The following is a 72,089-nucleotide window of genomic DNA, read 5'->3' as shown; positions in this document are numbered from 1 at the left end:
AATTGGACTGGGAGTCCAAAGAGATAAGAGTAAGAATGGTTAAGTCTTGTTCGACAAGAAGGTAAGTGGGAGTGAAACAAGTTCGTTTCAAGTCATGTATGTAGGAAACATACTGGGGTTGAGAAGACAATAAGATTTGTCAAAACAGTTAGAGAACTGACTCAATAGGACAATAGACGAGGGTAAATTAATTTGGGCGTCGAAATCTATATTGATAGATCAAAGAGATGATAAGACTCGTTCGAAAGGAGTTTTGAAGAGATCTAAATAGAAGAACTCTTAGAGAGAGATTCTACCCATCTCTCATGATAAACTTCCAAGCAAAATTCATAATTTGGAAATTCTGATGAGCGAAGGAAAACACGAGAGAAATACTTATGAATAAAAACATAATGACGATCATGAAGATGATTGAAGTTTACCCGTACATCTGAGAAATATTTGGAGTATAAAAGATGTCGCCACCCATAGATATTAGAGAACAACCTAGGATGATGAGAACATCCAGGATTAAGCCTATGAAATCATAGATTGAAGAAAGACATAAAAAACAATCTTCCAAAAAAAATAAGTAAAGATAAGAATCTTTTAGGGAAGACAAACAGATGAAAAGGAGTATTCATGCTGCGAGTCGTTGCTAACTCTACTAGATAAGAAAATAAAACTTAGGAAGTACTGATTAATATTATCATAAAAGCTTACGAAGTTGTTCATAAGCACGATAATAATAAGCGAAGTGAAAATGTAACTAAACTGTCACCTTAGAACGAACATGGAGGATGTACAGATTTAAGGAATTAGGATCAAGGTAGGGAATCTTAAGAGACTCGTAAAATTGAGAACATAAAGGAGTTTAGGCGGGTGCTCAAATTTTATAAACTCTTGTTATCCGAAATAAACTCAGTTTATTTCGTCATCTAAATTGTGGTTTAGAATTTAGACGACAGTCCGAAAAATGGAGTGTTCCAGTTAGGTTTATTAGGTACGTGATCTAATGAAAGAGACCCTACTAAGTGAACATGGAAGCACACCATTATACTATCCTTAGTCCAGGTCATTGATTGGACATTAATGACTTAAGAAGACTAACATGAGTGATTGACGAGATAGCGTTGTTTCTTAGGCTATGGGAATAGGAGTATTCAAAGTCAACTTCATGGGTGTATAGACGATACATTGGAAACCCGCCAAAGTGAGAGTACTTCAAAAGGTTGAAGTCATGAATTGTCATAACTCTCATTTAAGCAAATCGGAGAGATTCCTCAAAACATGAGTACTCACTCAGTTTATGTAAGGAATGTCGAAGTTTGGTACCGTTAAACGCCAGCCATAAAAATAGGTTATAAAGGCGGATTACTGGGGGAGACAGGACAGACATGAAATTAAGTGGGAGTACAAGAATGGAATATGTCTTTCTGAATAAAATCGGGATAAAGTATCTCCGGGTCACTTGATGAGAAACAACTGAAAAATGCATGGTCGTGCTCAAATGGATTAAGAGTTAATCATTTGACTTGACAGTTTGTTCTCGGGATCAAGAAAGTCTGATAAGTATGACATATCAGATGAGATATGAAAAAACATGGGAATCGAGCATTGCACTTGTTCTAAGTACAAGTGGGAGACTGAAGGATATATTTCCTCGGTCAGAAGGAATGTTATCCTTCCAAAGGAATGTCCTTCGACCAAGATTTCAATGCGTACGATTTGGTGGAATAGGATCATGATGACCTTACTCGGAAGATCATTAGTTCGGTCCAATTAGGGGTCGTAACGCTTAGATAGAAGCCAACTACGATCGTCGGATAACTTCGATAATCCGCGGCTAACATAGACCGGATCATACAAGGGTTACACATAAGAGTGATGGTTTGAACGGAGAGAATTGACTAGTAATAGAATGCCATATAAGTGGATTGGATCCATTATTAGTAAGTCCAATTAGTTCGGAGGAGTCCGAACAGAGATACAAACTTCCGGGCCTTAAAGGAAGACCCGAGAAGGCTTTAGTTGGGCCGGCCATGTGATGGCTGACCTTAGCAAGGGGCCGGCCATCTCATGGCCGGTTAGGCCCTAAGTGGGCCGGCCAAGGAAGCCCATAAAGGGGCTATGTTGGCCGGCCACACTAAGGGAACCTTAAAAGGGTATTTTGGGAAAATACTTCTAATTAGATCTTTATGAATCCTAGTTTGGGTCAAACACCTATTCTAGGGATTTCTATATAAGGACTAAATTAGACAACCTACAAAAAAGGGAAGTGAACCCTGAACATAACAGTTAAGTATCTACTTCTCAGAGAGAGAGAGAGAGCTGTCTGAGAGAGAGAACATGAGTTTCTCTCAATTATCTAGTCAAGAAGGAGTTCTTCATCTCGACCTTCAAGAAGGTCCTAGCTGACTCGAAGGAGGGAGTTCAAGTTATACACTCGGTGTCTCAAGTAGAGGAGCAACAATTGGGGCTCTTATCTTCCGAATACTGGTTGGGATTTAGTTCCTGGGAAAGCGATTAAAGGTAATCTTCTTTCTGTTCTAGTTCATTGATATGTTCATGTATAGATCCTGCTAATCTAGTGTTAAACATATAGATGTTTGAGATTCCGCTTAGAACACTAATAATTAGTTGTATTAGATTCATACAAAACCCATAACTTTGTATCAGTAACATGCCATATAATATCAACCATTGAACTAACGCTTCAGAAGATATTTTGAGAAATGGATGTGCGCACAATCATCCAACGACTGAGGAGCATGCCTCCACAAAAATCATAGAGGAAGTACGAGAATTCCAATTGGCAATCCAACGCTTCAGAAGATATTTTAGGAAATGGATGTGCGCACAATCATCCAACGAATGAGGAGCATGTCAAGAAGGAGTTTTTGTCGATTCAAATGGACAATGAGTTCAAAGAACAAGACAATTAGCATTTAGCCAAGAGGAAAGAAATCAGTTTTCAAGACCATCGCTAAAGGTGATTATCTTGAATCGAAATGTTTCTATTGCTATGGTTTCGACCATTGGAAAAGGAACTTCCCTGAGTACCTCGAGCAAAAAAGGAAAGGAATTGTGAACTACAACCAAGGTTTCTATGTTGTTGAAGTTAATTTAGCGAAGACAATTGATTTCGCCTTATGGGTATTTGATATCGAATGTGGAGCTTATATCATTTCCGAACTGTAGGAGCTGAAGGGAGGTATGTATTTGGCTAAAATGGAGATGGTTCTACTAGTCGTGAATGATGGGTCATGAAAATGTCCCATCAAAGTCGTTTAATTTAGTCGAGTTAGTTCCTTTCGAGTCTTTATTATAATAATATGGTTGGTTTTCTTGATTAGGTGTCTTTTGTGGAGTTATGTGTGAAAAGTGATTAAAAACGGGAGGAAGTTACTTGAAGGGCATTTTGGTCTTTTGGACACAAGGGTATTCTGCTAAATTTGGCCAATATCAGTGCATGGGTAAAAAGTAGATTCCGAGACGAGCCCGTAGGAGAAAACGGAAGTCAATTCGGAGTCCGGATGAGGAAACTAGGCAAAGTCAAAGTTGGAGTCAAAGGAAGTAGACCAGTGGGACACTGTTGGGCACCATTCTGGCTGGTGGGACACAACCAGGTGACGTGGCACGTCCTGAATGCACCCAACGGACAGCAGCATGTGGTCCCTCTTTTCACTTTTAAGCCCTCCGGAAATTACTTTTATGCCCCTCCTTTTTGTCTCACTTTATGTTCAACCAATAAGAAATCATTTCTTGAGTAGAAAGCAACCCTAACTTCCTATTTTAACCCTCTTTCTCCCATTTTCTCCCAATTAACTCCTAAAACCCTAACCATCAACCCATCTATAAATAAATCTCTACCTCTCTCATTTCTCTCTAGACTTAAAATCCCTCTCAAAAGGCTTCCTTCTCTAATTTCTAAGCCACTTCTCCTTCTATCTTCTAACCCTAAACCCATCTTCTTCTACTTTCTCTACCACCTTCATCTCTTCTTTCTAATTTCTTTCTACTTCTAATTTCTTCATCTAAAATTCTAATTTCTCCATAACTTCTTCTCTAAAATCACTTCTTCTTCTATTTCTCTTCTAAATTTCTCTTCTTTCATCTTCTAAAAAAGCTATTATGTGGAGTTTTGGGTAATATTCTTGGAAATATTTGGAGCTAATATTGGACATCAACATGGAGGCACAAGGAGCTATGGATCTAAATCTCATTTGGTGATTTCTTTTCATTATCTTTTGTAATTCCATTTACTTTAGAATTTCAATGAATATTACTTTAGATTTCATGAGTAGCCAATCTTGTATCTAGGGTGTAGAGGAAACCCATACTTGGACTTATTTTGAAATATGTTATTGATTAATGAATCCTTGTATTGAGCTTCAATGTCTATTAATTGTTATTTCATATAGATCTTATAATCTTGTCTTTATTCATGCTTCATAGTGAGATATTTCATGCTTTTGTTAAGTTATTAGATGGGATATGCTTATTAGATGATGAATGATTATTAAGGAATACAACTTTTATGTGATAATCAATTAAAATATAAATGATTTTGAAATGTGTTATTAAAGAATATCTTCCGGAATCTAAATAGTTTATTATGTTAGATTTTGAGTTATATATGAAAAAAGGAATTTGTTAATTGAATGCATATTTTAGATAGTCCATTTATGTGGTGGAATCAAGAACCCTAGATTTCTTTCCCATCTTGATTTCATTATTCTTTAGTCTTTTCTTGTTTTCTTTTAAAAAATAGTTTTCACAAAATCAAACCAAAATTAATGAATGGAGGGTTAATTTAAGATTTAGATAAAATTACTTGTCCCTTGGAACGATTTCCCGATTTACTAATTTTACTATAACTTGATCCCGTGCACTTGCGGGAATAGACCTATTTTAGGCCCATCAGTGAACAAAGCAAGCGTTGTTGCAGTAGGTGTAGGGACTTATAGTCTTCCCTTGAAAACTAGTCTAGTCTTAGAACTTCATAATTGTTATTATGTACTATCTATTTCTAGGAAACATCATCTCTTTATCAATTTTGGACAGAGAATGATATAAATTCTATTAATAAAAAATAAAGTTGTTTTATATATAAAGATTAGATGTTTATACCAGTGCTAAGTTATCCAATGTCTTTATACGAACATTAAGAATGAAATATTTAATATTGATACTAATACTTCTGCGATCAAATGATTCAAACCCTGAGTTATCTCTAACATTATCGTTTAAGTCACATTAACCTGAAACGCATGCAGATTTTTCATGCAAATGGAATCTTGGATTTGTATGAATTAGAATCATACAATACATGCGAGTCATCCTTAATGGAAAAAAAATGACAAAATGACATTTTAAAGAAAAAGGAGAACGGGCTAGTGAACCACTAAGACTCATACATAGTGGTGTTCAAAAGGTCGGTCCCGAGCTGGGCCTATGGTTTGAACCCGGCGGGCCAAGCCCGAGTTCAACCCGTTTTTTTCTTCCTTTTTTTTTAAATGCCTCAGATTTCTTTAAAATTCCATAGGTATCGTTAAGTTAATGAGAAAGTCTTTTCTAAAATTCCATAGATTTCTTTAAAATTCCATAAATTTCTTCCCAAAAAATTTTATTCATAAAACTATTTTCATACAAATATTTCCATAAAACCTAGATGTTTATACCAGTGCTAAGTTATCCAATGTCTTTATGCGAACATTGAGAATGAAATCTTTAATATTGATACTAATACTTCTACGATCAAATGATTCAAACCCCGAGTTATCTCTGACATTATTGTTTAAGTCACATTAACCTGAAACGCATGCAGAAGCTTCATGCAAATCGAATCTTGAGTTTGTATGAATTAGAATCATACGATACATGCGAGTCATTCTTAATGGGAAAAATGACAAAATGACCTTTTAAAGAAAAAGGAGAACGGGCTAGTTAACCACTAAGACTCATACATAGTGGTGTTCAAAAGGCCGGTCTCGAGCTGGTCTATGGTTTGAGCCCGGCGGGCCAAGCCCAAGTTCAACCCGTTTTTTTCTTCCTTTTCTTTTTAAATTCCTTAGATTTCTTTAAAATTCCATAGGTATCTTTAAGTTAATGAGAAAGTCTGTTCTAAAATTCCATGGATTTCTTTAAAATTCCATAAATTTCTTCCCAAAAAACTTCATTCCTAAAACTATTATCATACAAATATTTCCATAAAATCATTTCAAAAAATCTTTCTTAAAGTTACTTACGTAAATTATAGGAATCTTTACATTTATGAGAAATTTTTTTCTAAAATTCCAAAGACTTCTTTCAAAATGATCATATTCCTAAAATTATTTCCATAAAATCTTTTCAAAAAGTCTTTCTTAAAGTTATTAATGTCTATCATATGAATCTTAAGTTTATGACAAAGTCTTTTCTAAGATTCTATAGATTTATTTATAAAAGATTTAATTCCAAAATTATTCCCATATCATGTCTTATTTATTGTTAACATCCCAAAATCATTGTTAACAAATCTTTTAAGAAAATTATTTCTAAACTATGGATTAATACCTTCCAAAATAAACTATCAATTTATATTATTTTTTATTTATATATCAAATTTAAGATTTTCTTTTAAAATAACGGGCTTACCCAGCCCGGGTTCAACCCGTCCCGGCCTGGGCCTGTACCCGGTCTCGGGCTGGGCTAGGGTATAGCCAACACGGGACCTTACCAACCCGGGTTGGCTAGGCCCGGCAGCAACCCGACTTGGCATGTTTCATGGCGGGTCCGGCTGGCCCGCCCCGGCCTTTTGAACACCACTACTCATACATACAGATGTGTGTGGATCTAAGTACACTGGCTGGAGATAACTATAACTACTTCATTATGTTCACTGACGACTTCACTAGATATGGTTAAATATACATGATGAAGCACAATTTCAAAACGAAGTAGAAAATCAACTGGCAAAAAAATAAAAGTCATCTGATCAGATTGGGGCGATGAATATCTGAGCCAAGAATTTCAAGAACATCTAATGAGTTCTGGAATAATTTCCCAACTTACTCTACCTAGAACACCATAAATGAACGATATGTCCAAAAGAAGAAATCGAACATTGTTGGACATGGTTCTATGCATGGTAACATTAGTCAATCTTTCTAACACGTTTTGGGCGTATGCTCTGAAACGACTGCTTTCACACTTAACCTTGTACGTCTAAAGTTGTAGAAAAGACTCCATATGAACTATGGTTTGGAAATGTTTCGAAGTTGTATTTTCTCAAAGTTTGGGGATGCAGAGTTTATGTAAAGCATTTACAAGGAGATAAAGTTTCACCAAATTCAGACAAATATCTCTTTGTTGGTTATCCAAAAGAGACACAGAGTTATTAATTCTACAACAAATCTACAAGTACAAGTGTTTGTTTCTCCTGGTGGTGTCTTCCTTGAAAAGGAATTTATTTCCAAGATGACAAGTGGGAGAAATATAAACATCGAAGAGGTTCGACTCGAGCAACAAGCTGAAAATGATATGCCAACGTTAGTCACAACGATTCCCGTCTGTCAAGAGATTATAAACAGGAAACAAAGGTAGAGTTAGATGAACACGAGGAGCTCTCTGCTCTAGTCGATTTAGATGTGTAAGAGAATTTTGAAGTAGTTAAGAATGTCTCACCAATTTCTCATGCCCATCGTAAGACTCAGAGGCTAAAGTAACTATCTTAGAGGACGAAACTCTTGCTATTAGAAGATAATGAGCCCATTACTTACGCAAAACCTAAGACGAGCCTAGGCTCTGAAAAATGGCTTGGAGCCTTGAGATGAGAAATAAAATCCATGTCAGAAAATCAAGTTTGGAACTGGTTGATTTGCCCAATGGAGTAAAACCTATTGGATGCAAATAGCTCTCAAGATGAAAACTGACAAGGATGGAACCGTTAGCGTTTTCATAGCTAGACTTTTGGCTAAAGGTTACAGACAAATTTATGGTATAGACTATGACGAAACCTTTTTCCCTACCACAATGCTTAAATCCATTAGGATCATACAGGCAATTGCAGCTCACTATGATTATGAGATTTGACAAATGGATGTCAAAACTACTATCCTGAATGAAGATCTGGAAGAAGATATGTATATGACACAACACGAAGAGTTCTATTTATGGACTGAAGCAGGCAAGTAGGAGTTGGAATCTTCGGTTCGACGAGGCAATCAAAGAGTTTGGTTGTTTGAAGAACACAGAAGCATCTTGTGATTACAAGAAGGTTAGTGGGAACGACCTAGTTTTCTTGGTCATGTATGTAAATGACATATTACTCATCAGAAACAACATTCTGATGTTGGAATCAGTTAAAGACTGGTTACAGAAATGTTTCTCAATAAAAGATCTACGGGAAGCAAAATATATACTCGACATCAAAATCTACAGAGATAGATCAAAGAGGATGATTGGCCTCACCCAAGAACTTCTATAAATAAGGTTCTTGGCAGGTTTAAATGGACAATAATGACCTATGAAGACTAGCATGTGAGATTGACTGATAACGTTGTTTCATGAGCTCTGGGAATAGGAGTATTCAAGTCAACTACTTGGATGTATAATTGGGAATATATACTGGATAACCCACCATGAAAGCCGGATACAAGACAAGGCATGATAAACATGAAAAACTGAGTAGGAATGCACAAATGAGTTATGTCCTAATTGATTTAGGATTAGTATCTCTGAACCACTTGAATAGTAGCAACTGAAAAATGTGTGATTAGGCTCATATAGATAACAAGAGTTATCATCGGGTTGACAGTGGTAGTCGAGATCAAGAAAGTCTTAAAGGGATGACGTATCAGATGAGATACGAAGAGACATTGGAATCGAACATTGTACTTATTCTAGGGCAAGTGGGAGATTGAAAGAGACAAATGGTGAAGGATATCATCAAGTCTAGTCATTTTACGGGTCGTAATGTTTAGCTAGAAACTAACTATGATCGATGAATCACTTGGATGATTTACGGCTAACTTCGACCACATCCTACAATAGGTTACATCTAGGGGTAGGAATCAGTCCGGACGGATGGGAAACAGACACTAACTCAACCGGTCTGGGCGGAACAGGCACAATTCCTAAGTGTCCACTCGGACATCTAGACAAAATGGGCGGACATTTCAGATTTTTCTCCAACAAAGTGCCCATCCGTGACCGTTTTGATAGTCGGGCAAACCCGATATCAGTCGGACGGGCGACGGTCACTAATGAACAAATAAAGAAATTTTTATTCGAAATTAAAACTATTTAGTAGCTAAATACATCTTTCTAAATTCCTGCTTTACAATTCCAAAAAGTAAATGAATACAAAATTAGAATTATTGAGATTTCTCATGGATTATTATCGGTTCTATTCTTCTTCTCATAGTTTACGATCGGTGTATTGTGGATTCTAAGATTACTGATGAGATATTGAAATTTTGGAGGAGAAAAAGACTAGAGAAGTAGAGAGGCGAAGACAAGATTAAGAAAAGTGATTTATAAGGTTATATATTTTTATTCTGGAAATCTAACCGTTGTAGCTAACTCTACAGATCTAAAGGCTTAAAATCAATCATGTAAGCGGCGGGTATAACAGGTAGGATAGACGGACGGATATAGAAGGGTTCAGTCGGTTGGACCATATAAGCTAGGGGTGGGAATCGGGCGGTTTCGGTCGAGCTCGGGTTCTTTGTGCCCGGGTTCGGGCGGATCGGGTTCTATTGTGTTGTGTCCGCTCGAGCTATCAGGCGGATCGGGCCAGACACATATGCGTAAGTTTGTGCTCTCAGCCCGATTTTGCCCGAGAGCCCGATCAGACGGGTTGCGGGCTTTTTTGAATAAAAAACAATATAAATAAAATTAATTAAAAATATAAATATATTAAACTGAATTTTCATCTATTATATAATAAAAATTACATGATTCCATAAATAATGTCCATAAAAAAATAAATAGTTTCCATCAAAAAATAAAATAAAAATTATGATTCCATATGTGAACATACATAAATCTGAATCCAACTTTCCTCATAATCCAACTTACATCGCTTTAACCATCATTTTACTAATATCATCATTTACATCTCTTTAACCATCATTTACTAAAGAAAAATTACATCTCTGAAACAGATCATCAAATAGATCTGTTTCAGAGATGTAAAAACATCTCTTAACCATCTTATATTTCAAAAAACGAAAAAAATAACGAGTCACTGAAGTATCATCACATCAGAGATGTAAAAACATCTCTACATTAAAAAAAATGAAAAAAGAATGAATCACTAAAGTATTATCACATCTCTGAAACCATCAAATAACATACAAAAAAAGAATAAAACTCTTTAACTAAAACTTACATAAGAAAACTTAGATATCTAGAGAGATTCGGTTCCATTTTATTATCAGAGAAGCCGAGAAGGTTATGAGTCGTCAATGGTTAACCGTGATGGTGCGGTGGTCGTCGAAGAGATAGAAACTGTGATGGTGCGATGGTCGTCGATTGTTAACATTGATTATCAGGTTTAGGGTTAGTGGAGTGGTGGTGTGGTGTAGGGGTGGGAAAAAGATCCGGAAGACCGCTATCCGACCCGTTCGACCGAGATAAAAAGTGTCCACGGACACCCGATGGTCATAACGGTCAGTGTCCGACCGGCCCGAAAGAATTGACGGACGGTCACGGTCAAAATTCTATGTCGAAGGACCGACCGCTAACCGACCGGTACGAGTGACCGAATAGGTTGACCGACTAAACTGTCCTCATTTTTAGAAGTTGACCGTTGAAGTTTATAGACATATGAATATATGATGATCGTTGGCTATAGTCATATAGTCCTCTGGAAGACCAAACATTAGTGCATGGCTTAATTATATCTTGTCAAATGATGATCGACTGTTTTTTTTTCTTTTTTATATTTACTTTTGATTTCTTGGCTAAACATCTTCATTTGTAAGTAATTTTGTTTGTGGTAATAAAAATAAAGTTCTGAATTAAGTACATTTATTGGAAAGTCCGGACCGAGACAGTCCGGTGTCCGACTGGACCGGTAAAATAAACGGTCTTGGACGGTCAATGGACAAAGAATTCTTGAGAGTGACCGTCCGAGTCCGCCCGAGTAAATAGGTGGTCACCAAAAGTTTATGTCCGAGTCGACCGGTTCGATGAAGTTAGAGTCCGGTACCGACCGGTCCGGACCGATTCCCACCCCTAGTGTGGTGCGGCCAAGTGGTGGTGTGGTGCGGCCGAGTGGTGGTGTACCGGTGTGGAGGTGGAGGACGGCGGTGAGGAGTTAGAGGAGGCGGTTGAGGTTTAGGGTTTGTAAAGAATGAGTGCGTTGGTTTAAGGGTTTATATAGAGTAGATATTTTGATCCAACGACTGGTTATGCTCAGCCGTTGGATCATATATTCTGATTAATGAAGATGGGTCGCGGGTACTTAGGGCGAGTATAGACGGGCGGATCTCAGTTGTACTTCAGGCGGGAGGGTCTCAGTCGCATTTTGGGCTGGCGAAGTGAGCCGATACTCAGGTAAGACCTCCTACCCGAGTACCGCCCACGCCCGCCCGAAATATCAGGGCGGGTCCCGAGCTCAATACTCTTCGGTCTCCGGGTCACCTTGGATCGAGCGGTTAGGGTCAGGTTTCGGTTTTCCGAACTGTTTTCCCGCCCCTAATATAAACGGGCGGACTCGGTCGGATCACCGGGTAAACCTATGCCTGGTCCGTCCGCTCAAGCTCTTTCGATCGGGCGGGTACGAACCGATTCAGGCATCGAACCCTTCGGACTCGGATGGTCATGGACGAGTTCCGGATTTCCGAGCCAAAATCCCACCCCTGTTCACACCAAAGAGTGTCGATTTGATCAAAGATGTTACAAAGTGTGGTGCTCATCCACCGTAAATCAAACATTTACAACAACAATGTGATTGATGGTTGGAAATAATTCAATTTCTTATGGTTATTAATTTTACCAGCACATTATCTTTCACTTAAAAGTACTCCAATCATGGATCAAAATTCCATCAATTTTTCTTAAGCTTTAGCTCCCTATGTAAGATTTGCTTGGAGTAAAGTTCGCAGAAAGTAACACATGCTACGTAGACAGTTTGCGCACAGGGTCTGCACTGGGAGCCAGCCTAAACAGATTTGTCATGTCCTCTTGGCCAACACTGACAGGATATCAGGCTGATTAAGAAAAAGCAGAGAAGACAAGACAGTGAAGTAAATTTATTTTCTCGTCAAACTAGGAGAAAGACCTGAAAGTTTATCAGACCATTAACAAGAACAAAAGAAAATAGAAAGGTGATGCCAATCCAAAGCATGAAACAAGAAAGACTCCTACATCTCGTCGTCGCTCAGTCCGATTTTCGCTTTTCCCTTAGGGATATGCAAAGTGGAAAGGAAAACAACCTGACAAAATGGGTGAATAATGTCAGGAAACCGGAAAGAAATAACAACAATGACAAAGATATCGCTTAGACAAATGAAATATAGGTAGCTCTACCGTTGGCTGAAACTATACATCTTGATCCAGAGGGAGAGAGAAAGAAAGAACTTTGGTACTGTCATATACCATGCACTACCACCTTCCCCAAGCACACATATTTCATCTGCATTAATGGGGGAAAAATAGAAGAACAAATCAATTGCCTTGGCTTGATAGTCCGAACTTCTATATGGATCTACCGCTTACCTCCAGGGAGTCATCGATCCCGTACTTGGAACCCTCTCGGTCGGGACCAGATTGTTTAACTCCACCAAACGGAGCCACCTATGTAAATGGAAAATCATAATTAATCCCTGATCATAACTCATGATTCTGGTTTTGTATAATGAACTGAGCTTAAAACATTTAGAGAGCACTCACCTCTGTTGATAATAGTTCTTCGTTGACACCAACCAACCCATTTTCCAGTGCTTCAGCCACGCGCCAAGAACGCTGAAAATTTGATGTAAATAAGTAAGCAGCCAGACCTGCATACAAACGTGCATAAGACAAAGATATGAGTTTCGATCCAATCTTCAGAAAAACATTAGTCCTTCATTTATAAAATCTTCCTGCCCAAGCAGAAAGTTTTGTTTTGTATCTAAAATCTTTTGAGCAGTCCTTTACCCCAGGGATCAGTTACATTCGTAGACATTGAAGTAATTCACAAAATTAATTTTTTTTTCTCAACTCAGATGGTTTGCCAAGTTGACTAAATCATTGCATGTAGATGTCAAATGAAGAAAATTTGAAAATATCAGCTTCTGTAAGTCAGTAACTACATAAAGAATCACCTGCATTGGTGTCATTAGCAATACTAATAGCTTCCTCCTCTGTTTCAAATCGCAACAATGGTGCAACTGGTCCAAAACTCCAAATACTTCAGCCCTGTAGAAATAAGTAACATGGAGACGTAAATTGTATGTAAGCTCATCGGCTATGTTGTAAAAGGCGATGCCAAGGCGAGCCTAAGCGCCAGGATGCCAAAGGTGTCACCTCGTTTAGAGGCGAGAACAGCAGGTTTCCCCTGGTGAAGCCTTCAGACGCTTAGGCGGGAAGCGAGAGGTGGCCCAAGTCGAGATAGGGTGGTGGTCACAGAATTTTTGGTTTTAGGCTTTAGTCCAAATCGACAGGCCATCTAAATCGAATTTCCAAATCAGTTTCTCTCTCTAACTTGTCCTAAACGAATCAAAGCTCCATGACCGAGAGTTCTTCACCAAACTTCATCTTCTTCTCCTCCAAACTAACTTGATTTCATCACTAGGTAACTCGGTTTCTACCCTCTTCATCTTCTCCTTCTTTTAGTTTCTATTTCTTCCCTCTACCAAACTCGGTCTCACACTTATTTTGCTGTTTTTACTGATTTTCAGCAACTCATTTTTTCTTGTTTACTTGTTCTTAACTTGTTTACTTATTCTTAACTTGTTTACTTAGAGGGTGTTTGATTTTTTAGCACTTAGATGCTACCAATTACTAAGTGATTATCACTTAGTAAGTGATATCAATTGTAAGTGCTATGGCGTTTGTTTTTCGTCGCTTCTAAGTGCTTGATTTCTGTTTTTATATTAATTTTAAATGTTATAAAAATGACAAATTGTCCATCTTAACCTCAATGCATTTACACATTGACATTTCATACTAATTCATTAATTCGCGAGTTTAGGTACAAGAAAATTACGGTTTATGAATACTATGTCAAAAATCGCAATCATTAAGAATTATAAAGGAGAAAGAGCTTAGTTGTATTATAGAGTTTGGGTGTTCGGTGATTAGTGAAAGAAGAGATGTGAAAAAGAATTAGAATAAAAACTTAGATGAAGGATGAGTGAAGATGGAGAAAAGTCATCGCTGAAGTCGTAAAAAGATTTTGTGTTTATCAATTGATTAAGATTTTTTTTTTAGTTATTATTATATTGGTAATTATAATATGATGAGAAGGATAAAAATGACCTATTTAGCACTTGGAAAGTAAGTGCATAAAAATAAGCTCCAACTTGGAGCTTACTTTTTTGCACTTACTTTGCCACCACTTGGAAGTGATTTTCACTTATTAAGTGAAAAAACAAACGACCTAAAATTGTCGGCCCGCACTTAATAAGTGATTTAATAAGTGAATATCACTTCTAAGTGGTGTCAAAGTAAATGCAAAAAAGTAAGCTCCAACTCGAAGCTTATTTTTTTGCTTCTGTAAGTGGTAAAAAAGAGATAAAACCCCTCCATAAAATATAAAAATTACTAACTAACCACCTACACCCTAAATCAAACTAGGGAAGGCATTGGAACTTGTGGCACACCTATAAATACCTACCTATACCAACTTGTGCAACGCCTATAATTACTAACTAACCAACTAACATTCCCCGTACCCAACCAACATTCCCCGTGGTTAGTCATAGGCGATCTTAACACCATCATGCACCCCTCCGAAAAAAGTGGACCACCCAAACCCATACCCTCTAAAGCCAGAAAGATTGTCTCCATTATCCAGGATCTGGGACTTCACGATTTAGGTTTTAGTGGCTCCTCTTTCACTTGGTCAAACCGCCAATTTCGGGGTTCACTGATTCAAGAGCGTCTGGATAGAGCTCTAGCGAATATGTCCTGGCTTTCATCCCTCCCTTATTCCCGTTTAAGACACCTCCAGGGAGTGGGCTCTGACCATCTACCTATCCTGTTATCGACCAATTCCCCCCTTCCCCAGAGTTCCAAACCGTTCAAATTCATTAGAACCTGGATGTCCCACCCTGAATGCCATAATTTCATTCTAGAGAACTGGAACCCAAACCATTATCTCATCCAACAGAAGCTTAACCAGCTCGCTTGTAAATTATCCAAATGGAACAAGACAGTCTTTGGTCATATAGAACAAAATATCAAACACCTTACTAATTTAATTCAGTCCACACATAACCCCGAATCCCTTCTTCAGCTCACCTCCCAGTTAGAAGAGGCTTATAATCTTCAGGAAAGCATCTGGAAGGAAAAATCTAGAGTGGCAAATGTTCAACTGGGTGATAGAAATACTAAGTTCTTCCATGCCAAGGCCATCACCAGAAATCGGAAAAACCACATTTCGTCTATTAAAAGAGAAGACAACTCATGGTGCTCGGATATTCCCGAGATCTTTAATCTCTTCACTTTCAATATCAAGAAGATCTCCACCACGACTACAGATAACCCTCCAGGCATAATAAAAAGCCTGTTCACAACCCAGATTTCAGCTGTGCAAAACACTACCCTCTCTGCAGTTCCATTAGATGAGGAAATCCGTGCAGCCACCTTTTCTCTTAAACCTGAAGCTGCCCCTGGACCGGATGGCTATCCTCCGTTTTTCTACCAATCCAACTGGGATACAGTCAAGACTGATGTGATCCAGATGGTCAGGTATTTCTTTCTCTCTGCCTGTCTCCCGCCATCCGCAAATAACACCCATATCTGTCTCATCCCCAAAACCAAAGGCCCACAATCAACTGCCGACTTCAGACCTATCAGCCTTCTGAACACAACGTACAAAATCATCACCAAAATCCTGGCAAATCGTTTGAAATTGACTCTCCCTGAGATTATATCACCTTTACAAGCGGCTTATGTTCTAGGGCGACAGATAACTGACAATATCATCATGAGTCAAGAAATAGCACATTCCTTCAAGAACAAACGTGGTGCAAAAAGCTACTTCGGCCTGAAACTGGATGTCTAAAGCCTTCGACCGGGTTGAATGGAACTATTTGGAAGACATCATGGCTACTCTGGGATATTCAAATCATTGGATTAAAATGATTCATGCATGTATTTCTACTTCCTCGATGGCAGTCTTACTCAATGGCAGGCCTGGGCCATCTTTCAATGTGACTAGAGGCTTGAGACAAGGAGACCCGCTATCCCCCTTCCTTTTCGCTTTAGCCATGGAAGGCCTAAGTCGATTACTGGATTCCCCTGACAGCCCTAACAAATTCATTGGTTTCTCTTTACCCCGATCCTCATTCACCATTAATCACCTTCTGTTTGCTGATGATTGTATTATATTTGGGCGAAACACCTTGGATAACATCTCTAACCTCATCAACATCCTCACCACATTCGGCTCAGAATCAGGTCAAATAATCAACTATAGCAAATCCACTATCTTCTTTTCCAAAAATACCCACCCTAAATTCAAACGTCTGATAACCAAATCTCTCAAAGTGCACCAAGCCTCATCCCTCGACAAATATCTAGGTACAAAATTATTCATTGGGGCAAAGAAAAATCAAGCCTTCGAGCCACTGATTAATCAAATCCAGAATAAACTTTCGAAGTGGCAGACTAATCTCCTCTCCCAAGCAGGCCGTACTGTAGTCATCTCGACTATTACCGCGGCGGTTCCCCGATATCAGATGCAATGCTTCGCCATACCCAAAGGCATCAGCAATCGCATAGAGACCATTCAACGGTCATTCTGGTGGGGAAAAACAAAATCCATTCATACCATTAACTGGGCGGCTATCTGCAAGTCGCGGAAATCCGGAGGTCTTGGTCTGCGGAATCCTCGCATCGACAACGAAGCTTTTCTTTGCAAACTGGGGTGGCGTCTCCTCAAATACCCTTCTGCGCCCTGGGCTCAGCTGCTTAAAGCCAAATATTTCCCTAAAACGGCCAGACCCTCTCACCCGCGACAACACCATTCTTGGGTCTGGAAATCGTTGGCGGAACCTATCGGAAAACTGACACATCTTATTTTTTGGGATGTCAACAAAGGCACAGATATAAACATATGGGAGGACTTCTGGATCCCAAATCATAAGCCGCCAATTCCCAACCATAACAACTGTCCATTCAACAAGGTCGATCAACTGATCGCGAACCATTCATGGAAGGTGGAACTGTTACCTTTATTCTTTAATGAAGAGATTTGCAGGGCAATCCTCAGTATAAATCTCCATCCGTCGGCAGAAGATGAAATGGTGTGGACTCTGACAAATTCAGGCAAATTCACCGTTAAATCGATGTACAAGTATCTGAGTTTGGGTACCCGGGATCCGGTAACAGTTGATTGGTCGTTCATTTGGAATATCAAATCGATACCGAGGATTAAACTGTTCCTTTGGAAATGCTGCACTAACAGCCTTCCTGTCAAAGATAAAATAGGTAAATATATAGGCAACAACTATAGCTGTGTGTTCTGTGAGCAACGGGAATCACTAACACATGTACTACTACACTGCAACTTTGCGAGGGCAGTTTGGTTTCATTACAACATCAAAACTGATGGAATAGTCTCGGTGATAGAATGGATAATGCAATGGCAGTCGCTAGATGAGCCAATAGTGGCGAACCTCGCAAAGATAATGTGGTATATCTGGAAAGTAAGATGCGATAAGAATTTTGGCCAAAAGGACACCTCGCCAATGCAAGCTATTCAGAAAATGCATTGTTTTAACACAAGATTACCTGAGGAGAGTCAACCCAATAACAAAGTTATCCAGCCAATCTGGAGTCCACCCCCACAACCATTCCTCAAAATTAATGTTGATGCTTCCTTCAGCAAACTTACCGAAGTGGCAGGGATTGGGTGCATCATTCGTGATGCGGATGGAAACATGATTACAGCACGGGCAGAACCAGTCAGGGGTCAAACAGCGGAGGAATGCGAATGCATAGCCATACTGAAAGCAGCTTTATGGGCGGAAGACCTTCATCTCACCCACATTATTATTGAAAGCGACAATATCAGCTTGATTAACCATATCCACAACGAAACCAAGGTCATCAACTGGCAATCGCTTCCCCACATGAAACAGATACAAGCTCGTTGCAATAAATTCGAACAAATACTATTTAACTACACCCCGAGGAAAACAAATACTCTGGCGGACGCTCTGGCAAAGTGGGGTAGGAAAAACAAGGTCAGACGGGAATGGAAGTCGAAGGAACATATGATGTGGGATCTGAGTCTGTAACGTTTGGTTTTTTTCGGTCCTTCAACAAAAAAAAAACTAACCAACTAAACCCGAAACTTGCTTTAGATGTTACCAACCCTTATAAATACCTATACCTATAAATACCTATATTAAAACCTAAAATCACTACCTATTACAATTACCTAGTACTAGTCATCCCAATTAAATTGTGGAGAAAATTTGAAGAGGGAATCTAGAGATGAGAAGACTTCTAGAGAGAGAACAAATTTGAGGTAATCCCATTAATTTTTTTCTATTGTCCATAGTTTAATTGATTTATTATTTGATAGTTATTTTGGTGTCTTCATCATGATTTTGACTCCATTGAATATTGATTTTTTTTATTGTCTACAATACTATTATTTTTAGTTTCTGCTATTCATTCATCATTATTTTTTGCACTATTCATTGATTAGTATAATCTATCAACCTTTACTTTTATGATGTGTTTGGATGCAGGAATCATAAATCCACAGATTCATGAATCCAAATTATTCATGATTCCATGGATTCATGAATCCAAATGATTTTTTTTGGTGTGTTTGGTAACCTATAAAAATCCTAGAATTCTTGTTTCCTTCATCTAAAATCCTTTGGCTTGTTTGGCAAACATAATTGAATTCTTACAAAATAAGTTTTTAATTAAAATAATACCTTCATATTCATGAATAATATCCAAAAAAGAAAATCTCATCCAAGTATTGTCTTTTTTTTTTTTTGTTGAACTCATCCAAGTATTGTCTTAAAAATAAAAAGTAAGTACTGGTAAAAAAATAATGTCATCTCTTGTCCATGCTAAAATAATTTGCTCTCGATCCACATAAGTTGTTCATCTGGTTCCATTGTTAAGAAAAACCTCCTTCTTTCAACATCATGATGGAACCATTCCAAGCAATTGATCTTTGTCTCTGTATCTAACTGGAGGGTGCCAAGTGCTTTCTTTACGTCTTTCCAGCAATTGTCGTCCATGTTGTTCCTTTGGGCCATTGCATTAGCAACATTTTCAATCGCGACACGTACTCCAGTCATCTCTTGGCTCAAAGTTGCTGAAATAGAACGATTACGCTTATTGCGTGTCTCTAGAACGGAGCCGCCACGTTTAGATGAAGAGGAGCGACATTGATTACCGCCAACATCAAAAGAATCGCAGTCAACATCAACTTCGGTAGAAGGAGCTCCTTCATTTGTGTTAGACTCATCATCGGTTGTAAGATTAGTTGTTGTTTCTCTATCCCCAACTGCCGGTTCGTCTCCGAACACTTCAACCATCTCTAGGTACAAGTCAACAGACTTGTTTCTTAAAAATTTCAATTTTGGTCTTGCCTACAAATAATAGAGAGAAAACCATAAGAAAACCACAAATAAAAGCTGGAATCATAACTCTATAACAAAAATGCATGGAAGTAAAGTAATTCACTGCTATAATATACAACCTGAACCATAACATAACTCTAGTACATAACAAAAATGCGCATGTTTTTGGAAACAGATTGAATGCAAGTACCCAACATGAAAAAATGATTTCATTAGAGATATGTTTAGTAGAGAAAGTGGGTTTTGGGCAGGACTAACAGTTGCCTATCACCTATAGCAATTACAATTCTTCCATTCCAAAATCTATAGCGATTAATGGGTGTTATACGAGTATAAGGATGAAAAATAAGTTTCGTACGAACCATCAAAAGATCTATAGCAATTACAATTCTTCCATTCCAAAATAGAGAGTTTTTAGAATTTACTAAACAAAAGTTAAATATCCCTCGAATCCTATCAATACCTAGCAATTACAATTCTTCCATTCCAAAATATATCACAATAGCAATAGAATTCATATCAATATCAAAACTTTTTCTCACTAGAAATGAAACAAACATTTGAGTTATTTCATTGTTAAACTATGTCTGAGTCATCTTTACGATCACACTGTAGAAACGAAAACTAACAAACCCCCATAAGTTGCCCACTTTTTTTTTTTTTTTTTTTTGAAAATTAGAATGAATATATATAGAAAAAAGAGAAGTATGTACAAGGGGGGGAGGCTTATACGTGATGTTTCACGACATCCAGGCCTCCCAATTCACTACTACATCTATATAAGAAACATTCTTAAATTTGTCAATTCTCCTAACCCAAGAATAAATGACACCCTTAACATCCTCAATGTCCACGACTGAGTTTAGGTTCTTTTCCTTGAAGATCTTGTTATTTCTGTCATACCAGATACTCCATACAATCGCAGCTGGAACTAATTGCCAGACCTCCCTTCTATGCTTCCTCTTGGACAGACCGTCCCACTGAGTTATCATCTTGTTGATGGACTCAGGATGGCACCACTGGGTTGCCATCAACTTAGCAAAGTAATTCCAAATGCTGGCTGCCACCCTACATGTAGGAATAAGTGGTCAGCCGATTCTTCCTCGTCCTTGCATAAAATGCATCTATTTGGGATTTGAAATCCCCTTCTTTTCAAAGCATCCACTGTGGGGAGTTTGCGAACTAAGATAGCCCACACAAAGAATCCTACCCTCGGTGGTAGGGCCTTGATCCAAGCTGATTTAGATATGCAAGGCTCCAGGAGGATGCCATCTATATCCAGCCTATTGTAACAGTTGGCAACTGAGAGGGGCTCATCCTCCGCGCTACTCCAAACTCGGGTATCCGGCTCAACCGAGAGTTTTGCATCTTGAAGGATTTGCAACAAGTGAACATATTGTTGCATCTCCCAGTCGTTTAGGTTTCTCCTAATAACGATATCCCAAGTGTCACTGGCAGTATTAAACATTTCTGCCACTGTAGCCCTTGGCCTAACTGCTAGCCTGAAGACATCAGGGAAGCTAATGCTTAAGCTGCTCGAGCCAATCCAATTGTCTGTCCAAAATTGAATTTTCATGCCATCCCCCAGGACCCATTTAGTAATATTGTGATAATCTTTCAGATGAGCTATGATGCCTTTCCAAACTCCACAACCATAAGTTGTATTCCTGCATTTCCTTACCCAAAAGTCACTGCTCTTGCCATACTTGCTAGAAATAACCCTCTGCCACAATTGATTTCTCTCCTGATCCATCCTCCACAGCCACTTAGTAAGGAGGGCCTTATTCATATATTCTAAGTTTTTTACCCCCGTACCTCCCTTGCTTCTGCTTGTACGACCCATAAGTTGCCCACTGTAGAGTGCTAATATGGAAATCTAATAAAATCACCACAACCACCATCATGACGATAAACATAAGATCGACCGAGATTTCATCAAAGTTAATGATGATAATGTCATAATCATTTGTGACAAAGAAGAAGAATAGTTGCAGCTATTAACAATTAATCACAACAAGTGGGTCAGAGCAAATTCAAATATTGTTATAGACAGAATCAAAGTATAAAAACATGGTATATTGTTCATTGTTAAATTACCAACTCAAACATAGTATCTATTTTCGGCTAAAATTCAAGACAAACAAACTTTAGTTGTTGTAGTTATTGTAACTGTTACTCAAAAAAGTGGGTTTTGGGCAGGACTAAAAGTTGGAATCATAACTCTATAACAAAAATACTTAAATCTGTCTTATTAGGTCACCTTAGTTGCCTATCACCTTTCATCCACAACCCCACCACCTATACTAACCCAATTCATGAAAACTCATAGACAGAATGATTTCGAATTTGATATCCTATGTTTGACAAATTCATGATATCTATGTTCGATAAATTCATGATAGTGATAAATTAGCTAGTATTAGAACTTGAAAGCATTCTCATAACTCTAGTGATAAGTTCATGTAAGATAGTCATTGAAGGTATTTAACTTACTTGTATAAGTTCATCCCATTCTGGATCCTCAGTAATAACCATATTCCTACTAGAGCTCCAACCGAAGCCGCTAAGTTTCAGAAGTTCTTCCACACCTTTTTTTGACTTCTTCATTGTTTTTATTCGATTTTGAATGTTAGCTTTGCTGATTTTTTGTTGACATAAGGGTTGAACAGCATTTGAAATAGCAACAAAAGAAGGTCCTTTCCAACCGGCATTACCACCTTTACCTTTGTTGCCAAGAAGAGTTTGTTCTCTTAAAGTGTCAAGCATCGCTTTGTCCATTGGAACAGTCCATGTCACATTCTCCTTTTTTTGCGAATCAACTTCATTCATCTCTAATAGTTCAACAAAATAAGCATGTAAATAAAACAAGTACACAAATTCATAATTCATATCATTCTGAAATATCAATGACATATCATTCTAAAAATCAAATTCATATCGTTCTAAAAATCAATGACATATCATTCTAAAAATCAAATACATATTGCTCTAAAATATAAGTTCATATTATTCTAAAACATGTTAACGCTGACACTCATTCCACATCCTAAGCGCAAGAGCATCTCTAACTCTTGTCCAATTTGGATTTCACTCGAGTCCTACTACATCATCCCTTTGATTAGTTACTTCATCATGTTCTTCCTCGACGGCATCTTCCCATTCATCACCATTATCATCTGGATCTATATCTCTTATTATATTGTGCATAATACAACAAGATAAAATTATTTTTATTTGTGAATCCACTGAATAAAATGGAGATGCTCGTAAATAGGCGAATCTTTTCTTCAAGACTCCAAACACTCGTTCTATCACATTACGTAAAGATGAATGTCGATAGTTGAAAAGCTCCCTTGGGTTCGCTGGTTTTCGTCCTCTATAATCAGACAAATGACATCTAGTCCCACGATAAGGCGTCAGGAAGCCCGGTGCAAGTGGAAAACCGGCATCACCAAGGTAGTACTTGTCTATCAAACAAAAACTGTGCATTAGTACATTGTACAATGATGTCAACCATCAACAAAGTTTAAGAGGTGGCATAGCTATACTAGAAGGAACTATTAGCTTGTCTTCACACGTTGTGACAGCAGATCTCAGCAACCTACTATCATGTACAGACCCTTCCCATCCAGCTAGAACATATGTTATCTTCATATCAAATGAGCAAGCTACTAGAATATTATGTCTAATATCTCCTTTGCGGTTACGATATCGTGGTTGGTCTTCTATAGGTACAGTTGCAGGTATGTATGTACCATCTATTGCACCAACACAGTCCTTAAAATATGTTAATGGCCAACCACATCTATTACCCATTTGTGGGGAAAAAGTTTCACGTGCCGGCTTCACCACCTCAGGACCAAGTCTTAAGACAAATCGCAACACATTATGAAAATGTCGATGAACTGTTTCAGATGACCTAATCAAATCGAACCTGTTATGCCTCACACGCGAGTCGTGACCAATAGTGAGGAGGAATATAGCTACTTGTTCTTTCACACTAACCCACCTACTAGGTCTTAGCCCTTTGCCTACTAACATACAACACAACTTATTAAATGTGTTCATATTCATCCGAAGCATTGCGTGACAAGTTATATCACTTTCTGAGTATAGTCGCTCAAGAATCTGGTGCCTCTCAAATTCACGGCTCCTAGGTGGCTCTCTATCTATATACAACTCCGCCAAACATCTGTGATAAGAAATCCAGGCAACAAGAATAGATAACCATGCAACAATCTCAAAGTCATGCGAGAAAGGCATCTTCCTACATTTCAAAACATACAAATTATTGGTTTAAAAAGTGTTTCATGGGCTGCATAAGACAGACGGATTTACAAGAACATGATACTAACAACAACCACATGAAAGAATAATCAACAAGGAATTCGATCTTCATATAAGTCGTCCCCAAGATTGTAGAGAAATTCTGAATTACCATGTCAAATCATTATCTTTTTCCCTATATTGATGTGAAAAGATAAAACTAGAAAGTTTTGGGTAGAGGGGAATCCTGAAATACCATTTTAGAGAAATCCTAATAGTCTTTCGATAAACAAAGCATAAAGGACGGTCAATATTAAGTTATCTAGTTCTTTAAATTATCTAACATCAAAATAATTGTTAACGTAACTCATTTAGACTCACATTGTGGCCTACAGCATTGCTAGATAGTAAACTAATAGCAGTCAATGTGTTCGCAAATTAACTCTTTCAATCAACAAAACGTAATAAAAAAATCAAGTCTGTCAAATATAGTAATGCATTCTTAACTAATCAACAAAGATGAAATATCTCTGTAAAGTTTATAATCTTTAACTAAAACAAGAATTTGATTCAACTATTTATTGATCATATCACAACATAAAACCACATTACTTAAAACACACATAATATCCATAAACATGAACTTTAACCTAGATAAAACCTAGTAGCACAAAAAGTAAGAAAAACAAAGAGACCACATCAAACTGATTCATTTCAACTATTTATTGATCATATCACAACATAAAACCACATTACTCAAAACACACATAATATCCATAAACATGAACTTTAACCTAGATAAAACCTAGTAGCACAAAAAGTAAGAAAAACAAAGAGACCACATCAAACTGCTTGATTTGTGTCCCTGGTTAAGTAGAAGAAGCAGTCCATTACTTGTTCCCTGGCTGGGTGGAATATGTATGTATGTATGTCAAGAGAGTTGCTTGGCATGGTAGAAGAAAGCCGAAGAGCAGAGAATGGAAGCAATAAAAGCAAATATACCAAAACCAATCATCAAAGATATGCAATTTCAGTCCGACCATTAATCCAAGTCAAAATCAAAATCTTCATAGGAATCTATTCAAGTATGAAGATGGAAACAGGTGAAATAATAGGATAATTCAATTACACATAACTCTTATCAATTACACATAACTCAAAAAAAAACAAAAAAAACCATGCAAACAATCCTAATATAGAGCACAATGTTCATTAGGCAACTATTATATACCTAGGTAGTTGTTCATTGGCACAAAGTGATAGAGTAAACAATAGAGATTTTGAAACCCTAGGTAGTAAATCAATACTAGGTATACTAAATTGGTCAATTATCATATATACCCAAGTTGATCAGAACAATAATCGAAAAACCCTAGAATTTAAAATGCCAAATCGACTGAAAACTAGATATCAACCATTGACTGTTGCAAAGATATAATCAAACCCTAGAGAGAGAGAGATACGAGTTAGAATTCATGAAAATACCTCACCCGAGCTTTGATCTTCAAGCTTCACAAAGAAATCTGAAAATCGCAAAAGGTTAGAGTGAGACAGTTAGGGTTCTGAAATTACTAGATCTAGAACTTCAAGCTTTGTGGGGAAGGAGAGAGTGATACGAGTTAGAGAGAGAGAGAGAAAGAGATAATACCTCACCCGAGCTTCGCCTTCAAGTTTTTCTCTCAAAATCGCAGAATTGTTGGAGAAGAAGACGACTGGAATGCGAGTTTGAGATCTGTCCGGAATTCGGGAGGATTTGGGTTGATTTGAGAATTGGATTTGGGGCGTAAAAATCTAAAATCCTAGCAAATCTTAGGGGGTAGGGTGGAATTCTGGGCTAATACAAATTATGGAATTAGAAATCCTTGGGATTCAAGAGTCCTAGGATTTTGTGTAGCCAAACAGACCAAGAATTCATGAATCCTACCAAATCCCATTTTTGGTAGGAATCCTAGTTAGGAATCCTGCATCCAAACACACCATTAGTTCTCCCAAAGTTTTGTTTGTTTCTTTTTATTTTAGTTGCATATATATTTATTTGAGAAAGAATGAGAAGGTATACAAAACTGATACAGTGATACGGTTCATAGAAAAACGATATTGTTTTGTTTACAGTATTCATACTTAATAAAATTTATCCCAATTTTTTTTTCTTCACACACTTTAAATCAATTGTTCAATAAATATTATTGTATATGCTTTGTAACACAACAAATAACTCTAAAAATAAATATCATTGTTTAGAAAGACATACCCACTTCATAAACGACCTTTAATTATAAACCTTATGATTATAAAAGGAATTTTAAAATTATATTTGAGAAATTTGAATTAGTTATTAAATCTATTTGTCTGTTTACTTCTATTGCCTGAGAAGAATGTCAATCGCAAGGAATCTGCCGAGAAAGAAACAAAAAAAATATGCAAATCTGGAAATTGAACCCGGCAATGGAGAAGGATTTCATCGATTTATGTTTAGATTCAGTTGCGATTTTTTGTTACGCTGGAAGTTCTCTAAGGAATTGGTCTAACATTATTAAGGAGTTGAATACCAAATACGGTCAAAATTTTGACCAGAAGACCCTTAAAAATAAGTGGAATTCTCTACAGAACGGGTATATGGTCTGGAGACAACTCACACATAAGACTGGTCATGGTTACAACGCTGATCATGAACATTCGACTGGCCTGATGAGATATGGAAAACTTTAATTGAGGCAAGTAACATATTCAACCGCGCGCACGCCCGATTGAGAAATGTGATTGAACGAGCCTTTGGTGTGTTGAAGTGTAGATTTCCTATATTAGGAAAAATGTCATCTTATAGCTTTCAAACTCAAATACATATTGTGGTTGCATGCATAGCGTTACACAATCATCTTCGTCGACATTCACTTGACTATTCATTATTCCAACAATATGAACATGTTGACGCGGAGATAAACAACAACGTACCTATAGACTTAGATGATCCAATGCCACATTCTTAGACATTTCGACCTCAAGATCAAGCTGCAATGATCCAACTCCGAAACGAAATTGCAGATGAACTAGCTAATAGTGAAAATGTTATTGCTTAATGCGCATTTTCTTACATTACTCTATCTGACATAAAATTTATTTACCTTATGAATCTATGATGTGAAGTATGATTAAATATGATCGTTTTTTTGAGTAAATGGGCATTAATAAAAGATACAACATTAAGAGACTTTATGCAAGCATAATCTAGACAATTCCCATTTTTTATATCGCTTACAAGTGATGAAAAATAAACGACATTACACTTATAAGTGATAAAAAACAAACGACATTGCACTTATGAGTGCTACAAAATCAAACACCCTCTTACTCTTAACTTATGTTTTTGTTGGTTAATTGCTTGTTTGAATGCTTTTCAATACTTTTCAATGTTTTTGAATGCTTTGATGTTAAGTTTTGTACCTTTAATTTTGGCATTTGAGTGTTTATTTAGTTATTTTTATGTTAGGTACTTAGGTATGTATGTGTTACTTAAATATATACTATTTGTCTGAGGCGGCCGCCTCGCCTCACGCCCAAAACAACATAGCTCATCAGACAACGCATACTAAATGAAATGAAAACCTGATACATTACATCTCATGATGATGGTACAGGCAGCCTTAAACTGGAATTTTCTATCCAAAGCCTAACTATTGTAGTTCTATTGCAGGCGTGCAGATCAGGCAGCCTTACTGCCATACCAGTATACCACTACAAATATTGTTATGGTACAGCAATTTCTGCTCATCATCGGATAATTATATGGTGATGATGGAGTGGCCTCTGGCAACAATTGTAAGACATCAAAATTCATAGTAGTAACAGAAACCATGTCCATGTTAGCAGTGACTCAGTGTCTGGTGGTGCAAATGAAGTGCCGGTGATACTGAAAATTAAAATTAGGAGAGGAAATGGTGATGATGATGATGATGGTGGTTCGTGCCTCACACTATTGGCAGTTGTGCAGTACAGCATGATAATGGTGGTAAAGAGTAATGACAACAGCAATCTATGGTGATAGGAGAGGTTGTAGGTGGAAGAAGTGATGGTAATTATTCTTTTTTCCTATAGCATGATTCTAGAGGGTCTGATAAAAGCTTTTCGACTTCAAAAGTAGTTATCTTGGTTATTATGGTAGCAGTGTAGTGCAAAGCGTCCACCCAACCAAGGGAGTTTATTAGGAGTTATTTACTTTGATATAAGCATCTCGTTGTGGAAATTGCCGAGTATTGTAGGCTCATAAAATGTCCTTCCAAGACTATGTATTTCACCTCCAAGAAGAATTTCCGCACCCTTTATAAAGTAACAAGTCAAAATTAGGCTACACTTGATAGCCTATCAGTTTTCGTTCTGATCCTCACGAATGGTATTAGAGCTAAGCCTACACTTAATAGGCCATAGCCACGTGTGCTTCACAGCCACATAACCCAAGACTACGTTAAAAGAATATTGTGTGGGGAAACATGAGAGTTGTCCGACATGGCCAAAGGGAAGTCTCGTGACCAAGTAAATAATGTCTAGCACCTCCCTCTCCATTAATTGTCGGTTGGTTTTAGGTTGGATGTCCACAAACCTAATACTTGCTCTCTTACTCAGTTTTGGTCGAAAGATATGCTCATCGAAATATTTTTGGTACCCGTTATATCAGTAGAAATATATGCATAGGGGAACTATAAGCTAAATTTTCTGTGGCGCTGAGTCCGCGAACAAGAATATGTTGTACAGTTGTGATATACTTTTAGTACGATGCAAAGAAGACAATAAATATTTTAGTTAATAACTAACATCATAAAAAACGCATACTTGTAAGGTAAAAGAAATAGTTGTCTTTTACAAAATAATGCAAACAAATTCATTATTTCTTGATTCCTATTTGGCCGCATTAATGTTTGCAAATATACGTAGCCCAAGTTCTGGCTAGGCATTATTATTTCAGTGCTACTATATATAACCAACCATATTTGAACTGAGACCTAGTAAATTTTGCAAAAAAAAATATCAACCTTTGTTGGTTTAAAATGGCTAGGGACAGTGAGCCAACTTTGCCAAAATTCAATGAGTTAACTACAAAACAAATCAATTCCCATGGTACGAAAGCACAGTTTATGCGACTTTTGCAATATTTTACGGCGTACCATATAGAAGCGGGAAACTAGCATGATCTCAAGTTTCTTGAAGATTATCTTTTTAAGGATACAGCTTAGACAGCATGGTGCTTCTGGATTGCGGAAAGATCTACTATAATGACTGCCATCACATTGGTTACATAATTACGTCGCCAAGGTTAGAGGCGAGTTCAACTAATAGAGATGTTGAAGGCTTAGGCATAACCCTTCGACAACAAAAACCCTCTCTTTTAAGTAATTTTAGAAACAAAAATGCAGTTGCTAATACCGAATTACTGATAATAAATATAAATAAATGTACCTTGTTGGTAGCATCTTCAACAAGCGATTCCACCTGTGGATTATGAAGAGCAACAAAATAAGGAAATCATGTAAGGCAGAAGTTCTGTAAACAAATAATCGAAGTACAACACCAGGGTAGCTATAAGTGATATGGAAGGAAGCTTGGATGGCATTGTGGTATGAAAGGAAACATGACAAAGCAGATAATCGCCTTACATCAAGAATATGAACTGATAATCTCAATGCTTTTTGAAAATGATTTATCATCAATATCTAGTTAATAATTGAAAACTAGAAACAACGGTATTAATTTAGAGCCAAGATGCAATACATAGTGGTTCATGTATCTGGACATTCTAAAAAGATAAAACAAAGTTCTGTTGAGATTGTTGCACCACCCAGTGCCTCGTATAACATGCAATCTTAAGTGATCTTGAACGGAATGATTTGTGTGAAGCAAGAGTTGAAATACCAACAAAAAAAAAGTGAAATTTGGCAAGAATGCTGTCTAGTCACCAATAAATACCGAGGCTACACTTTCCGTGAAGCCATTTCCGACTTCCAGTTTTTACACAGCAGCAGCAAAAGCATTAGCAAATTTTTCATATATACCTGCAATATCACGAAACGGAATGTATTACTGATACAGCAAAGAAGCAATAAACAAGAGATATCACAGTAAATGCATAAAGAAGTACAACAACTTAAAATTAACCCCTTCATATTTACCTTCTTGACTATTATTCTATTTGCACAAACACAAGTTTGCCCACTATTGGAACTTAGCTGCGAGCTGTAAAATACAAAGGCATCTGTCAGCTAAGCATGGTCCGAGAATAAAATCTATCTGGAAGCTAGAAAAACGATACTTCAGGATGTCAATTTCCAATACTAGAAACGCGACATTGATTCCGTCGACATTGAACTAAAGTGCCACACCTAACATAGTAACATCATAGTGGCTCACATCCTCCAGTTGTAAATTAAACATGCATCTAGATAACATAACTAGTCAGGAAGCTATGGTCTAGTTTCATAATTGAAGCTAGTTTCATAAGTTGTTCATTGCCATACTAAACTTCCTAGTGCTTCAGTGTAATACCTTCCTAGTAATCATGGCCAAAGGAAAGTTCCAAGGCGTGATCGCTCCAACAGCACATATAGGCTACACAAAGTAAAAGATAGTGGACAATGAAATGTATAAAAATAGTAGGAAAGAACTTCCTTGCAGAATGAGAAGAAATAAAGATAGAGTGGCAAAAACAAGTAAACCACAAATTTATAATCTGTGGACCAGCTCAGGACAATTTTTTTTTTTTTTTTTTGAAAATTTGAATGAATTGTATTAGGGAAAAAAATTTACAAGGTTACCTAGGTTTTATAGATCAACCTAGGATCTTAAAACAAAAAGTTACCACGTTGCTCTATAATAGTTTCTCAGTTACACATTAAATCGCTGAAGCACAGATTTAGTCTGACCCTCGTTCCTACTCCAGTGGCATAAAGTAGCCTTAATATTTGTCATGATGGTCTGGTAGTCGAAGGCTTTTTCTTTGAAAATATGGTTATTCTTAACCTTCCATATATCCCAATTTATGGCTTTAGGGACCATCAAAGCTATTTTCTCCATTCCTTTTTCCATCTATAACCATTCCAAATACTGAAGAGATCCATGGTGTTACTAGGCATTACCCAGCTTAAATCGAAAGAATTAATGAATTCTCCCAGCATTTGGTAGCAACGTCACAGTGGAGGCTGATTCTTTGATTTTACACAGACAACAAAAGTGGGAAGGATAAGTCCTCTTTTTTTCAGCATATCCACCACGGGACCTTCAACAAAGTCGCTGCCCATAGCAGGAAACTAGCTCTTGTTGGGCTAGATTTACTTCAAACTAGATCATTGCAATGTTTTCTCCCCTCTGGGTCTCATTTCTCCTGAGCCGCGAATAGCAATTTCTTACATTGGGAACATCTTCACCATAATTCTTCAAATTCTTTTGTCCTTCTACTTCAGAAGAGGGGAGATGACCTCCAAGATAAGCTGCAGGTCTTTACTCTCACAATCATTCAAATTTCTTCTAAAGTTAAGATACCAAGCATGTTGCGTATCCCTCCTCTGAAAATACTGTGCTGTCCTTCCTGGACGAACAGAGGAGCCCACTAATTACTAAAAGATGGCTGGGCATAAGGCCCGACCTAAGGATAGGGTCGACCATGTGAGATGTAACGACAAGAATTTGAGTTTTCTAAACCTTGTCACCAATGTAGAATTTGTATTTACTGTATCATAACTTCATTGACTTGTTAAAAGCCACCACTTCAACAGGCCTGACACTTCATTTGGTGATTGCCAGGAGATTCAACAAAGAAATAGCAGAATTGATAATAGAGTCTACAAACTAGTCATAGGTCACAAACAAAAGGCAGGTAACCAATAGTTCATCAAAAGAGGAAGACTACAGATTAAAACAAGAACAAATATAAGAATGTTATCTGTACCTCATTTAGTTTCATGATGGGGCATCGTCATCAAAGAGAACTTTATAAAACCTCTTTCTTTCTTCTGGATCATATAATTGACCTTGCTTCCTTCCTTGATCGTGTTTTTCAGTCACTGCAGCTCTTTCTTTTCCTACTCTTTTGCTTGATTTAGTCAAAATCATATCTTTCTTCTTCTTTTCCAAATTCTGAGTGTGCCGCCTCCTATTATATTCGTGAAGACCTTCCTGCATCAGTTCCCCATATTTCTCTTTAACAACTACAAGTGGATCCTTATCAATCAGCTCTGTGCCATTATATCCTTCTCGAAGAATAACAGTGTATATCTGATACTTATTCGAGACATAGAAAATTCCAGGATGCTTGAGAAGTAATACATTCAACCTCTCTGGCAAATTAAACTCTCGCTTAAAATGACCCAACTTCATAATGGATGCTTTCTTCCAAAGCGTCAATGAAAGAAACTCATGAACTAAACCTACCGCCCTTTTCTCCATCTCTTTTGATCCCTCCTCGAACTTGTTACCATATGCAACATAAGGCGAGATATATGGAGTTCCATTGAATTCATTAAATCTCTCCCAAGATTTTACCCAACTCGACGGCAACGAACACATAAAACGCGGCTCTGTAATCTGTTTTTGCTTGGCTAAATTTTCGATTACAGAAATCGCTAAATTAGGATCCCATGAAACAAGCTCAATCTCCATAGAACTTCTTTTCCCACCATAATTAGTAATTCGGAACATTTCTGGATACTTGGGTAGAATCCTAATCAAATAATCATCAGGGAAACCAAAATTCCTCTTAATTTCATTTAGTTTAAGAACATTTATTTTCCTATTAGAACTCATCATCAATAATTTTGCTAGTCTCTCCACAAAAACTGGTTCTTGCAAACCCTTAACAGATTCCTCTTCTTCTACCAGTGACATCATCCGTTTAGTTAATCTACAATAATAATTATCATTTTCAAGATAGACTTCAAAACAACAAGGGTATTTTTTGAGCCAGTTGAGAGCCTTACCTTGAAGATCAAGAGTCTTCAACTTCTTCTGGAGGAAAGGGATAGGTACAACTTGATTAGGGTATCTAAGTATGATATTTTTTATTTGGTTATTGATAATCCATCTTCGGTTTCGAGTTAAAGATGATTCGAGAGCTGGATCCTTCTTCATGGACCACAGAGAGAAGTTTCTTCGGAGAATGAGAGTTTGCACAGAAGATGTTATAAGTTTACCCATATTTGGAGTTGGAGAAATTCTCCTTATTGCTGCGATTCTATAACACAGGAGAGAGAGGAACCTGAAATTCAAACTACACTTACAACCAATTTTAACTTCTTTTCTTGGGTTAGGGTTTATGGATCAAATTAGAAACCTCTGAGAGAGAAAGAGTGGGTTTTACTGCTACTTTGGCTAGAGAGGGTTTTACTGCTACTTCCGTTTTTTTTTTTTTTTTTTAAACCAAGGGAACCATTTCCATTAATAAGTGATAAAATCACACTGTTTACATCGATGATACATCATTCTTATTTCTCTCCTCTGAAAACTTCATGAGAGTTACATACCTTTAAATGCAAAGTGCCTCATGAAGAGAAAGAAATTGGACTAGACACTGACTCAAACAAAAGACCCTAAAGGTCGAGAATGAGAAGACCCTGAAGGTCGCGAATAAAAAGACCCTAAAGGTCGACAAAAAGAAATAATAATATAAATACTAATACTAAAATCACCACCGTAGGCTACACCGGAAAGTCGTCGTCGTCACCGGAAAAACCGTTTTCATCACCGGAAAACCGTCTTCATCGTCGGAGAACCGCCCCCATCGCCGGAGAACCACCACCACAGGAGAACCGTCGTCAATGCAACTTGAAAATGTTGGCTTAAAGACGAAGATGACAAGAGTATCTAGGAATAATTGTTCTGATTTGTGGGTAGAAAGTCGGGTTGTAATGAAATAAATCAGATCCTCCATGAATCAAAGGAAAGGGCTAGAAAATCTCTATCTCTCATCTCTTTCCTGTAGCAAGAAACCATTGTTTCACATCCTCCAATGATGCAATAATACCCTAGAAACAATTTAAGGAAGGAAGACTGACTACATACGAAAGAAAAAGGTCGATCCGGCGAAGGGAGGACCCTTCGCCGGATCCACAAAACGCAGATCAGAGAAAAATTTAGAGAGAGAGACGGTTTGGTGTGAAAGAGAGAGAGATAACCTTAGATGAGAGTGGATCCTATTGCTACTTCCGTTTTGTGAAGATGTAGGTAGTATTTTTTGGTCGATCTTTGGGGGAAACAAGGATATTTTCCGGGGAGGACATTTCGAGTGAAAACAAATCCAAACACTACCCACTTCTTATGTTCTGATTTTCTTCTTCCGCCATCTTCCTTCTCACCAACATCAAATCCGGCGGCCATCATCTCCGGCGACAACAACTCTGATCATCTCTCCCTCTCTTTTCATCCCTCTATTTTATCTTCTCTCTCTTTCCTCTCTCTTTCCCCTCTCTTTTCTCTCTTTCCTCTCTCTTTCCCCTCTTTTTTGTTCATAGTTCGGGCGAAGGGGAGTTCCCTTTGCCGGAACCCTCGTCTGGATCTGAAGTCCAGCTCCACACAACCTTCGTCTGGAAAACTAGATGAAGGGTTTCGGTGAAGGGACCATTCCCTTCGCCATAACTTAGAGAGAGAAAAAGTGGAGATAGAGGGTCGCCCGAAGAAGAGAGAGAGAGAGATAAGGTGCGTTGGGTTTGAGTTTTTTTTTTTCCACCGTCTTCCTCTGAAACTTTTCTACTTTCCTCAAAACGGTGGCCTAATTTTTTTTTGGGGGTGGGGGGGGGGGGGGGGGGGGGGGGGGGGGTTGCGGCCACTTTACAGTGACATTACATTCTCACACAGGTTCAGTAAGATTTAAAACCACTTTTCGTTAGACTTTTAAAATTTTACAAAATACTTAAGCGTTCGTTTGATACGCGTGAAAATGTATGAGTAAGAAAATGGCTTTGTTTCCAATTAGAAAGAATAGGGATTTCTTACTTCAAAATCAAATTTTACGTGTTTAATAAGAAAGTAAGAAAAAAGATTGCCTTTAGACAAATATTTATTAGGCTTTATTTATTAATTGAGGCGCCTTTAAAATCTCAAATCAATTCAGCCAATTTGGGTTTCCTCAAGACTAAAAATCCTCAATTCTTTCTAATCTCCATTTCTAACTCCTTTCTCCATTTCTATCTATTTCTATATGCATATAAATTGGTTGTAGATGGACAATAGAAATTCTCCTAGCACAGTTACCACTAAAAGTACCAAATATGAAACCAATTGGCCAAATTTTCATCATCAAAGAATGCCATCAAGTATCAATTTCAGTGGCTGGTTTTACATTTCTTGAAGCACCATTATGCTCATATCAATAACAGAAACAATTAAAGTAGCTCTTCCAGAAAGAGTTTCAGTGGCTCTTCAATCATTCAAAACAAAGAGTTTCATTAACTATCCTATAAAATCAACAATACCTGAACTCATACCTAATTTCTCTAAGAATAAACGAACTCATAACTCAACAAATTTGCAATTCACGATCCCAACCGAACCACCCTTCCAATCAATAAATCAGTTTGAATCAAAATTAAGGCTTTTTCTACCAAATCCAGGCTACCGACTTGACCTATTACAAATCTGAGAGAAAAATGGGCAACCTTCTATCTTTTTAGAGTTTTCTATATAAATTTGGGAGAAATTGGGTAACCTTCAACTCAAGATTGGATATTGAATCAGAAATTTCACTTCATTGTGGTGAAACAATTGAAAAGATCTTCAATTGAAGGTTTGACAAATTGATATATAGTGAGAGACAGAGGGTTGGAGGAAGTAACCGAGAGTTCAGTAACTTCAGTTGGAAGATGAAATGAAGAATGAGTGGGTAAATTACGAAAATATCCGTTTTGTTGAGGAGAGAGCGCAAGTTTTTAGAGAGTGGATAAGAAATTGACTTTCCTATCTGAAGGATGGGAAAATTTAGCAGTCCTTTTTACCATCTTTTTTTTCTCACGAGAAATCAACTTTCCCACCTTTTAGTCCAATCAAACAACTAAAAGTTGATTTTCTTAAGAAAGTGGACTTTCTTACCCACATTTCACACGTAGCAAACAAACCCTAAGGTATCGTCAATTAAGTTACCGATTACACTAGTTTTTTTGAAACTACGTTTTGCATCAGGTTCAGACATCTAACTATGTTTCTTGTTTCTTTTTCTCAAATCTACCTTAGACGACCAATGCTACATAAACATATATTCATAAAAAAAACATCCATTTAAACTTTAGTCAAACATTTTTTTTTCCGAAGACATCCTTACAATTTGAGGTTACACCCAAAAACATGTTCTTTTCGAAAGACATGTGCAAAATCAAGTACTTAACAATTTGAGGTCGAACATATAAGAATGTTGTTCTGCCTCACATCTCGTCTTGGTATGGTCTGATTTACAGACACCTGCATGCTATACTTAGATGTGGAGGATACATTTGGACATGATTTTGATGCTTCTCGTGATGTTGATGTTGCTCATGATGCTGCCAACTCATTTAGTGATCGTGTTGCAGGTGTTGCTGCTCTTGGAGGTACAAATAGAGGAGGAGTAGCAAACTCTCAAACCTGTGAAACATTACCTACAACTGCACTTTTATTCTTCCTTGGGTTACTTCCGACCTCACCCCCCGCACATTTCCTGATATTATGACTAGTTTGCTTGCATCTTGAACACCCTTTAACCTTGGTGGTGGACTGTTGTCGGGGTTCGTCGGCAGACCTATATCTGTTCACCTTTGGTTTACCAGGTCTTATCCTCAATGGATGTGTGTTGACAATGTCAATTGTAAGCTGTATTTGTAAAAGTAGAAGAGATTATAAGTAGGTAGTCTAACACCTGTTATATAAGAAATCCTAATGGAGTAATGTAATAAACATTAAAGTATAAGGCATTCATTCCCACCTCCAAAGGACATAGAAAACAACAAATTAAATAATAGCTAGACAACACCTCCAAAGGACATAGAAAACAACACATTAAATAATAGCTAGATAACAAAATAAACTAACTGTAACATTTGAAAAATAATACCTTTACCCAATCAGTGGAATCACCAATTGTATGAACACTACCTCGGTAGGACCTCTTACATGCTTCACATCTATAAAGCTCACTGCAAATACTACATAATTAATAAACAATCACTAAGGCCTTGTTTGGTTACACTTAAAATAAGCTAAAAGCTAGCTTTAGCTTATTTGAAGTGCTTTTAGAAAATTGATTGCGTTTGGATAAAATAAGTCGCGACTTATTTTAAGCCCCAAAAGCCCATCTATCGCAAAAAGCAAAAGCCGGTATTGCTTTAAGCTTTTTCGGGAAGCCATTTACCGTGATTATTTCACAAACTGTGAGAAGGGTTTTTTTTTTTGCCACCGCTTTGGGGAAAGCAGCGAAATTTGCGGGGAAGACGGTGCAAAACTAAAAAAATGCGAACCAAACGCACTTCAGAAGTCGCAGGCCGGATGTTGCCGGCGACTTCATCATCTCTCTCTCTCCCCCTCTCTCTCTTCTCTCTCTTCTCTCTCTTCTCTCTCCTCTCTTCTCTTTCTCTCTCTCTTCTGCCTCTCTCTCTCTCTCTCTTCTCTCCTTTCTTTCTCTCCAAATTCCGGCGAAGGGAATGGTCCCTTCGCCGGAACCTTCATCTGGATCTGGACTATTTCACTTCTTATGTTTGTATTTTCATCACCCCAGATTAACACACTATTTTCCTCCTCTGTAGAGAGAAACTAGCTAGACAGAAACAAGAAGAAATAGTCATGACAACTAATGGGTTTGTTTTGTATTTGATATCTGATTTCTTAGTGGCTCTTCTTTCATCAATCTTACTCCTCAATCACCCACAATACCTTTCAACTCTTGAAATTAATGGATCAAGTTTTGCCCAAATCAATAATGGATTGAGTTCTGAACCTTCTGGTGATGACAGAGTTTGGCCTGTATAAAATCTTCTCTTTCTCTCTCTTAATTCTCTTCTCATTTTGATATTTTATATTCTTGAAATAAAATTGACTTCTTTTTCTTCAATGGGTTGTTGATTTTTTTTTCCATTTTTTGAACAGAAACTGAAGTTTAGTTGAAAGATTATAGTAGCAACTTTAATTGGATTTTTGGGTTCAGCTTTTGGAACTGTTGGTGGTGTGGGTGGTGGTGTGATTTTTGTTCCAATGCTTAATTTGGTTGTTGGATTTGATACTAAATCTGCTGCTGCCCTCTCTAAATGGAATACTTTATCTTTGTTCCAGTGCTTAATTTAGAGAGAGCAAGGAGAGAAACGGAAGAGAGAGAGAGAAGAGAGAGAGGGAGAAAGGGATGAAGAGAGAGAGATGGGGTCGCCGGCGTTAATGATCGAAGTCGCCGGAATCCGGTGGAGATCGCTGGAGTTCTAGTTGAGGTAGAGGAAAGAAGAAAAAATAAAAGATTGAAAGGGTGATGTTTGGAGGAGGAAACAAAAAAAGTTTGTTTCCACCCAAATTTTATTGCCCCGGAAACTTTGCTGATTTCCCCAAAACACTGACCATTTTTTTTTCAAAACTTTCTTTTCCTTCCTTCTTTCTTCCTCCTCAACTCTTCAACAAACTAGGGTTTGCCATGGTTGCTGTAATCAACGCAAACTACCGATCACAAGCTTGTAAAAACAACATCGATTCGGTGAGAAATAACTCTTTCCACCTTATTACTTAATGAGTTTATATTTTTGTTGAATAGGGCAGAGAAATTTGAACTATTATGTGTGACTTACATCGAAATTTTTTATTATTACTTGATGAGTTTCCGTTTTAGCTGGATTTGAGCAGAGAAATTTGAAATTTCTATTGTAATTTTCTTGAAGTATAGTAGAGAAATAATAGTTTGGAGATTGATGGTGTATAAAATAAGCTACAGGTGTTCCCAAATGAGGCCTTATTGTCAAAAGAAAGACAGTCAAAACCATTTAATTATCTCCTTATCTTCCTTTTTACTCTCTTTAGTTTTTTTCCGTCAATATCAGTAAAACAAGGATTGCTTTATTTGTTCTTGTTTGAATACTTTAATTGTAATTCATCATATCATGAAAACGAGTCAACATTCATATTATTTCCGATGTACCATCTACATAATTTTCATATCCTTTTGATATAGTTTACAATTAGAGTTGCAAAATTATCGACATTCGATTTGTTCATATTTTGATCGAGGGTGTAAATTATTTCTTGTTCCTTTTGAATATAGAGCAATTCGTTCTAATAACGTGTTGTGAAAATAAAAGTAAGAAAGAACAAAACAATGTAAATATAAACCAAAATATAATAGCCAAAAAGAAACTAAACTTTTATTCTTGTGTTTGTAGAGAATTTCTCTACTTCAGTATATCTTGCTCATTAGCTAAAGACCTCTCTATATAAGCTTTTTAAAAGGTGACATATCTAATCCAAGATTTACAAAATTCATGGTCATCCACCAAAATCAAACAGTTATGCGATCCATGGTTGGAGATAATTTGTGATTATTAATTTTACTAGCAAACTTATCTTTTCCTTAAAAGTACTTCAATCATGGATCAAGATCCATAAATCTTTCTTAAGCTTTAGCTCCATATGTATGATTTGCATGGAGTAAAGTTTGCAGAAACTAACACATGCTATGTAGATAGTTTGCTCACAGGGTCTGCACTGGGAGCCAGCCTAAACAGATATTGTCATGTCCTTTTAGCCAACACTAACAGGATATCGGGCTGGTTAAGAAAAAGCAGAGAAGACAAGACGGTAAAGTAAATTTATTTTCTCGTCAAACTAGGGAAAAGACCTGAAAGTTTATCAGACCATTAACAAGAACAAAAGACAATAAAGAGGTGATGACAATCCAAAGCGTGAAACTTGAAGGGCTCCTCTACATCTCATCGTCACTCAGTCAGATTTTTGCTTTTCCTTTATGGTTCATGCAAAGTGGATAGAAAAACAACCTGACAAGATGGGTGAATGTAAGGAAACCGGAAAGAAATAACCAATATGACAAAGATAACGCTTAGACAATTGAAATTTAAGTTGCTCTAGCGTTGGCTGAAACTATACCTCTTGATCTAGAGGGAGAGAGAAAGAGAGAACTTTGGTACTGTCATATACTATGCACTACCACCCATGTTCCCCAAGCACACATATTTCATCTGCATTAATGGGAACAAAGAGAAGAAAAAATCAATCGCTTTGGCTTGATAGTCTGAATTTCTATATGGATCTAGCACTTACCTCCAGGTAGTCATCGATCCCGTACTTGGAACCCTCTCGGCCGAGACCAGATTGTTTAACTCCACCAAACGGAGCCACCTATGTAACGGAAAATCATTATAAGTTCCCGATTTTAACTCATGATTCTGGTTTTATATAATGAACTGAGCTTAAAACATTTAGAGATGACTCGCCTCTGTTGATATTAGTCCTTCGTTGACACCAACCAGCCCATATTCCAGTGCTTCAGCCACGCGCCAGGAACGCTGAAAATTTGATGTAAATAAGTAAGCAGCTAGACCTGCATACAAATGTACATAAGACAGATATGAGTTTCGATTCAATCTTCAGAAGAACATTAGTCCTTCATTTACAAAATCTTCCTGCCCAAGCAGAAAGTTTTGTTTTGTATATAGAACCTTTTAAGCAGTCCTTGACCCCAGAAATCAGTTATACTTGTAGATATTGAAGTAATTCACAAAATTAAATTTTTTCTTAACTGAGATGGTTTGCCAAGTTGACTAAATCATTGCATGCAGATGTGAAATCAAGAAAATTTGAAAATATAAGCTACGTGCATAAAGAATGACCTGCATTGGTGTCATTAGCAATACTAATAGCTTCCTCCTCTGTTTCAAACCGCAACAACGGTGCAACTGGTCCAAATACTTCCGCCCTGTAGAAATAAGTAATATGGATACGTAAATTATATCTACGCTCATCAGACAACACATAGTAAATGAAATGAAAACCTGATACCTTACATCTCATGATGATAAGATACAATTGTTAAGGCCTCCTTAAACTGAAATTTTGTATCCACAACCTAACTATCTTAGTTCTATTGTAGGCGTGCAGATCAGGCAGCCTTACTGCCGTACCAGCATACTACTATAAATATCGTTATATCGTACAGCAATTTCTGCTCATCATCAGATAATTTTGTGGTGATGATGTAGCAGCAACAATTGTAAGACATCAAAATTCATAATAGTAACAGAAACCATGTGGTCCATGTCCATGTTAGCACTTAGCAGTGCCTGGAGTAGTGTGGTCCATGTCCATGTTAGCACCATCACCACCACTGCACCTCCACCTCCACTGCACCACCGCCACCACCACCATCACTAGCCTACATCACCATCACCATCACCTAGCCTCCACTACCACTATCACCATACCTCCCCCACCACCATCACCACGTTCCACCACCACCGTCACCACGACCACCATATGAACACCAGAACTACCATATTTCCACCATCACCACCGCCGCACCTTCATTACCACCATTATTTCTCCATCACCACCACAACCACTTCTATCACTATGACCACCACAACCATGACATTATCACCACCAACAACTTTGCCACAGTTGAATCGTATATCGAGTAAACTTAAAATGAATTATCTCTATGAGAAAAGAAAAATAAACATAGAAAATCAAATTATGTTGACAAACTAGCTTTTTGACTTTTATTTTATTTTTAAGTTACTATTTTGTAAATATACTTTTAATACGTTTTACTTTATAAGCAAACGTCCTACTTTTGTTTGTCAAACGACATCTTAGTGTGTGGTGGTGCAAATGAAGTTTCGGTGATGCTGAAAATTTAAAATTAGGCGAGGAAATGTGGTTTGTGCCTCACACTACTGGCAGTTGTGAAGTACAACATGATAATGGTGGTGTATTGACAACATCAATCTGTGGTGATAGGAGAGGTGGAAGGTGGAAGAAGTGATGGTAATTATTATTTTTTCCTATAGCATGATTCTAGAAAGTCTGATAAAAGCTTTTCGACTTCAAAAGTAGTTATCTTGGTTATTACGATAGCAATTTAGTGCAAACAAAGCCTCCACCCAACCAAGAGAGTTATTAGGAGTTACTTACTTTGATATAAGCATCTCGCTGTTCACATTGCCAAGTACTGTGGGCTCATAGAATGTCCTTCCAAGACTATGTCTTTTACCTCCAAGAAGAATTTTCGCACCCTTTATAAAGTAACAAGTCAAATTAGGCAACCATGGACAAAGGGAAATTGCATGACCACACAAGTAGTATCGACTATCCCTCACTCATAGCCAATCAGTTTTCATTTGGATCCTGAAAAATGGTATTAGAGCTAAGCCAACACGTGATAGGCAGTAGTCACGTGTGGTGTGCTTTACATCCACATCACCCAAGAAAAAGACGTGCTACGTTAAAAGAATGTCATGTATGGGGAAACGTGAGTTGTCCGACATGGTAAAAGGGAAGTCTTGTGACCAAGTAAATAATATCCAGGGCCTACCTCTCCATTCATTGTCGGTTGGTTTGAGGTTGGATGCCCACAAACTTAATACTTGCTCTCTTACTCAACTTTGGTCGAAAGATATACTCATCGAAATAATTTTGCTACCAGTTATATCAGTAGAAATATACGCATAGGGGAACTATAAGCTAGATTTTCTGTGATTGAGTCGGAGAACAGGAATATGTTGGATAGTTAAGTAGATATACTTTCACTTTTAGTAAGATGCAAAGAAGACAATATATTTTTAGTGAATAACTAACATGATAAAAACGTCCATATAAGGTACAAGAAATAGTTGTCCTTTACAGAATAATGCAAACAAATTCATTATTTCTTGATTCCTAATTGACCGCATTAATGACATTCATAGCCCAAGTTCTGGCTAAGCATTATTATTTCAGTGCTACTATATATAACCAACCATATTTGAACTGAGACCTAGTAAATTTGGCAAAAAAGTATCAATCTTTGTTGGTTAAAAATGGCTAGGGACAGTGACACCACCTTTGCCAAAATTCAATGAGTTAACTACAAAACAAATCAATTCCCGTGGTATGTAAAGCATAGTTTAGGCATAAATCGTGGGACTTTTGCAATATTTCACGGCGTACATATAAAAGCTGGAAACTAGCATGTTTTTAAGTTTCTTGAAGTTTATCTTTTTAATGATACAGCTTAGACAGCATGGTGCTTCTGGATTGTGGAAAGATCTACTAAAATGACTGCCATCACATTAGTTACATAATTACATCGCCACGGTTAGAGGCAAGTTCAACTAATAGAGATGTTGAAGGCTCAGGCATATAAATAAATGTACCTTGTTGGTAGCATCATTTTAGAAACAAAAATGTGGTTGCTAATACCCAATTACTGATAATAAATATAAATAAATGTACCTTGTTGGTAGCATCTTCAACAAGCGATTCAACCTGTTGATAATGAAGAGCAACAAAATAAGGAAATCATGCAGAAGTTCGGTAAACAAATAAACAAAGTAAAATGAAAAAAAAATATTGACCTTTTCCACAGCAGCTTCATTGATAAGAGGACCCTGTACATAGAAAACAAGCTTAATTAATATTGTAATAATCAACACCAGGGTAGCTATAAGTGATATGGAAGGAAGCTTGGATGGCATAGTGGTATGAAAGGAAACATGACAAACAGATAATCGCCTTACATCAAGAATATGAACTGATAACCTCAATGCTTTTCGAAAATGATTTATCATCAATATCTAGTTAATAATTGAAAACTAGAAACAGTGGTATTAATTTTTAGAGCCAAGATGCAATACACAGTTGTTCATCTATCTGGACATTTTTAAGAAGATAAAACAAAGTTCTGTTGAGATTGCTGCACCACCCTGTGCCCCGTATAACATGCAATCTTAAGTGATCTTGAACGGAATGATTCATGCATGAAGCAAGAGTTGAAATACCAACAAAAAAACTGAAATTTGGCCAGAATGCTGTCTAGTCCACCAATAAATACCTGGGCTACACTTTCCGTGAAGCCATTTCCGACTTCCAGTTTTTGGACAGCAGCAGCAAAAGCATGAGCAAATTTTTCATATATACCTGCAATATCACGAAAAGGAATGCATTACTGATACAGCAAAGAATACCCAATAAATGAGAGATATCACAGTAAATGCATAAAAAATACAACTTAAGTTAACCCCTTCATATTTACCTTCTTGTACTATTATTCTATTTGCACAAACACAAGTTTGCCCACTATTACGGAACTTAGCTGCAAGCTGTAAAATACAAAGGCATCTGTCAGCTAAGCATGGTCTGAGAATAAAATCTATCTGGAAGCTAGAAAAGTGATACTTTTGGATGTTCATTTCCAATACTAGAAATGCGACAGCTGTTGGCATTGGTTCCGTCAACATTGGAATTAAAGTGGCAAACCTAACATAGTAACTTCATAGTGGCTCCTATCCTCCAGTTATAAACTAAACATGCATTTAGATTTTAGATAACATAACTAGTCAGAAAGCTACTGTGTAGCTTCACAATTGCAGCTAGATTCATCAAATTAATTTTACTTTCACGTACAGTTCCTTTTACAGCCACATCCAGATCTGCATCGTTGAAGATTATACAGGGAGCATTTCCACCAAGTTCCAAGGACACCTGGAAAATAAAAGAACCTATAGAAACTTACAAGATGCATTTATAGAACTCCAAAGACACAAACCTTCACAGCATTGAACATTCACAGTTTTGTCTGTCTTAGAATCTCAGCCAATGTATCTGGGTTAGTAGAGTAAGAAAGAACTGAAAACTTGGAGGGCTGATCTCAAGTAGCTATAGCTCCTTGCCTACATTTTCATATGGATCGCTCTACGGATACCCGAGAACTCGGTCTCCCGTAACAACTTACATCTTTATAACTAACTTCAGTACATACTTCCGCTGTCCCTCATGAAATATAAGATTTTGTATGCAACTTACGTGTACTTGCACACAATTGTGTTAAGACTGTAACACATCAGTCTAGATATTGGTCTTGTGTAATGTACCATGTCTTTATAACCTAATAAGAAAATATACTTGCAATGCGTCCTAAGTTTGGACGTTTTAAACTCAATAACCATGTCAAATAGCGACAAGTCAAAGCCCTCCTGATGTACATAGAAGTTTACTTGCTAACATACTAAAAGAGCAAGACAAGTATAGCAAAACCAGTTCTCCACAAAGCTACCTGGTCTAAGCCCCAATATTTTTTAATACATGATCAATATCTTGTTATAAGTTCTGTACCTTTTTAACAGTTGCTGCAGAACCCTCCATCAATTTCTTCCCAACACCTGTGGATCCTGTGAACGTGATCTTCCTTACCTACAATGAAAAGTTAGAGTGTCCCCGTTTCTAATGTTCATCCGCAAGCATAATCACTTATTGCAAGAAATTCTGGTCAGAAACCTGTGAACTCCCTAGGAGTGTGTCTCCTATTTCAACAGCATTTCCCATGACCACATTCACGACACCCTGAAGTATCAAACACCAAAAGAACAAAGAGAAAAAGATAAATAGATAAGATAAGTTATTCAGATTATGATACTGAAAAAATAATGAAAATTAACAAATAAATTATAAAAATATGCCAAAGAAGATATCTGTTGCATGGTGGAATAGTTTACTTTCGAAAATTTAATGGTAGTTTTTTCAATTCTAGGTAATAAGCCTCATGCCACAAGCCTAACTGACGCCGCCTATAAAGTTTGTTATATCATTTAGGTACTTAACTCTCCCATCATCTTTGGCACCAATCTCCTGTTATCCTTCTCAAGACCATTTACAACAACTTCAAGTCTCTTACCTTTTATTTTTTCGATATCAGAAAGCATGGCATAAACACCAAGGTCTAAAGAACAATAAGATTGTAATGTATATACAAAGAAAAAAAAAATTTACTCTTTTTGGCGATGACTAGCATAGAAATAAACCTTTCGGTTACTTGCATATATTTAATGCTCAGTACCTATGATACATTAATTATTGAACTCAAGTTACCGAACTATTGCATGATTTTATGTATGCGATGCTTCCTGGACCTTATTTATTGCATTAGATGCTACAGAAAAAAAAAATTAAAAAAGAAAAGAAACAGTTTCAAGTTGGTAACTATGAATTATAGAATCCATTATTCATAATAAAAAGAATATTACTAAACATGTCTTGGAGAAAGAGGTACCGGTGGTATCCCAGCCTGAAGGGAGAGCTCCGCTGCTGCCAAGGCAGTCAAGGGTGTTAACTCAGAGGGTTTGATAACAACTGTGCACCCAGCAGCAAGAGCAGGGCCGACCTAATACAAGATAAGATGAAAGTACCTTCAGCATATCATGTGCAATAAGTTGTTCATTGCGATACTAAACTACCTACTAATTCACATGGATACCTTCCTAGTAATCATGGCCAAAGGAAAGTTCCAAGGCGTGATCGCTCCAACAACACCTATAGGCTGCACAAAGTAAAAGATAGTGGACAATGAAATGTATAAAAATAGTAGGAGAGGATTTCCTTGCAGAAAGAGAAGAAATAAAGATAGACTGGCAAAAACAAGTACCCCACAAATTTATAATCTATGGACCAGCTCAGGACAACATTTTTTTTAAAATTTGAACGAATTGTATTAAGGAAAAAAAGTTTACAAGATTACCTAGGTTTTGTAGGTCAACCTAGGATCTTAAAACAAAAAGTTAGCATGTCGCTATAATAGCTTCTCAGTTACACATGAAATTGTTGAAGCACAGATTTTTTTTTGAAACTTTGAATGAATATATTGAAGAGAGAAAACTATAAACAACGGGAGGGGCTTAGGACATGGAATTTCTTGCCATATCCACGCCTCCCAATTTACTACCACATCTAAATATGAAATAGATCTTAAAGTTACGTTTCTGTTAGCCCACATGTATATTTTGTCCCTTTAATATCCTCCATGTCTATGGAGCACAGATTTTTTTTTGAAACTTTGAATGAATATATTGAAGAGAGAAAACTATAAACAACGGGAGGGGCTTAGGACATGGAATTTCTTGCCATATCCACGCCTCCCAATTTACTACCACATCTAAATATGAAATAGATCTTAAAGTTACGTTTCTGTTAGCCCACATGTATATTTTGTCCCTTTAATATCCTCCATGTCTATGGAGCTAGAGAGGTTCATGTCCCCAAAGATCTTATTTATGTCAATCCAAATATTCTAAATGATGGCAGCTGGTACGATCTCCCAAATAACCTTCCTTTTCTTTGGTTTATACAGACCTTCCCACTGATCTATCATGTGATTGATAGTCCTAGGCCTGCACCATTTTGCTTTGAGTGATGCTATGAAGCAGCTCCAAAGGCATAAAGTAGCCTTAATATTTGTCATGATGGCCTGGTAGCCGATTTTCTCTGAAAATATGGTTATTCCTTACCTTCCAAATTTCCCAAATTATGGCTTTAGGGACCATCAAAGCTATTTCCTCAATTCCTTTTTCCATCTATAACCATTCCAAATATTGAAGAGATGCCCATTCCAAATATTGAAGAGATGCATGGTGTTACTAGGCATTACCCAGCTTAAGTTGAAAGATTCAAGGAATTCTCCCAGCATTTGATAGCAACATCACAGTGGAGGAACATGTAATTAGCTGATTCTTCGATTTCAAGGGTAATTTAATAGTTGAAGGAAATCATGCTTTTATGAAGTGTTAAGTTTGTGGCCATCCAACTCAAAACCAATTGACAATGAGTGGAGAGGACCTCTACATTATATTCTTGGTTGCTAGTTACCCTTCTCCCATGTGGGACTATTCTCACACGCCCCCTCATGTGTGGCATGGTTAGCCTAACACATGTTTTTTTTTCTGGTGGCGTGGAGCACGTGTGGCTTTTAAGCCTATCACGTGTGGGCCTAGCTCTGATACCATGTTAAGTTTGTGGCCATCCAACTCAAAACCAATTGGCAATGAGTGGAGAGGACCTATACATTATGTTCTTGGTTGCTAGTTACCCCTTCTCCCATGTGGGACTATTCTCACATGAAGGATGAGATGGCTGAGCCAGCAACAACTCGAGGCAGGTCATGTCTTCAAAGAAGAGGATGATGGAAGAGCATCATTGGACCCACAACAGCAGCTCAGTATACTTTTGCCTTCTGCTTCAATGAGTAGGTCTGTGGTATTCTAGAGGGGTACTTCAATCCTCGAGGATATGGTAGATCGGGAACTATATAGAGGATTACATAGTTATTACTTATTACCTTGCCTAGTTATCTATTTGGGTGGGGAAAGACTTCTATGCAAATTAGAAATGAAGTAGGAGTATTCAGGTTGAGTTTAAGGTCGAAAAGTGCTCTTTAAAGAGAATTATCCGATTGGCAAATCTGGGTCATTGTGTGCTACAAATAGCACATCCTTTATGTCATTTAATTCATCTTATGATCTATGCAAAAACCGCATTGATGATATCAATCTCTTTATCTTTTATTTCTTCTTCTAGTAGCTTTCTAGCTTATAGTTACTAGTTGATTCATCTTCCACTGTGCTACAACAAGAAAATGAGACATAATTCTTACAAGCCTACCTTGTAAAAAATACTGCAAAGTGAAAGAATACGAATATCAAATAAAACAGGAAGCAGATGAGTTTGACATAATATGCATTCATAACATTAGTACACATAAAATAAGAATGGGATAAGGATATAAGTTTAGATTCTTGCCTGTTTTAGAACAAATAGACGCCGATCAGCTAGAGTGGACGGAATTATATCGCCATATACACGTTTAGCTTCTTCAGCATAAAACTCAACAAAGTTGGCCCCATACCCAACCTGTAAAATGAATCACAGACATTACAGTATCTAAAATCATGTTATGCTCAGAATAAAAGGCATATAATGTATTAGGTGCTTCTCAAATCTCAACTGTTGAGTGAAAATGTTTCTCTGGACTGCATGCTTAAATAGGATTCCCGCAGTTGATAATCTACGTAGAAGAGGGATGTTACCGAGTAGATGCATTATGTGTAAAGAGGACGGAGGGGACAGCGAGTCACACGTTACTTCACTGCCACTTAGCTTGGAAGATGTGGGATTTCTTTGTGTTTTCAGTGAATATGGCTTAAGGAGTACTTTTGGATTTAACGGAGTTGCTAGAATGTTGGAAGAAATTTCAGGTCCCAAAAGAAGGAAGAACATATGAAAGCTATTGCTTCATGCAATAATATGGGATATGGTTAAAACAAGAAACACGGCAATTTTTGAAGGAACGAGGATTAAATTTGAACGTGCGGAGGTGGCTTTACTCACTTTGGTATATTATTGGACTTCGAGAAAGAAGTGGGCACACTGAATCACTTTATGGAATTTACATATTGAGACAGAGTAGTTCCTTTAGTTTTAGGTCCGGCACCAGAATTGATTCCATCCATAGTTGTACATTTATACAAATTAATACAATATTCTTTCTCTTGTTCAAAAAATAATAATATTAAGATTAATAATAATAATAATAATAATTACACTATGGATACCTCGCCAACGGCTTCTTTCAATGGTTTCCCTTGCTCCAATGTTATGAGTTTTCCAAGCTCTTCTTTATGCGCAATCAGCAAATCATACCTTCAAATGTGTTTTATACTTGATATTAGATAAGTTTTCAAATTGATGTTCGTGCTTAAACAACAAGACACGGATACAAGTTAAACAAAGAGGAATTTGTACCCTCAAAATGGCATCCACGACAAAGATCCATAAATAAAACCAGGAATTAGAGAATACTAAATAATATTTACTTTCAATATTACATACAGAATTAATGGAAAACTAAAAGCCAAAACAAAAGAATAACTCTTATGAGGTGATAAAATGTAAGCATGAAGGCAATCCACCAAAGAGATATGAGAATACAATGTTGGTTTAGATTTGGCGTTACTCTCTCCAACGCCGAGTCGAGTTACATAGCCTATTTCCCCTATACATTTTACAAATATAACGTATATAAAGATGCTGCTCTAAAGCCAGAAAAAGTGTCCAAAAAGAAAGAAGAAAATCTAAAAATGAGATATTTTTCTGATCGGCAAAGGAGGTATAGTTAACTACATATAGTAAGAAATGCTTTGATCTTTATGTCCATTTTTGAATCTCATTATAAGAAAAATAGATCATTTACTCTAGCAACAACCTGTAAAAAGTATTCTTTTCCACAAAACAGACCAAGAGCAAATATAACAAACCAGGAAAAGATATAAGGGCTAATGAGTTTAACTAAATAAACTTGTGAGCTGGGTTTGGGCCCAAAGATCCCATTTGGACCATATGCAAAAACATAAATAAAATGTTCCTCCTTCCTCGTGCACAACATACTAGCTTGTGCACAATTTACCAGGATTTCAGTCAATGACAACCATCTTGCTACAAATTATTTACGAAAATACAAGATGGGGGGTCACTATTAACAGCATATGGTGAAACGTCAAAAGATCTTCTAAATATCATACTTACCATTTCCTTAGAAATTTGCTCCTTTCACTTGCAGTGAGTTTGCTCCAAGCTGTAAAAGAAAAAAGAAGATTATATACGTACTCAAATTAATAAACAGAAACCTTAAGAAGCAAAAGCATCTAAGCAGTCTTACTAACAAATTTCATGGTGACGGAGAACATCCATAAGCTAGGTGATGGCGGAGAAGTTTGAAGAGTGCCACTTGAAGTGGGGTAAAATTATTAAATTATGCTCTACTTGTTGGTCTTTATTCATGTTTGGCTTTCATCTACAAAGTGCCACTTGGACTGGGGTAACATGACTTATGGCCAAGATAAAACAGTGGAAGTCATGTCAACCTGCTTTTTAAAGTATGCCCAGAATTTCCAAATGGGCTGACCCCAAGCAGAGTGCTCGAGTTTCAACAACTATTACATATATATAATACCCTGTTTACCAATATACTACATAACATATATATTTGTGTGTGCCCTGTGTGCATGTGTAGTTTTTCGTACATAGGCCACAAAAGCTACTCTAATAATTTAAATTTTACTACAATGTTTCAAACTTTCATATATATCATCTAACTCAGAGGTGGGGCATGGGCTCAGCTTGTTCTAAGTTCTAACCCCAATTCTGGTCCGATCCCTGAGTTACTAGGGTGGATTGGCTAATCCGACTACTTGGATAAAGTAACATACCTTTAAAAGCTTCATACGCTGAAGATATTGCATCAGCAGTCTCCTTCTTACCCATGCATGGAACATTTGTTATCACCTCTCCGGTTGCGGGATTCGTAACCTGTCAGAGAAAAAATTATCTCCTTGGCACCGACTTTATCCTCTACCAGGCAGTAAAAGAATTTCCACAGAAGCAGTGGCGGATTTAGGACTTACCTTTAGGAGGGGCTAAAATATTGTTCGACTTACGTACCATCATTCTAAATACTAAAAATTTTACTCGCAAGAGCTAGTCATAGTATTTCCAAGCTTATTACTCTTGCAAAAACAAGGTCTTCTCCAACAATTCAACTATATTTATTAACGAAATTAATATCTGTTTACACTAGAAGATAGCTTATAATATCAACTAACTAGATATTTAAGAATACGATGACAATATGTAATGATTTGTTTTTTAATCTATTTATTAGTTTATTGTGTCAATGTAGATTTAGAATGAATTGTTATGAGCTGATTTTTTAAATAAGATTCAATTTTGGTAAATAAAGGTTTTGCGAAATGAAATTAGAATCAGCGAAAACTTTGTCAACAATAAAATTAATAATATGATAGCCCAATCTTCATTACAAAACCGAAGTCTATTGGGGGTGGTCCACTGATAATGGCCACCTTGAAAGTCTTTGGTGAATACGCCAACCGCAAACGGCATATGCAGAAATTGTTGGTAATATGGCGCACGACCGGCGGCTTGTATTAGAGCACTTCTTTTGTCTAAAAACCACCGTTAATTATTGATCTTGCTAGTTTTATGATTTAATGATACTGGTATTAGAATTTAACAGGAAAAAGGTAACCCTCAACATGTTACAAAATGAAAGAACAAGGGGGAGTTAAATAACAAGTAAAATTGGTGAAATTCAAACCCATTACAGGTGGAGAGGATGCCACCAAGTCAGGGGAACCCCTGGCCCTATGGTGGATCCGCCACTACACAGAAGCATGACACAAACAAGCAATGTAGAATAAAATCCATTCTGGTATGTCACATTTAGTCTAAATGGGAAGATGGAAACGTTTGAGCCCCTGACGAAGTGAGGACATATTTAAGAGGAGCTGACCATGGAGGTAAAATTTTGTGCATCTCCTTGAAAGATGTTGCGTATTTCTTTGGGATGAACGGTCATGTATACTAAATTTGTACTAAAAAAATTAGTTGCCCTTCTAGCAACCATTTAATAAATAGATTGAGTTGTTCTCCTAAAGAAAAAAATAGTAAAAGGAATATGATGATTAGGTGAAAAACAAGTGACAACGTTTTGAGCCCTTCAGGATTTCACAGTTTCTTTAACTAACATTATGAGGAACGAAAATAGTGGGAGCGATTTGAGTGGAAAAACTAAGTGCAAGAGCCCAATACATTGACAAGTTTGAATGTCAGCTAAAATCGTACATGAACCAAAGGAGCGTTTGCAGGGACGGATGGATGGGGGTGTGAGGGGGTGCGGTTGCACCCCCTGGCTCCCCCAAAAAATTTAATTAGTAGTAGTTGGGTAATCAAGTAGTTTAGAGTTTATGCAGTAGTTATAGAACAAAGGAGGAATCAAACACCAAATTAGAGGTAGCCTAGATGGTCTTGTTCTTGGTCTGACATGCAACACATCACGGGATCAAACCCCGTTTCCCTCATTTCTGTCTTTTAATTTCTATTTTTTATTAGTTCCACATTGGCCCTTTGTATTGTATATTTTGACATTTAATCACAAGTTATGCCCCCTATTTCTAAGCTAAATTTCTTTTTTACCCCTTTTTGTGCCAAGTCAAGCTTTATCTCTCTGGCTAGGTTTCATCCAAGCTATGTTCTAATTATTATTTTCTTGTCCCCAAATTACCAATGATCAAACTGTTTTTTTTGTACCATTTTGAGTTACAAATTCCAAACATAGAGATGAAATTAATATAATAATTAGTGAATATGAATATTTTTTTAATTATTGTGTCTGTAATTATTATTATTTTTTGTTATATAACTTTGCACCCCTTGGGTCGAAATCCTGCATCCATCCCTGAGCATTCGTCACCAAGAGGTTAGTAGATGTCTTATTGAGGAGCTCATATTTATTAGTTTCAGAACAGGTTTCGGCAAAGCAACTTAGGAAACCAATACTTTCAATTTGTACATGTCAATAGAGGCAAAGTAGGTTGTGGGGAACTTAGGAATTTCAATATAATATTTAAGTAAGGAGCTTCTAATCTCATTTGAAATATGACTTGGAGTCTAATTAAAATGAAACATATTTATGTATTTATGTAAATTGAAAGAATCTAGTCACTGTTATAACTCAAGTCAAGAAAGAATTATAGGTGCTTTAGGTATCATAATACTTTAGTCTGTTAGGTTTGTGGTAATATAGATTGTATCTGAAGTTTATAAAAACAGACTTCATATACTCCATATGCTTCTTTTCAATGACAAAAGAGAGTACAACTTCTACAATCGAATATGTTAATTCCTAAAGTTCATCATCGTGTGCATCAGATAAGTAAGCTGCATAACCAGACTATAAGCAACTACAGTAATAAGAGGCGAGTTACAACCACAACCTATTTGTAGAACAACTACTGTCATTAATCAGTAAAGGTAAATATTACTAGCAGCTCATACATGATCAAAGAAAACAAAAACATGATAAATTGGCAACCAAGAAGTATCTTAAACCTGTATGGTTTTCCCATCATATGCTTCAATCCATTTGCCTCCAATTAGTCCTTGACTTCTTAGGAGCCCGGAACTATTCAGTCCAGATATAGCACTTTGTGTGTCCATGCTCATCTGACCATCAAAATCATTCTCTTAGAAACAATTTTTTCACAAAGTAAATAAACATGCCAAAGTCAAATAAAAATTTCTTCCTCCATCATGCAAGTAATGAAGAAGATAAAACAAGAAATCTCAATGTAGAATATGCTAAAAAAAAAAGACCCATTTTAACACCGACCATCTCCTTTTTTTCCCTCAAAAAGACCTCATCTTTTTCAGCCCTTGAAGAAAATGAGAATTTGTGACTAAACAAATTCCTCAAAATGTTGGGTAAGATCCAAAGAATTTGAGCAACAATTTTGCAATTGGAATTTTCACAATCCATTAATAATTTTCACAAACCACAAGAAATTTACACATGACTAGTTTAAAAGTTCATCTTAGTTGATACATTAATCAATATTAAAATCTATTATTATCAAGACAATTATAAATAGATGCAAAAACAATGACAATCAAGAATTTTTAATTTAATTATGATCCAAATCAAGATTGAATAACAATTACAAAGATTGAAATAGAAGAGATAAACCCTAAGTATAAAATGAGATTGAGATCATTACTTGATTGCTGTAGCTACAGTTTGTAGATAGAGATAGAGAGAGTGATTTGCAATATAAAATGGAAGTTTTACCTGACGGAGAAAATTATGAGAATGCATGGAAGAGAAGTGTGAGGATCGAATCAACACTTTGCAGCTGCGGAAAGCCAACTGCGCCATTTCTACGAGAGAGAGAGAGAGAGAGAGAGAGAGAGAGAGTTGTAGGAGAAACAGAAAAGAGAGAGAGTGGGCGCGTTTGTATGCGTTTTGTTTTTTATTCAGGCGAACAGAAACGAGGTCGAAATAATGGAAGGGGAATACTCATCACTCATATCTCGCTACCTGTATGCTGAATGTGGCCACGTGATACTGAGTGGGACGATACGCCATATCTTTGACTAGTAATTGAACCTATTTTTAATTTGTCATATGTAAATTTCTAGAAAAGAATTAAGGCGATAGATACTCAGAGGTTTTTTGAGGAGAGAGAGTGAGCGCCCTGACGTCAGCAAGGCGATTTCTCCTCTCTCCTTTTCACCCAAATCTCACAAATCGATCAAACCCTAGCTCCAAATTCGTCCTCATTCAAACGACAATCCAGAAGTTAGATACTCTGTCATTGCAAGATCCCAACTACCCACCCAAAATTTCGCCTCTTCATTACTTCTACCTCGCGAGATTGGTGATTCCCAAGCCAAGAAATTTTGGGATTGGGCGGACTTCAAGTCGACTGGCAGCTCAAGACAACATCTCAGCAAACCCTAGAACCTTCAACTGCATGCAATCAACACGTACAGGTACGTGATTATTCCACCAATCTTCTTTTAGCTGGTTTTTTCTCTTTTTGTTGGTTTTCGAGTCTGCGCGTGGTTTTTTCCTTTTGTCGAGAGCTTTCTCTCTCTACGTCGGAGATGTCAAGCGTCACCACCACTTCAGTCGAGTAGTTGGATTCGAAGAGTAGCTCCTTCCCGAGTCCCTTGCATGCAATGATAATGATGATCTTTTGGCTCGTTCTTCCCAGCTCTTTCTCCCTTTCAATCCACTATTTAAGCCAGCTTCGTTTTGGTAGTTCATCCATCTTCTTCTCCCATCTCACCTGGCTCTTAAACCATTTCCCTTTTATCATGGCTTCCCAATACTCTATCTCTACTCATGGCAAATTGACCATCAAATTACCAAACCCTCATCCAAACAGGAGCTCCAACCCATTGACAATGGCTTTGTAGCTAGATGGGTCTGTCCTTACGACGTGGGTCTAACTTTCATTAAACGTCTCCTTTTCCCTCAATCAAAGTTCTTCCGAGACTGTGATTACTTCCCTTCTGAGGGTCCGGTGAATACATTCCTAATCAAGCCTAAAAGTCAGTTTGTCCTTGATGCTCTGAACTTTGGGCGTCCTTGGATCCTTCGAGGTATGCTCCTGGTGCTTAAAGAAGTTGTCTTCCCCCTCACTGAAGCTACTAATGACCTGTTCTGTGAACCCATGAAATGTACTCTGTATAAGGTCCCCCAATCCCTCCAAAACAAAGAGGATTTCGATTTCATCTTTAGTTGCATGGGTAAAATCATTGACATTAAGCCTAGAAACTTTGGTCATGCGAACAATAATACAGTCAGTGTCCACTTCATGTATGACATTCGTTCTCCCCTACTTGGTGTTATTAATCCTATCTTCTCCGATGGTGAAAAAGTGATCAAGATTAGCTACCAAAAGTTCCCAGGAGCCATTTGCCAAATCTGCAGGATAGTGGAGCATCCACTTAACAGTTGTCCTATATTTGTGGACTCTTCTGAGGAAGAGTCAGATACAATCCCTGAGAATATGGATGACATGTTAGTGGAGGCTCCTGATGTGCTTCCAGAGCCCCCTCAACTTCTAGCTCCGCCTCCCTCTCCAGTCCGAGGTGTTATCCCTCCACATCAATTGTTTCCTACATCTGGCAAGAGTATTAGAGAGATGTCGAGACCTTCCTCAGCTGGTTCTGCATCCACTTCCATTGCTGGTTCTCAAGAGGACTCGTTTATGATTGAGAATGACGAAGCCAGGAGACTTCTTGAGGAGTCGATGCTACTCACTCATAGTCTTAATATTCTTACCAATGCAGGGGACAGGGAGGAGGCTGCTCTTTCGATTTCTTCTACTCAGTAGTCAGGGTTTGGTGGTGGTGTCTAGTTTTAGTGTGTTTTTTCTTTGTTTTGGTTGTCCTTTTGTGTTAGTTCTCCTGTTTCTTCTTTATCAGCATTTGTCCAGTGGTGGGCTTTTGATTTTGTTTTGGAGTTAGGCTAGATTAGAGGTCTTGCCTCTGATCTTAGTTTTTTGTGTTTGGCTGATGGAGTAGCTGTTAGTTCTTTGTAAGCTTATATATATTAGTGTTTCTCTGTTTTGTTACTTCTGGTTTAGTTTTTTTATTTTCTGTTATTTCCCTGTTTAGTGATTTTCGTTTTCTGTTTATTGTGTTATCTTCTTTCTTTGGGTTGCTGCCTGATCTTATCTCTGAGTGGGTTTGCCTGCCTTCTAATTTGACTCGGTTTACGTTGGTAGCGAGTCTTACTCGTAGGAGCCTCTAGGTCCAGTGTTAGTCTTCTTGGTTGGTTGAGTGGTTAGAGTGATTAGTTCGAGGGTTAGGAGTTCAGGGGTGCCATTTCACTTTTAGACTAGGTGGTGGGTCTTAGTTTGAGGGTAGGGAGTTGGGGGCCCTCAGGAGATTTTTGTTTCTTCTATGTTCTTGGGTCGGGGGTGCTCCCATACGTTTTAGTCTTTCTCTGGGCGCGGGCCGGGGGTGCTCCTAGCGGTGTTGCCTTTTCACTTTTAGGCTAGGTGGTGGGTCTTTGTTTGAGGGCGAGGAGTTAGGTGCCCCCAGGTGAGCTTTGTTTCTTCTTTGGTCCTGGGCAGGGGGTGCTTCTAGCGGTGTTGACTTGGTCTCTGGTAGTGCCTTTGTTGTTAGACTGGTAGAGTAGAGGGGTGCCTTTCACTTTTAGACTAGGTGGTGGGCTTTGTTAGTGGGCTAGGTTTTGGATGCCCTTAGGAGATTTTTGCTTCTTCTTTGGTCCCGGACCGAGGGTGCCCCCATCCATTTTAGACTCTTCTCTGGTCTTGGTCCCCTAGTTTGGTTTCGGGTTTTGGGCTTAGCGGCGGGCGCTCTCAGTCTTTTTGGTCTTTATTCCGGTCTTGGGCCGTGGGTCCTCTGTTAGGCCTCCCTTCTTGGTTGTGGAGCCGTGTTCCTTGCTCGGGAGGAGTGTCTTCAGTCTAGTTAGCCTTGTTGCGGGGCTTGCCCTCTTTGTTTCTTCCTTCGAGGCTGAGTTAGTTGGTTTAGGTCCCTGGGGCTAGTTGTCTGACTAGTCCAGGTTGTGTGCTTTCCTTAGCCTTGGCCTTAGCCTAGTGAGGTCGTGTGTCAGGTTGTTGACCCGTGGGCCTTCGGTTCTTTTGTGTTCGGCTGAGGGCGTCGCTTCCCTTTGGGCGGGGTAAGTGGTTGGTTCTGGCCAGTGTCGTACCTACCCCCTCATGGAGATCTCTGTCCTAGCCTGGAATGTTCGGGGCTGCGGGAACTTTGCTAACCGTAAGCACCTCTTCAGTCTTCTCAAAGATCATAGCCCGGATTTCTTATTTCTCTCGGAGACCAAATGCCTCAACACCAACTTGGAAAAACTTATCAACTTAAATAGCACGTATAACAAGTTTGTTGTTGATCCTATTAAGACGGCGGGTAGCCTTGCTCTCTTCTGGTCTCCCCATTTTAAGGTTAAAGTCCTTCATGCGGACAATAACATGATTCATGTGCACGGGTTTCACACGGTGACTGAGAAGGTCTTTTACATGACAGGTTTCTATGGAAGCCCGTACAGTAAAGATAAAATGAAACCTTGGAACACCCTGGCCGACAAAACCCCTAACCATAATTCTCCGTGGCTAGTGATTGGTGACCTGAATTGCATTTTTGACCAGTCTGAAAAATTGGGTGGTAAAGAAGCCTCTCAGTCCCCTATAACCCACATCAAAAATTTCACTAATAAATTAGGACTGCAGGATATTGGTTTTGTAGGCAACCCGTTTACCTGGTCAAATAAGCAATTTAATGGCAACCTTATTAGGGAGAGACTTGATAGGGCTTTAGTCAACTACACTTGGCTCACCAGTATTCCTCACTCCAAACTGACTCATCTTCCTACGCTTGGATCTGATCACAACCCTATTTTGCTCTCCACTAAGCCTAAATCAAATTTGGGGCGTAAGCCTTTTAAATTTATTAGGACCTGGATGTCCCATCCTAATTGCGCTCGCTTCATTAAAGATAACTGGCTTAATTTACCTACTTCGATTCAAATGAAGCTTAACTCTCTGGCGATTAAATTGTCTAAGTGGAATAAAGAGGTGTTCGGGAACATTGAAAATAACATCAGAGATCTGACCCATAAGTTGCAATCGATTAATGAGACGGATTCTTTCAAAGCCACTTTTAATCAAATCGAAACTCTCCTTCTTCAACAAGAGAGCCTGTGGAAAGAGAAATCGAGAATAGCGAATATCAACCTTGGGGATAAAAACACCCAGTATTTTCATGCAAAGGCGACCACGCGTAACCGGAAAAATCAAATTATGGCAATAAAACTGGAAGATAACTCGTGGTCCAATGATGAGGAGGTTATTGCCAGGGCTTTTGCTAACCACATTCGCAACATCTCTACTTCTAGCGGCTCTACTTTATCGGGAAATCTCAAGGAGTGTTTCAAGTCTCAAATCTCTACTGGTCAGAACGAGAGTCTGAATAGAGTTCCTGATCTGGAGGAAATCCGCATGGCCACTTTCTCCCTGAAACCGGGGGCGGCTCCAGGTCCTGATGGATTCCCTCCTTTATTCTATCAAGCTAACTGGGATACGGTCAAAGATGATCTTCTCCAGATGGTCTCCTCTTTCTTCAACAATGCTGTGCTTCCGCCTTTGGCGAATCACACACATATCTGTCTTATCCCCAAAACGAAAACCCCTCAAACCCCCGCGGATTATCGTCTGATTAGTCTCCTCAATACGACGTACAAAATTATGACCAAAATCCTAGCTAACAGGCTCAAATATGTTCTTGAGGAGATTATTTCCCCCTTCCAAGCTGCCTACGTCCCAGGTCGACAAATCACAGACAATATCATCATCAGTCAGGAGCTGGTTCACTCTTTCAAGAAAATCAAAGGGGCTAAGAGCTATTTCGGCCTTAAACTTGATATGTCTAAAGCGTTTGATCGTATCGAATGGCAGTACCTGGAAAACGTGATGATCATGCTTGGTTTTTCACCTGGCTGGGTTAACCTTATCAGGGTTTGCCTTGCCACCAGCTCTATGGCAGTGCTTATCAACGGTCGCCCAGGTCACTCTTTTAACATCAGTCGGGGGATCCGACAGGGTGATCCGCTCTCCCCCTTCCTCTTTGCGATTGCAGAGGAAGGTCTCAGTAGGTTGCTAGACAATGGTGATAACCCTAACCAGTTTCTCGGTTTCCCTATTGCTAAGTCGGGGATTAATATCTCTCATCTTCTCTTTGCGGATGACTGCCTAATCTTTGGTCAAAACTCTTTAGAGAACATTCACAACCTTAAGAACATTCTGAAAGAGTTCAGCGAGGCTTCGGGGCAAATGATAAACTACTCCAAATCTAATATCTTCTTTCCTAAAAACTCTCATCCTAAATTCAAAAGAATGATTATTAGAGAGTTAAAAGTTCACCAGTCGTCGACGGGCGACAAATATCTTGGCACGAACCTCTTTATTGATAAAAAGAAAACCTCTTCTTTCCAGTCGTCACTCGGTAATCATCTCGACTATCGCAGCGGCCGTTCACCGATACCAAATTCAGTGCTTTGCCATCCCTAAAGGCATATGCAACAGCATTGAGTCCATTCAACAGACTTTCTAGTGGGGAAAATCCAAAACCTTCCATACTATTAATTGGTCTGCTATCTGTAAACCTAAAAAGGTGGGGGGTCTTGGTCTTCGTCTCCCCCGCATGGATAACCAGGCGTTTCTCAACAAGATTAACTGGCGAATGATAAAGAATCCGTCGGCCATCTGGGTGCAGGTCCTCAAAAGTAAGTATTTTCCTAACACTCATAAACCATCGAAACCGAAAGCGAATCACTCCTGGATGTGGAAGTCGATTGCTAATCATTACAACGAGCTAACTGACCTGATCTTCTGGGACATTAACAAAGGTAATAAAATTAACATTTGGCAGGACTTCTGGATCCCAAACCACCCCCCCTATTATCAATAATAAGGAATCCAGTCTTACATGGGTTTCTCAACTGATTACTAATGACAACTGGAATGTGCAATTATTGCAGGAATGCTTTGAAGAGGATGTACAACAAGCTATACAAAGTATCAATATTAACCAGAATGACGATGATAAACCGATTTGGACGTTAACCAAATCAGGAAATTTCTCCATAAAAACGATGTATAATTACTTGAGAATGAATAACATGAGTCATATGCAGGATCAAACCGACTAGTACTTTATTTGGAATATGAATCTTATCCTCCGAGTTAAACTATTCATATGGAAGTGTTGCACAAATAGCCTACCGGTGAAAGCTAAAATAGGTAAATTCATTGGTAACTCTTACACTTGTGTTAATTGTGCAGAGGATGAAACTCTCGATCATGTAATTCTTCATTGCACTTTTGCTAAAGCCATTTGGTTCCATTTTCAAGTTCGGACTGATCAAATTGGTTCAACCATGCAGTGGATCTTTCAATGGAAAGATCTGCCAGAGGAGTTTACTCAATTATACGCCAAGATCTTATGGTTTATCTGGAAAGCTCGATGCGAAAACTGTTTTAATGAAAACAAACAAAATCCGAGACAAATTATTGACCGAATCAATAACACTACTATTACTCCTCTCAAAATAGAGACAACAACCAAAACCAAAAACAGAAAGAAAACCAAGGGAAGATCCTGGATCCCCCCGGAGAAACCTTTCCTTAAGATAAACGCGGACGCCTCTTTTACTAACATGACAGAACAGGCAGGAATCGGATGCATCATACGAGATGAAGATTCAAACTTCATCATAGCGGCAACAGACTCGATTCGTTGCCAAAATGCTGAAGAAGGTGAAGGTTTAGCTATACTCCACAGTATGAGATGGGCCTTAGAACTGAAGATTTCACACATCCACATCGAAAGTGATAATCAATCCTTGATTAATTTTATCAAAGGTAACAAAGTGGGCATACTCTGGCAGACGGAATCAACTCTACAACATGTTCAGACCCTCAGAAAGCAATTTGAAGCCGCGATCTTCTCATTTGTTCATAGAGAGGGTAATGAAGGAGTTGAAGGAGATGTCCTTCGACCAAGATGGCAATGCGAGCAATATGTCGGATAGGATAATTGATGTGGAAGATCATCAAGTCCGATTGATTTAGGGATCGTAGAGTTGTAGCTAGAGACCAACTACGATCGTCGAATTACGAAGTAATTCGCGGCTAACTTCGATCGGATCCTACAACGGGTTACACATAAGAGTGTCAAATTGATCTAGGATATGACTAATGGGAGTGAGATATAATCATGGGAGTGTCCCATAAACATATCTCATAGGCCTAAAAAGGAATTAGGCAAAGATAGTACAAAAAGGCCAAAAATAGGGTTTTTGGGCCTTAGCCGATTCGGGCACTTCTAGAGCTCGGATTGGGCTGATTTTTGGAGGAACGTTTCCTTATGTTATGAAAATTAAATCTGCCAATTTTGGCTGGGTTTGGACGTCATCTACTTAGGGAATTGAGAAAATACCAATAGTTGCTATTTTCGACTATTTCCCTAAATCTTATTCTAAAGGGTGTTTTGGGAAACCTAAAAGGAGGTGGATTCTTATTAGGGTTCTATATAAACACTCTTAGGGCAGAGAATAAGGTGTGGAATTTCTCTCTAAGCTTTCTTACTCTACCACATCAAGTAGAGAGGAGAAAGTGAGCTAATTCCCATTAACTATCTATCTAGTCAAAGAAGAAGGTGTTCTTCTATCCAACCACCATTGGTGTGCTAGCTATACAACAAGGTGGGAGATCAAATTGATTGCTCGTGTCCCAAGTAGAGGAGCTACACTTGAAGCTCTTGGTCTTCTTCAATCAATTCAACTAGTTCGAGGGAAAAGCGATTAAGGTAATCTACTATCTCCGTTAGTTTAATTACTAGTTTTGCATGTGATCCTGGGAATACTAGTGTAGACATTAGATGTCTTATTTCCGCTATAAACACTAGTAGAAGGGTGTAAATCCCTACAGTGGCGTCAGATCCTCTTGCAATTAACTAGTTTTTGCTAAGAATCGAACTAGTTCACATTGGATATGATTGATAGTTTAATAAATTGAGTTTATAAAAGTATTTTAAAAGTGTTTTTAAAAATTATTTAAACTCACAATTTGATATTATTGAATGGGATTCAATGAATTTCAAATTGAGAATCAAATTGTTAAAAAGTATTTTAAAAGTCTCAATTTGATTGAATTTCAAACTAATCCATGCTTGATTAAATTGATAGTTATGTTTAAAAAGATTTTAAACATAAAATTTGATTAATTTTGAATTGGATTCAAAGATTTTTCAAATTGATTTCAAAGTTGTTCTTTGGAAAATTTCAAAAACCTAGATTTTGATCCAAAATTGGTTTGATTAAGAGTTGTTTTTAAGTTTTGGAAACTTTTGAAAAACAAAAAAAATTTTGGAATTTTAGAAGTGTTCTAAAAGAAGTGTTTTGAGTTTTAGGAAACTCTCAAAACAAAATTTGGAAATTTTAAAAGTTTCTACAAGTTTTGTAAAAATTTTAGAAGTGTTCTAAAAGATTTCAAAATTTAGAAAAGTTTTAAAATTGGAAGTTAGCAAATAAGATTTGCACAAAAAAAAAAAAAAAAATGTTTGGAAACTAGGGTTTTGAAAAACCCTAGTGTCCGGCCAGGAAGCTTCCTGGCCGGACCAGAAGCTCCTGGATGCGTCCTCTGGACGCGTCCAGAGCAGCTGCTGAGACACGTCTAGGACGCGACCAGCAGCTGCGACAGAAGCTTCTGGACGCGTCTTGAAGAGCGTCCAGAGCAGCTGTTGGGACGCGTCTTGGAGACGCGACCAGCAGCTGCGGAGGGAGCTTCCTGGACAAGTCTAGGACGCGTCCAGAGCACTCGACCAGACGCGTCTTGGAGACGCGTCTGGGAGGTTCTGGGTGTCTCGGACTAGTTCGAGACACCTAGTGCTGGTCCGGTCCAGCACCAGACACGTCTAGGACGCGTCCGGTGCATGGACTAGCGTCCTGGCTCCGGGCCAGGACGAGACCAGGCCTTGGTAGGCCTCGGCCAGGACATGCCGGCCCTATGGGCCGTGCTATGTCCGGACCTTGTCCGAGCCCTTTTTGGGCTTGGGCCGGGACTTGTCTAGGACTTGTCCCGGGCTTTTCGAGGCTTTTCGGACCACAAAAAGGGACCATCATTCGAGTGGGAGTTTTTGCCAAAATTTCTTCCGATTCCAGCCGAATAATTCCAAAATCAATCCGGGCCCAAAACGGATTTCTCTTTAAATTGATTTATGAAATCATTAAGAATCGAACCAATATTTTTTCCGAAATTGACCCGGGCTTTCTCGAGCCCAAAACAGAGTTTTTCTTAAAAGTTGATTTTAGAAATCATAAGAGCTAAAACGAGAACGCACCATTAGTCGAATTCTTCGAATTTAGACTTAAGGTAGGTCATGTGACATGTGATGTCAACAAAAGTATCTCCCAAGATAATCATGCATATATAATTCTTAGCCTTGATATATTATATGATTGCATGTGATGTGAATGCGGGAAACTAGTATGGCCATAGATTTATTTCTTTATTCTTGTTTTAAGCACGGATGGGTGCATGCTTTGTAATTAATTTTAATTTCAAGTTTATACGATCTGCGAATCGTTAGAGTCTTGTAATTAGAGTTTAGGGTCAATGAGTCCATTGAAGAAAACTCAAGGATGGAATCCAAAGGCGAGTGGGAGAAATCAATGGAGGTTCAAAGATGGAGATCTAGACGAACCAAAAGGCGAAACAAGAAGAAAACCAAAGGAGATTAGATCTTCTAGGTTAGGGGCCATACTAGGATCCATGTCTGCTTGATTTACTTTCTCGCGCGCATTTACTTACTTATTTACGCTTTATGTCATGGATGTTAGTTAGGCTAAATAGTTCACTATAACAAACGCCAGACTAGCGTAAAAGTCCCCAAAAAGTAATCTTGAGTAATCGCCTATCCAGATTAAGACACTCGTTGCGCCCTTGTTCAAGGAAGGTGGGTCGGCCTTCGCAGAGTACCTCCTCTACCTTGGGACAATGCGGGTAGGTCTATAGAAGAGGCCTACACGTCTAAATGGTTCTACTCAACGAGATCAGCAAGAGAGTCTTGGATACTCGAGGCAAAAGGATAGATTAGTCATTTATTAATGAAATCTATCAACAAAGAGTCATAAGGTATGATCAGTGAAGTAGTTCACTCACCTGGAACGACGGAGTCAAAGGGTAGGGCCTTCGTCCGCTTTAATCCGAAGAACTGGGGTCTTGGAATCACTTATTCAATCGGGGACGATTTTTATTGAATAATGTGGGAAAACTAAGTTTTTCAAAAACGATAACGAGTTTTAAAACTTTGCCATTTCTTTTTGTAGAATTAAGATGACACATGAAAACGGTTTCAACTTTAAAATCACACCTAAGGGAGGTGTTGATCCACTTCCTAGAATGGAAGAATGAATCCGAGAATAGTTCTCAGATTCAAAAGGAAAGCTTACTAGAATACCCAATCCCAATGTTGACTCATACCGAAGAAGGTCAAAAGCCATTTGCAAGCAATCTTATAACATTCTCTTTGGAAGAGTAATGGATGCTAGCATAACCATTAAGACAAACTGAGGAAGAATTTCCCACAGAAGTCATAAATGAAGAGGTACGAGACCTCCAAGGCAATCTGAAAGTCATCCTAACGGAAGACAACAGAATACATCTATCACCCAATTCAATATCGATTGAACAAAGATAGATAAGACCTTAGATGAGTCACTCAGATTATTATGAACAACTGAGCAGAACATACGGGAATATCTAGTCTAAGAAAGGTTCTTGAGATTTGGTACAAGGAATCTAAGAAAGAGTTCTTGAGATTCAAAAGGGCAAAGGATCAGTCAAGTGAGACAAACATTTGATCAAAGAAAAGCAGTTGTCGAGTACGTGATCAAGAGTATTCCTCATTACTGTGAATGTTTCCAAACAATGGCTAGACCATTTAAAAGGAAACTACCTTTAGCACCTGGAGGACAAAAGGAATGGAATTATGAATTCCGGTTCCGTATCCTTGTTAACAAAGTTAAAAACAAGTATCGTAAAATTTCTTCATCAGGTATTTTATACCGGATGTACGGCTCGGTAAAGCTCAAGGAAATCACATACTTGACTAAAAGAAGTAAAGATCCAAGAGGGAGCAGAAGCAGTAATGCTAAGGATGCTGAAAGGGATCAAAGTCTTCTTTTAGACACTGATCTAGCTTAGAACTTAATAGTGATTATTTTGTTCTTCTAGAAACGTCTGATGTTTTAAACAAGTGGTAAAATTAACTGAAGGTTAACATTGATAATGGCTAAAATCAAGAGATTCAAACTCATTAAACTTCAGCATTGTCAATTAGGTCTTAAGGACTAAATTGACAAAGTCACCCTTTTCAAAAGGCATAGAGACTAGTAATCTATTAGGACTCATACCGTGTTATGCAGACCTATAAGTTTACTTGCAGAAGCTAACGAGAGCTACTCCAATATGTACGCCGATAACTTCATGAAGTATGGAAACGTACAAATCATAAAGTATAAGTCAGAATGTTTGAAAGGTTCAAACAAAGTACAAACCGAAGTAAAGAATCATTTTGACAAGAGAGTTTAAGTCACCCGATTAGATTGGAGTGGTAAAAACTTGAGTCAAACATTTGATAACCATCAAAGGAGTTGAGAAACCGATTCCCAACTCGCTCCATGGAACACATCTGTGGGATGGTAGATTCAGTGGGAGTAATCGAACATTGCTATGCATGATTCGATCAAAGATGGGTTTAAGCCAGTCTTCCGAATATTTTGGGATATAGTCTAGACACGATTGTTTTTACACTCAACCTATTCCGTCTAAAGCTAAAAATTGTAAAAACATTACAAAACTAGCTAAAGTCTGACGCAATTTCTTTAGAAGAAATTTGGGCTTTTTCCACAAGCAATCAAGAGAACAAAGTGTTTGTTGCTCATGATAGTATTCTCCTAATAATTAGCACACCTAGTAGTCTGGGAGAAAAGCACTAATTATTACAAGAATAAGTGGGAGAAAAAGGTACAAGTCGATTTAATTCGATCATGAGAAAAATCATGAAGAGTCATGAAGAACAATCATGAAACTTGTACAAGACGATTAAATTCGACCAAGAGCAACAAACTGCGGCTCCTCGGAAAAGGAAAGGTTAAAGATATGATCTTATAAACCCACCGCACAAAAGTGAATGTCATTCGCCGGAGAACTCTCAAAACAAATGAAAGTGTCTCTAAAGGAATATCTCAAAGTAGTTGAGAAAATTCCAAATTGTTGTTCAAAAGCCCTAAAAGGTCAAATCTCAAAGACTCAGAAAATAAAAGTTATTTCTGAAGAGATAAAAGACCTGCGCAGAAACGGAAACTGACTCTAGATTTTGGCTAGAAGCCAAAATCATCGTGGAATCCATATCTCGTCAAGACATGAAGCTTGATAATTTAAGTCAACAGAAGACCTAAATTGGTTTTCCAAAATAGAAAACTGAGAAGGATGGAAACATTCATGTTTTCCGAAACGAGACAAGAAGAATAAAGATTCTTCCAATCAAGTTATGTCCACATGCATGCTTCAAAAATCTATCAACGGATTAAAAGCACGCAAGAGTTAGAATCTTCGATTCAAAAGGCAATCAAAGAAGTTTGATTCCTGAGGAATGAAGAAAATCTTGAATCACGAGTTTCAAGAAGGTAAGTGGGAGAAACAAACCTTCCGGGTCCGTATGCAGAGTACATACAAAAGATTGAGTACGACATAAGGTGTTGTATAACAGTAACGAACTGACTCAATAAAGGACCACACACAAAAGGATAAAATGCCATTTTGGGCATCTGAAGATCTATAGGCATAGATCAAAAGGATGATAGGATTAGAGAGACTCAGTACGCTGAGATGCTTGAGATCCGAAACAGAAAATCTAAGACTCGGAAAGTCTAAAAGAATTTCGACCCAAAAACTCATGACAGAGGGCGTTGCAAAAATCGGAGTCTGAAAAGACACCGATGAGCAAACAAGCATGAGAGAAAGATTTATGTTCGAATACATAAAGTCAATCATATTGGATATGATCAGCATTTGAATATCCAAATTCGGATTTGAAAACCGAAACACTACTTAGAAACATCCTAGAAGGCTAAAGGATGAAGTAGTACAAAAGTTGAACATGACATCGTAGCAAACTTTCAGACATGGAAGGAAAGTAGGCTGAAAGTGTTTTAAGCCGGGAACTGTTGCAAATACTACACAAAGAATTAAAAGCCTTAACTCTAGTAAAAGTTACTAGAAATTATCAAAGTTGAAGATAACCGTCTTCAAATTAATTGATAATTAGCAAAGTTTAAAACCGACTACCACGGTAGTCAAACTGAACTGTCACCTAAGACATAGTATGAGATTCATACACAGTATAAGGCATGAGGTATAATTTAAACCTCGACGAGTAAAACTGAGTGGGTAAAAAGAGTTTTACGGAAGAGGCTCAGATTTACAACTCTCGTTATCAGAAATAATAGAGTTATTTCACAAGTCATCTAAATTTGGTTTAGTATTTAAACGACAGTCCATTGATGATAAAACATTCCGAATAGGTTTGTCAGATACGTGATCTGATGAATGAAACCCTATTAAGTGAACTTGGAATATTTATTATCGAATCCCTGGTCCAGGTCATTGCATGGACAACAATGACTCACGAAGACTAGCACGGGAGTCGATGGGATAGCGCAGTTTCATGGGCTATAAGAATAGTATATTCTATTCGACTACGTGGGTGTGTAAAAGGTTTATACACTGGATAACCCTCAAATGAGAAGTACATCACTCGTGATGAACGTCAATACTTCTCATAAAGACAATTGGAGAGATTCCTCAAAACATGAGTGCTCCACTCATCTTATGTAAGGAATGCCCGACTTTGGTTCCGTTAAACGCCGCGTCGTAAAAGAGGTTATAAAGGCGGATACTGGGAAGGACAGGATAGACATGAAGTTAAGTGGGAGCGCAAGAATGGATTGTGTCACCCTAATCACATTAGGTACAAAGTGTCTCAAGGCCACTTGATTAGTAGCAACTGAAAATGCGTGGCCGCGCTCAAACGGATTAAAAGTTAATCGTTTGTCTTTTACAGTTGTACTCGGATATCAAGAAAGTCTGAATGACGTGACATATCAGATGGGATACTAACTTGACACGGGAATCGAGGCATTGCACTTGTTCTAAGTCCAAGTGGGAGTCTGAAGGAGTTGAAGGAGATGTCCTTCGACCAAGATGGCAATGCGAGCAATATGTCGGATAGGATAATTGATGTGGAAGATCATCAAGTCCGATTGATTTAGGGATCGTAGAGTTGTAGCTAGAGACCAACTACGATCGTCGAATTACGAAGTAATTCGCGGCTAACTTCGATCGGATCCTACAACGGGTTACACATAAGAGTGTCAAATTGATCTAGGATATGACTAATGGGAGTGAGATATAATCATGGGAGTGTCCCATAAACATATCTCATAGGCCTAAAAAGGAATTAGGCAAAGATAGTACAAAAAGGCCAAAAATAGGGTTTTTGGGCCTTAGCCGATTCGGGCACTTCTAGGGCTCGGATTGAGCTGATTTTTGGAGGAACGTTTCCTTATGTTATGAAAATTAAATCTGCCAATTTTGGCTGGGTTTGGACGTCATCTCCTTAGGGAATTGAGAAAATACCAATAGTTGCTATTTTCGACTATTTCCCTAAATCTTATTCTAAAGGGTGTTTTGGGAAACCTAATAGGAGGTGGATTCTTATTAGGGTTCTATATAAACACTCTTAGGGCAGAGAATAAGGTGTGGAATTTCTCTCTAAGCTTTCTTACTCTACTACATCAAGTAGAGAGGAGAAAGTGAGCTAATTCCCATTAACTATCTATCTAGTCAAAGAAGAAGGTGTTCTTCTATCCAACCACCATTGGTGTGCTAGCTATACAACAAGGTGGGAGATCAAATTGATTGCTCGTGTCCCAAGTAGAGGAGCTACACTTGAAGCTCTTGGTCTTCTTCAATCAATTCAACTAGTTCGAGGGAAAAGCGATTAAGGTAATCTACTATCTCCATTAGTTTAATTACTAGTTTTGCATGTGATCCTGGGAATATTAGTGTAGACATTAGATGTCTTATTTCCGCTATAAACACTAGTAGAAGGGTGTAAATCCCTACAGGTAAAGCTCCAGCTGACGCGCTCGCAAAGTGGGGACAAAGACATAAGAGTAGGACAGTGTGGAACTCTGTACCATCGTTTATTTCTGCTTTAAAGTAGCTTTGTTTTGTGTACTGTATACTCTTTGGTTTTAGTTAATGCAAGATTATGTTCATCAAAAAAAAAAAAAAAGAATTAAGGCACACCCTATGATATGCATGAAATTGGAATCCTACAAAATCGATTTTACACTGTTTGGTTTAACAATAACAGCGTGAAAACTGATTACTCGTAGGAAAAGATGGTACGAGAAAAGTCAGGAATATTTTCCCACGAAAAATACGGAAAAATTACTTTCTTAACTTAAAATAGAAAATACATTCTCCTCCCTCATCTAGACTCTCACTTTTCTCGGATCTCACCATCTCTCTCAATCTTTGAAGAATCTTTAGAGTCGTTCGGTATTATTGTAATTGACGCCCCTTTATGCGTAAAAAGGATGTCAACAGTGATATCCCTGGATACCTATAGATGTTCCTCTTGTATTTTCTCGTAGCCTACCAAACACAAAAAATTGATATGTAAGAAAAACTTGATTTTCTTTCTCATAAAAAAAAATGATTTTCACATCAAATATTTTCTCACACAAACACACCCTAACAAAGGTTAGAGTATATCAAACTCGAACTTCTAAACTTTTTTCCAAGGCCAGTGTTTTGGGGGAATAAGCAAAATTTCCGGGGCAATAAGTTTTGGGTGGAATTTTTTTTTGTTTCTTCTAAACACTACTCATTTTTTCTTCCACCATCTTCCTTCTCCCCAACATCAACTCCGACAGCCATTATTTCCGGCACATTTTAACAAAAACAAACCTATGCGAAACATTTTACATTAATATTAATCTTTGATCACTTATTCCAGGCAAGAAGGCATGGGCCGCCCAAAGCAGCCAAAACAGACGCTTGGGTCCCAAGACAACCAAGGGCCTCATGTTTTGATTTTTGTGTGTCACTTCCGAAATTATGTTTATATTCTAACCAAATCTGTAACATAATTTAATTTTTTTTTTTTGAAAATTTGAATGAATATATTGAAAAATTAAAACATGAGAAGACGAGTTGTCTGGTTTTACCAGACGAAGCCCGCCTGGATCTGGAGTCCAGATCCAGAAAAAGGAGTCCTTCCTTCGTCTAGTTTTCCAGACGAAGGGTTCCGGCGAGGGGACCATTACCTTCGCCGGAACTTAGAGTGAGAAGAGAAAGATACAGAGAAGAGAGAGAGAAGAGAGAGAGGAGAGAGAAGAGAGATAAAGAGAGGAGAGAGAGAGCCGGCCGGCGGTGGCTGGAGAAGGAGAGTTGGCCGGAGAAGAGAGAGAAGAGAGATAAGGTGCGTTTGGATTGAGTTTTTTTGGTTTTTCACCGTCTTCCACGGAAACTGTTTAGGTTTTCCCAAAGCGGTGGCCTTTTCCAATAATAACGTTAGTTTATTCATTGTCAAAGTTTTTTTTGTATAGAAAACTAGAACTCATTTTAGTTAAACGGTAGGGTTAACAAAAGTATTGTTCTGTAAAATGAACTCAAAAAGCTAGGTACAAACATCAACTAGTGAACAAAATGTTGATATTAAAATTTGTCTTCCTAGGATCAGTCAAGGTACTGAGGATGCTATGTTGAATCCCTCTATGCTCCCCACGATCTTGGGGGTGAAACCTGCAAAGAACTGGAAACCTCATCATATTGCTCTTGCAGTTAAAATATTAAGTACTATTGAGTGAAATCGGATTTATGGAGTTGTGACTTACTCGTCGATTTGGTTCATGCCTTCTTTAAGGAGTTTTGATTACATTTTATAGGCTTCTTTGACCGATTGTTGATAGGCGTTGTTGATGAGGCGACTAAGATCCACCTTGTTGTATTAGAAGTACTAATTAGTTTGAAGATATTAGGACTCCGCCCAAGAAGATAAAAGACTGTGGAAGAGATAAGGGAAAAAGACTTCATGTTAGGAAATTGC

At 37.9% G+C, this 72,089-nt stretch overlaps 3 protein-coding genes and 1 long non-coding RNA gene across 40 annotated transcripts; 1 reads left to right on the top strand and 3 right to left on the bottom strand.

Annotated features, from left to right (window-relative positions):
* Nucleotides 1-12,214: 12,214 nt before the first annotated feature.
* LOC147557636 (Ubiquitin carboxyl-terminal hydrolase family protein) lies at nt 12,215-33,383 on the bottom strand. Of its 36 annotated transcripts, none has more exons than XM_086658459.1 (11): nt 31,933-33,376; nt 30,534-30,596; nt 30,161-30,224; nt 29,948-30,071; nt 29,451-29,483; nt 26,955-27,049; nt 13,278-13,371; nt 12,865-12,971; nt 12,691-12,768; nt 12,502-12,607; nt 12,215-12,407 (listed from the first exon to the last, which is right to left on the bottom strand). In XM_086658459.1, exon 1 carries the CDS (start codon nt 33,174-33,176, stop codon nt 31,944-31,946), a length of 1,233 nt encoding a protein of 410 aa, XP_086514585.1. In that variant the 5' UTR covers nt 33,177-33,376; the 3' UTR covers nt 12,215-12,407; nt 12,502-12,607; nt 12,691-12,768; nt 12,865-12,971; nt 13,278-13,371; nt 26,955-27,049; nt 29,451-29,483; nt 29,948-30,071; nt 30,161-30,224; nt 30,534-30,596; nt 31,933-31,943. The 36 variants fall into 36 exon arrangements, with proteins under 36 accessions (XP_086514585.1, XP_086514612.1, XP_086514579.1 ...); XM_086658486.1 differs by lacking the exon at nt 26,955-27,049 and having other exon boundaries at nt 29,958-30,071; nt 31,933-32,883; nt 32,960-33,256; XM_086658453.1 differs by lacking the exon at nt 26,955-27,049 and having other exon boundaries at nt 29,904-30,071.
* Nucleotides 23,145-25,507, bottom strand: LOC147557637 (uncharacterized). The gene is made up of 2 exons (XM_086658489.1): nt 25,488-25,507; nt 23,145-24,003 (listed from the first exon to the last, which is right to left on the bottom strand). The coding sequence occupies exon 2, from the start codon at nt 23,997-23,999 to the stop codon at nt 23,253-23,255; it is 747 nt and encodes a 248-aa protein (XP_086514615.1). The 5' UTR covers nt 24,000-24,003; nt 25,488-25,507; the 3' UTR covers nt 23,145-23,252.
* Nucleotides 33,384-37,472: 4,089 nt separating the features above from the next.
* On the top strand, nt 37,473-38,897 carry LOC147557635 (uncharacterized). The gene is made up of 2 exons (XR_015235321.1): nt 37,473-37,961; nt 38,085-38,897. It is a non-coding gene; the product is annotated as an uncharacterized LOC147557635 (long non-coding RNA).
* Nucleotides 38,898-39,763: 866 nt separating this feature from the next.
* Nucleotides 39,764-55,350, bottom strand: ALDH5F1 (aldehyde dehydrogenase 5F1). Of its 2 annotated transcripts, none has more exons than XM_086658450.1 (21): nt 54,649-55,350; nt 53,913-54,026; nt 51,215-51,314; nt 50,532-50,580; nt 49,562-49,649; nt 48,750-48,860; nt 46,435-46,497; nt 46,231-46,341; nt 45,459-45,524; nt 45,297-45,374; nt 44,589-44,666; nt 44,218-44,284; nt 44,017-44,102; nt 43,541-43,573; nt 43,419-43,451; nt 42,120-42,220; nt 40,817-40,902; nt 40,421-40,527; nt 40,248-40,325; nt 40,074-40,165; nt 39,764-39,964 (listed from the first exon to the last, which is right to left on the bottom strand). In XM_086658450.1, the coding sequence occupies exons 1-20, from the start codon at nt 54,733-54,735 to the stop codon at nt 40,124-40,126; spliced, it is 1,578 nt and encodes a 525-aa protein (XP_086514576.1). In that variant the 5' UTR covers nt 54,736-55,350; the 3' UTR covers nt 39,764-39,964; nt 40,074-40,123. The 2 variants fall into 2 exon arrangements, with proteins under 2 accessions (XP_086514576.1, XP_086514577.1); XM_086658451.1 differs by lacking the exon at nt 54,649-55,350 and adding an exon at nt 54,578-54,644.
* Between the last annotated feature and the right edge of the window lie 16,739 nt (nt 55,351-72,089).

Source organism: Eschscholzia californica, unplaced genomic scaffold (assembly GCF_041429995.1).
Source record: "Eschscholzia californica isolate CP2 unplaced genomic scaffold, dmEscCali1.0.p SCAF_2, whole genome shotgun sequence".
NCBI lineage: Eukaryota > Viridiplantae > Streptophyta > Magnoliopsida > Ranunculales > Papaveraceae > Eschscholzia > Eschscholzia californica.
Note: the sequence above shows the minus strand (reverse complement) of the source record. Positions and strands in the feature narration are given on the sequence as shown.

Coding starts and splice junctions, on each gene's coding strand:
- LOC147557637 (XM_086658489.1), bottom strand. CDS start 23,999: ATGCCTTTCTCGCATGACTTTGAGATTGTTGCATGGTTATCTATTCTT.
- LOC147557636 (XM_086658452.1), bottom strand. CDS start 33,176: ATGGGTAAACTTATAACATCTTCTGTGCAAACTCTCATTCTCCGAAGA.
- ALDH5F1 (XM_086658450.1), bottom strand. CDS start 54,735: ATGGCGCAGTTGGCTTTCCGCAGCTGCAAAGTGTTGATTCGATCCTCA. Junction 49,650..50,531: donor AGCAAATTTCTAAGGAAATG/GTAAGTATGATA, acceptor ACACATTTGAAG/GTATGATTTGCTGATTGCGC. Junction 45,525..46,230: donor TTCAGGCTGGGATACCACCG/GTACCTCTTTCT, acceptor TTGATACTTCAG/GGTGTCGTGAATGTGGTCAT.